The sequence below is a fragment of the Amaranthus tricolor genome, chromosome 15, assembly GCF_026212465.1.
Source record: "Amaranthus tricolor cultivar Red isolate AtriRed21 chromosome 15, ASM2621246v1, whole genome shotgun sequence".
Lineage (NCBI taxonomy): Eukaryota > Viridiplantae > Streptophyta > Magnoliopsida > Caryophyllales > Amaranthaceae > Amaranthus > Amaranthus tricolor.
Window position 1 is genome coordinate 10912866 of NC_080061.1, and position 51015 is coordinate 10963880.

Here is a 51015-nt window from a genome sequence, read left to right on the forward strand (position 1 = left end):
AAAATATCGTATAGTAGGATCTTGTTTGATTCGTCTCAATATAAATTTTATTAATATTAATTTTTTGTCATTTTTAGTTATGTACAATTAGAAATATTTAAGATCGAATCAGTACATTATACAGTATTTCAAAATTAAATGGGACAATCAACGTGAATCGAAGGAAGTATTGCTTACTCTTGTTTTCTTGAAACTACAATTACAAATCAATAAGTTACACTATCGAATTTTATAATGATATTTAATAGTTGTAAAATCAATCCTTAACTTTCCGGTTGCTTAATCTTTGAACTTTGTACTCCATAGCTTATTTTCACATATTTACATCACTTTACCCTTACTTTATTTTTACCACCACTTTTATTATCACGTATACGATTTTTTTCGAAATCAATTACTTCCATTCCAAAATTATGCTGAACACCATATTGAAAATGTTGGAATGGAAACATTAGATTAAACAACATTATTAAATTCGATAATTTAACTTGTTAATTTCTAATTATAGTTCAAATAAATATGATTAAGAAATATAAAATAGCACGTTCACGACTACTACTACTTATATATTTTCAATCGTTGCATCCTTCATAACTTTGCAACACATTTAAATTCTTATATTTTCAAACATATAATTATTAATAGAAGTATATAAAACAAAATTATACTTCTTCTTATTCACCCAATGTGTCCCCATTTGACTTTTCACCATTTTTAGGTGGTCAAATGGGACCACATGTGAAAGAAAAAAGTGATATTTTTAAATTTTAATAGGCGTAAAAATAGACTAGTATGTGTAAAGTTGTGAAAAAAACAGTTTCGTAAAGATAAATTGGTAAAGTTAACATAATAAAATAGAATTGAGACATTTAGGGTGATTTGACCAAGTAAGAAAATGAGACACTTAAACTAAATAGGAAAGAGTAAAATTTAATAATATAACTTGGAGTACCACATGCATCGTCCCCACAACTAGTAAGACCACTCTCGTTGGTGTGGAAATTTTCTTTGATTGGAAATTTTTTTATGAGGTTTTTACTACCGTTAGTGAAAATTCATAAAAAACATGCAAATGTTCTTACAAAATATCTAAGTGAATGAAAATTTTAAAATAAAAACTAAGAGAGTAAAAGGAAGGGATAGAGAAAAAAAAAGTAAAAGGAAAAAATAGTGATGAATTTTTTTTGTTTTCTCATTAAAGGCATAAATTAGATTAGTAAATATATTCATACAAAATTTAATGTGATAGATAGGAAAAGTGTAGGGAGAGATTAGCGAAGAACTCGCCATTAAAAGTGCTCTGAGAATCATATTTGAAACAAATTTCTGATAAAAAACCCGGTGAGTCAAAAGTGAGAACACCACTACATCACCTCGGTGAGATTAGTGAAGAACTCACCATTGAAAGTGCGAACATTACTAAGACATAAGTTTAAATAAAAACTGCTTACTTTGGAAAATGTTTTAAAAATTGCCTATTATTGAACTTTGTTATATTTTTTTTTCTTATTTTTTTTCAAATTTTCGTTAAATAGAAGTGACAAGTGAGTCACAAATAAGAACATTCCCCCCCTCCCCCAAAGCAGAGGCACGTAACCCTTAATACAGATTACAGAGTGGCAAATGGCAATCAAAAATACTGCAAACTCAAACATCCTCATTCTTCGGTCTGTAACACCTTTCTCTCCATTAGTCCATCAACCGTCTGCAAACCGTTGACCTGTAAAACAGTAAAAACAATACCATTACTCCATCAACCGTCTGCAACTCCACTACACCACCCGTCTGCGCCGCCACACCAGCCTCCGACCCACCGTCAACCTGCACAGCATCAAACCAATATATTCAAGTATATACTTTTTTTTTTCTTTCTTTGCATAAATGTTTTAAATTTGTTTAATTGTTATAGATGTATTTGAATGCTAATTGTTAAACATTAACTGTTGATTCATGATTGATGATTATGTTAGAGTATAATATGTTAGGGCCTCGACTATCAACTTAAACTTTTAGATTCCTTAACTTGGTCAGAGCCGGGTAAATAGACAGCGTGTTACATGATTACGGTTCGAATCTCAACCACCCTTTATTTAAAGTGGAATTATAATGCTGTCAAGAAATAAACTCAATTAAAAGCTAGCTTAAGTTAAGTAGCTTAAGTTGATGGTTGAGGACAAGATATGTATACAATATACCCCAATCCCAAACCACATTTGTTAATCAATTTAGGTTTTTTTCTTAATTGATGGTAAATTTATAAATTTTGTTTCTTAATTTGTTGGAATTTATTGTTTTCAGTTGATTAGTAATTTAATTCTATAATTGATTAAGGTGATTGCTCACTGCAGCTGTCGTGACTCGTGACTTGTAAGTGCCTCTGTGTGCCTGTGCCGTCTATAAGGAAATTAGGAAAGACATGTTTTTAAGATTGATTAATTGAATCACTTGTTTGCTACTGGATTGAATTTTTTAATTTTTTAATTACTTGTTTTCTTAGATTTTTAATTTTTTGTCATTCCTTTCTTCTTTATTGATCTGCTTCTTGTCTTCTTGATTATTTGTTTCTGGTTACATTCTTGTTGGTTACTTTGTTTTCTAATTTGTTTGTGCCTGTGTCATTCTTGTTGGTCACTACAAACTTACGAGTTGCCTTACTATTTCTACATAAGGGTATCAGTTACACATCTGGGCCCCTAACACAAATAGACGCTTCGCAAGTTTCATTTTTTAATTTTTTTTCTAATTTGTTTCTAATTACTTGTAGTAAAAAGATGATAGCAGCTGCCCAGTTTTAGGATTGAATTTTTAAATTTTTTAACTACTTTGGGTTGAACTTATTAATTTTTTAGGATTGAATTTCTATATTTTTTTATTTGTTGTTTTAATTTTTGGTGATGTTTTGGTCATGTTTTTGATCCTTAGTTTTCCTTATGTTTTAAATCAAGACCGAGTTGCGCAATAAGATATCTGATGAGTTTTTATATGATACTGTTGTAACTTATTTTGAAAGTGATTTGTTTCAAAATTTATCAAATGATGACATTATGCGTTGTTTTCAAAATATGAAAACTCGGCGTGGAGAATTACCATATATAAAATATTGTAATGTAAATTTTTTTTATTTAAATTGTTGACAGCCGCCACTGACCACCATGACTCCTCAAGGTCTTGCAGCTTCTGCAGCGATTAATATAGGTTTAGCAATGGCGGTTCTCTGCATTTTCTCCATTCTTAAGAAGCAACCTTCAAATGCCTTCATTTACTACGCTCGTCGTCTCTCTCAACAACATGATATTCTTCACAATTTTGATCGATTCTCTTTTCGCCGCCTCTTGCCATCCCTTTCTTGGATTGCTCGCGCTCTTCGTGTTCCCGAGGACGATATTCTTCGCAATTTTGGTCTTGATGCTCTTATCATCATCCGCCTCTTCAAATTTGGGTTTTTTTCCTCACTTTTATATCGCTACTTACTCTTTATTTATTTAATGTTGATTTTTTTTTTTCTTTTTTTGTGTGTATTCTTTTGGGTTTTATTAGTTGTAATTCTAGTTATCCAATGCACTGTTTTAAAACCTAAAGTAGGTCTTTTTTTTTTAATTGAAAATTTATGGAAGTTGATATTATAAAGTGAAATTCCATGTACTGACCCCGAGTTTTTGGCTTGTCCATGTGGTTGACAAACGTTTTTTTTAATCCGTGTGTTAACTCCAAACTTCTAACTTTTCCACTTGGTAGACCAAATGCTAAGGTTTTTGTTAAAATTACGTTATTATTATCCATCATAATGATATTTTTTCATAAAAACAAACGTCCCGATCAACCTTAAATGACACTTTTTCGAAAAATCTGTTCGAAATCAGTACTTAATTTAACAACCCATTTTACATTTTGTCTATCATATGAAAAAGTTAAAATCTCAAGGTCATCATGCCAATTAAAAAAAATGTTCGTCTACCGTATAGAAAAGTCGAAAACTTGGGATTAACACATGGAATTTCTCTATTATAAATGTTGAGTGTAACTCGAAATCACCTCATACGTGTGCTTAAGGTAGAGTATGGAGTGAAGAAGAAACGTGAACATGGTTTTGTATCAACTATGAGCTTGCCATGCATCAGGGGTTGACGTGTTACTTGAAGCCTGCAAAGAAATGAAGATGTGAAGAGCAACTGCATTTACCTTGGGCGCTCAAACTGAGCGCCCTCGGTACCTTGTCTGCAAGTCTTATATAAACCCAAATTCAAACCTTTTAGCAAGCTATTGCCTTTTTAGATGTTGACACCATGCTCATTCGAGAATCTTTCAGATGACTTAATTGAGATTCATACATCATTATAGTCTTTGAGATGAGTTTGACCAATAAAGGGGTTTTAGTGTGACGGAAAACAATTTTTTGAGGAAATTTATTTTCCATAAATATTAATTTTTAATGGAAAATGCAAATTATTTTTTTTATGGACAGAAGGGGAAATGGAGATGCTAGAATGTGAGACCGGGGAAATGGAGAAGAAAAAACTTCGCCCTAGTTTTTTCATATTAGATATCTTGTCAAACCATATAGCGAAATATAGAGGGATTATGTATCTTGTTAAATAAGGAAATAATAATGAGTCTTTTGTTGATCCATGTTATTTTTTTAATGTTTTGGAATTGAGACAATGCAATAACTATTTGGAATTGAGGGAGCACTATACTAATTAATATTGATGTTTAATTTCAATATTTAACTACAAAATGTGAAAAAAAGGGAAAAGAATACCTTGCATGCATTAGAGATTAATTATAAATGTCAACACTTCATTAATGTAATGAACTATGTAGCATTATTATTACAACATAGTTTAGTATAGAAGCTATGCTATTTAGTATAGGATGAGGAATATACTTAAAACCACAATCTCAATCTTTCATCTTTAAAGGTATGTTGAAGACAAAGGAAAATGATTTCATCAAAACGCACATCAAATATTTGTGAGTGTTTTATGGAGCACTCAATACAATGTAGGCTTGAAGAGTAGACCAATGATATAGGTGATGAAGTGACCAAACTACTATCTTTAAAATACAAATAAGAAATGTATTGTTGGTGTTCTAAATTTGATAATTTGTACTATTAGATGGATGATTGAGCTTTTTTAGGTTGGCCCTTATGACAAATTTTGACAAAAGCAAAACAAGCCAAGTGTTTAGATTTTTAATGGTTAGTTGACCAATCAGAGCTTTTTGTAAGATTTGTGCTTCTCATCTTTTCTACTCCTATTGCATAACACAAGCAAAAGATGAGAATGTTCAAAGATTGAACTGGGAAAAAAATTTGATAAGGACAAATTTTTCATTATGAAGAAAAATCGTCAGACATCCATGAGTTGATTATCCTAAAAAGCAAATAAAGATAACTATAGTATCACATTTCAATTACTTCTTCGTAAATTATTATGAGAGAACGGTTAAAGATTGGATAGGGATATAAAATCATATATACATGGAATATATCATTGCTATAAATTCGATATGGATTTACATTACTTTCAAATCATAAGCTTTACATTGTATATTTTTTGCCGACTTTTCCAACCAAAATTATATAGGTTTCAAGATAACGTCAGATCACATGAATTTTTGGTAGGCTTGTGGCGATATATACTTTGTAGTTTTTTCATTTATAGGCTTATGAGCTCTACATAATTGGTTTATTGTCATTCTTTTTTTATGCAACTTAGTTTAGCTTAAATGTCTTTTTGTTGATAATTTTTTAGAAGTCTTTTTATCTCTTCATTTGTTATTTATTTTGGAGATCTTTGTTTTGCAGTATCAGATTCTTTGTTGTTTGCTCATTCATTGGGTTGCTTATACTACTTCCGATCAATTACTTTTCCGAGTCCTCGCATCCCAGCCATTTACATTACATGAATTCGTTTACCATATCAAATATCAATGCAGGGTCTAATAGGTACATGCTAACTCTTTAATCAGTTCATTTCTCCTTATAGGTTATTGTGGCTTATGATTTCTTTTTCATTCACATTTTTTCGAACAAGTTGGTAAAAATATTTTATAGAAAAGCGAAGGTAGCAAGGATTTTTTCGAACAACTTATTAAAACACTATATATGCCTTTCCAAGGTAGAGCTATAAAAAATAAGTTTTACTTACATATATTGAAGAAATGAATCTTAAGGAGGAGCCAGTTTCATTGCATTGCTTCAAAGATATTTTGTATACATTTCATTGATACCTTAGCCTATTGGTAACAAGTAATAAATGATAACAATGGAAGTAATCTTTACTACAATTGAGCATGGAAATCTATATCCTACTATCCATGTCCATGTCAATGAAACTTCACATCCAAACATGTGTTTTCTTTATGAATGTCTTTTCCCTCCTGATACCACTTTTCCTTTCCCTAGTAGTAGTGGACGACATGAAACATCAAGAAAAGGAGGTATTTTGAGTTGGACAAGCAACCCATGGATGTTTGACGTAGAACTTTCTTTGAAAGTTTACATTTAAAAGTGCATTCTATCACCATCATTTGTTACCGGCTACCGAATAGGCCGTTAGATACAAAAGTGGACATATAAGTGACAAACTATGGTGTCTAGTTAGGTTTAGATACAACGGTGAGTTTGGAAGGCCTTTATAAAAATGTTTCCTATATGGAAGTTGTTTGAAAGGTTTGTTCTTTAGTAGTCATATATCTTGAAAACAAATCTGCTAGCGTCCATTTTATGATTATTTAGTCCAGTCACCACTCTAGTGAAGAACATTTTATCTGAGGTACATTGGAATCATATTCATATTGTTGTTCAATATGTCTTTATGTTGTAGCTTGCAGTGTGGCATCCTACTCTTAGAGCATGGAACACTTCTATTTTTAATCATACGACATTGTTTGCCCATTTCAGTTAAGAATGGCATCTTTTTTAGTGCAAAGCTATGAATCTTCATTCAACCCTTTGAGTGGATATGTTGGTATTTGACATTACTTAACGTTTGAAATCATTATTTTTGGATGGTTTTCCAAAATTTGACAACTTTTATGAGAGATATTTCTGGTTTAGTGTTAGCTTTATTTGTTGCTAGAAATTTCTGTCTACAATCTTGAAAATGATTTCATTGTTGTAGTGCTCAATAGTTACGTCTGATTGGATTAGTTGGAAATTAAGGGGTACATTTTATTCAACTTTCACAGCTGCTTCAATTTGACTGAGTGATTCCCTACTAGACAAATTTTTAGCTTCGTGTTAGTGGATCTAGGTTACTAGAAGAACTTTTCAATAATTGGTACTTTGCAGGGATAAGGTTGCACATCTTTCCGACTTTGAATCCTCTTTAAACTGCTCATAAGAGGCAATTGTGAGAGCTTCGGGGTAATGATTTTTAAGCTGTTATTGGTTGCATTCCCTGGTCCATGGCTTTATCACTATGATTGTAGTTTCTGCATGGGAAGGTAAGTTGGATAGGTGCTATTATGATGTGACCTTCATAGGTGGAGCTTTATGAATGTGAAGTCATGCCTTTATTATGGTTTAGTTTCCTCACCAATTTATTCCAAAATTATAGTCACAATCTTAATTTTTTTTCCTCTTATGCTAACAGGCTGTGGGTGCACTTTTCTTGCTTATGGTTCATATCCTTGTATGGATTGTACATGTTGTATAAGGTAACTCTGCCTTCATTAGTCATTATATAAATATGCTTAAATATGTTTTAATGAGTGGTTGAGTTGTTGACTAGCCATGTTAGTTACTTTGTTACATTGAGCTAAGAGTTTAACATACCCTCTTCGTTCTTTTGTAGTTTTAATGTTTGTGTAAGAGAGCTCTCACGTATTTAGAAGTTGGAACAAGTTGTGTAATTAGAAAATAATTGACAAGGTAGATGCCTAATTATGCTAGTTCTAAGGCTCACGTTTGGAGCATTTATAAATATGACCATTTTAGAGGTATCATAATGTAGATTTTTGACATGGTCCACTTGGATGTGTTGATGAACTAATGTGAGCTCGATCCTTGTTAGCTCGCACATTGATCTCTACCTGAACTTGAGCATGTCAAGCCAACAAATATCCGATTTAGCTTACCTCATTTCAATTGAAAGTTCTAATCAAGGCAAAAAAGATTCAGTCTAACATTTCCAATTAAGAAAACATTCTTTATGATTGTGATATTTTTTTTAACTATATTTCTGATATTTATAGTGTAATAAATTAATAAGCATAATGCTAGGTTGAAATCTTTACTTGTAACTCAAAACTCTTATATTTCAATTATTTTGTACTTTCTTCATTTTTCAAAGACAATTTTGATTAATAATGTCTTTAATTGTCTATACTAAAAGATATGAATTTATATTTTGAAACTGGATATTGACACTTCCAACATCATGTTACTTGTGACATTCATTGTATACATTTTGTGAAAAAAAGAAATGTGAATATTGAATATTGAATATTGCAAAATTTCAAATTGTTTCATATGGAAGAAAAGATGTTAGTATATTGTTGAGCTTTCTCCCTGACTATTTGAGGGTGAATACATGCAAATACCCTCTTAAGCATCTTGATACAATTTTTTGAATATTTTTTAAAGATTGTAGTTGAAAATTTCACCTTTTCTTACGTTGTTATTTTGTTTAAAGTAAGAGGTTTTGGGCCTTTATATTGGCTAATAAATGTAAATTTATCTTATTTATGAGTTTCAATATACCAAAGAGCTAAACTTTTATTTATGGATGATAACGTCAATACAGTAAATAGTAGTCTCTATGGATGTTGCAATATCATTTAAAACAGAAGTTGCAGAACACCAAGTTTCAAGATGGAAAATTGAAAATTCACTAATAGCCTTTATGTGATGGAAGGACCTTGTTTAATTTTCTTTATTAAAAAGCCGCAATGCAATTATTAGTGGGGGTATTCATGGTAAACATATAGATTTACAAAGTTGATCGTGACCAAATGCTTTGTTGTTCAGCTACTCTTGTGAGAGACCGTCTCTCAAAGTGACGACTTCTAAATAAGAAGCCCACATTTTTATTTTCTCTTTAATTTGTATTAATTGGGTTATTTAGCCCATATATCTAATACGTCTCTCAGGATGACCATCTCTCACAACAATTTGTATTTATTGTTTCTAGTTTGCTGAATTCAATAAAAATTGAACTTTGATTGCAATCAAGGTGTTTTGTTCTTTAAATCTGTTGCTTTTATATAGTTAATAGGTGTTAGGGTAATCAGGGATGTTCTTAATCAAAATGTTAGGTATCAATGCGTTAATCAACTAAATATGTTTTTAACATAAATTCTTAGCAACTGTATTTCTTAATCTGATTGATAATGGTGAAAAGAAACTGTAACGCTATTGTTAGTTTGAAAACATGTATTGTTATTGATGTAAACTTATTTTTGTATAGTAGGCTATGAATAATGGCTCAAAACCAGGGTGCAAAAGTGAGGCACACATCACCCTATTGCGGTCGTATCGTAAAGATTTTGGAGTTCACTGCAACTTAAATATAGGCTACATTGCTTGTGAAATCACCCATATTGACCGCTATCAGTCTTGCGACTGTGAACAAATCCATGTTTTTTGCACTATACTCGAAGGATAAAAATTGAGTTTTGGACCAGTAATATGTGATGGATAGGTGTTCCATGACCTCATGTGGATTTATTGAAGGTTATATATAGTGAATGAGACTGATTTGCTTATTCCATGAGTTATTGTGGGTTTATTGAAGGCCATGGCCCATGGCTTTTGCTTTATATTTTCCTTTTGTTTTTTTTTTCTTCTATGTGAAAGAAGTAATGCTAATACTCTAAACAATCCCTTCTGACATGCAGGAATATAGAACTATTTTGTCCAAAAGAACTCTGTGGCTTCACAAATTAAAGGATCGAGCCGATCGCTTTACTGTTTTAGTTCGAGAAATTCCCCTTTGTGCTGAACATAAAAGCTATGGATGCAGTGTATATCACTTCTTCACAAGACATTATCAATATTCTTTCCAATCGCATCAAATCTTGTATGATGGAAGGGATCTTGATTTGTTGCGGGTAAGCATTAAAGGAGGAAGCAAATGATTTCCATTTACTGGAATATCTCTATTCTTTTTAGATAAAACTTTGGTCAACATCTTCCATAGGTCTTTTGTTAATTTGCTTTTGTACAAATTGAGATTGTGGGGTTTTCAGCGGCAAATAGTCTTCATAATGTCAGCTATGTAAAGTTCCAGTTTTTAGAAGCATTGGAAAAGATTTGGAGGGAGTATGTAAATGTGAAGCTTCTCATAGAGCTTAGCCAATATAATGTGCCCAGCCATTTCCCATCGTGTAGGAACAAAAGACCTTATTGATTCTCAATTTGCTCAAAAGGAGTTTAGAGTTTCCAATGATGCTTTAATTGTTAAAGAGTCGAGTAGGAACAAAAGGAGCATGACTTGCAACTTTTGTAAGAAGAAAGGCCACCTCAAGAAAGATTGTTGGAAATTAAAAGCCAAACAATCCGATGAAAGCAAATCCACAAAAGCTATCTCCGCCGAAGCTAGCTATGTTGAAGATGATATGTATGATGTTGGTGCTCTTGTTGTTACTAGTGAATATAAGGGTGGTGATTCTTGGATTTTGGATTCGGGATGTTCGAGACACATAACTTTTAACTTTAGTTTTTTCTCAACTTATCAAAAGATTGATGGAAGAAAAGTCACTATGGGCAATGAGGCTAGTTGTCCGATAGTTGGTATTGGAGATGTTAAAATTTTCATGTTTGATGGTGTTTTTAAGAACAATGACCGGAGTCCTTCATGTTTCAGGTATGAATAGAAACTTAATTTCCCTTAGTATTCTGGATAAAGAAGGTTTTAGGTGCATTGGTGAAGGTGGAGTTTTGAAGGTTGGCAAGGGTCCTAATTTGTTCTTGAAAGGATCCATTAATGATGGCTTGTATATGCTTTTGGGTTCAACCTTAATTAGTTTGGCTTGTGTGTCCACTACTTCAACCGAGCATGAAAATGAAATTGATACTTTTAATGACAATTTGAGAATAATTCCAACATACCCCAATGAGTCCATGGGATGTATGGACTTGATTGGTAATTAAATTTCATACTCTTGTGAGCCCTTTGAGGGCATTTTTAGTGCATGTGCTATGTTTATGCACATGTGTTGTTTTTGTTTTGAGTATGATGTTGTGTAAGTTGTTATATTATGGAGTGAATTAGAGAATTCCATTGACTTGGGTGAACTCAAGTCAAGGTGGAGATTGTTATGAATGGTGTGACTTGAGTGCACATTTAGTGTGTGCATTCATGTGGTGACTCTTGGGATAGAATCCCATAAGTATGTCATGAATGGGTATATTAAGATGAATCTTGATGATTTGGTCTATGATGATGATTAAAGTATGGATTAATGAGATAATGAAGTATGAGTTATTCATGGGAGTTATGGGACCTAATGAAAAAGTTCAAAGGTTTAAAGATGCTCTACTATGCAAGTCGAGCAATACTGTCAGAAGCCCTCTGAAGTGCCGCTCGACCAGCTCGCTCGACCGAGCGAGCTTCAAAATGGGTCGAGTGAGCGGACAGAATGTAACCAGAAACTTCTTGCAGCCCACTCGACCGAGCGAGCCTCTGCTTTGGTCGAGCGATGTCTCTGATGCTCCTAAGATGCTGTTTTTTGACTCTTCAAGTTCTTGGGGATGTTCCATTATCATTTATTCATAGCTTTAATGTACTTAATGTTACTTAGTGTGATCTCTCCTATAAATAGAGAGCTCTCATTAACATTGTAATACAATCCACAAAATACACCCCAAGCTAAACACTAGCCTATATCTCTTCTCTATTGTAATTCTCCATATTTGAGAGTTCTTTGAACTCCTTTGATAATATAAGACATACTACACACCGGAGGACGTAGCCTTAGTTGGGTGAACCTTGTTAAATCTTTGCGTCGTTTTATTGCTTTACTTTCTCCTACAAACATCGATATCATTGATAGCGTAATTTGTTTGTCACTAAACCTCATACATTCGATCTTGGCAATATTGGAGTTTGAAACACATTGTTCGAACTCTAATACATCATCGTTTTCAGTTTTTGAAACAAAGAATTTTATACTTTGAGAGACAAAATAGTCTATATTACTTTCTTTTGGTGTTGTTTTCGTATGATTTTCCTGTACTTTTGTATTTCTGCTCTCTTCTTTCATTGCTTGTAGTTTACATATTTGAAATTGTTTGTAGGAAAAATGCTCTTGAAATAGTTAATTAAAAAGATATCAAGGAATTCACATTTGGTGTACTGTCTTCAATAAAGTAGAGCATTGACTGTTAAAGGTTTGATCATCCATATCATAAAAATGGAATGAATATATTTACTCTCGGAATGTAAAAAATAGTTTGTATTGGTTGGAAAATGAATAAATGTAATGTTGCTTTGAAACTACTACTCTATGTAGTTTTGGCTTTTCTTTCTAGTGGAATTGATATAGCTAGTTTAATTTGATTCATCATCTTTTGCAGGAACAGGCAATGTTGATACAAAAAAAGCTACAACAAATGAAAGAGAAGTCCATGAAAAAGAAATCTAATAAGAAAGATTCGCTTTTTGAATCATTGAGAGGAGAGGCGTCAAAAATAGCATTGCTGGAAGAGAAGCTTCACAAAATATGTGGTGTCATATGTGGTTTGCAGAATGAAACTTTGCTTCAGCAAATGGTAAATTTTATTTATTTCTTGCAATGGCGTCATTTACTGCTGTCTCTTCACATTAACTCAGTTATCAATGCTAATGTGTCAGAACCTTGACACTTGGATATAGATAAGACACTTGGTCACTACAATTTGGTTTGAAATCTGTCACATTTTTCTTATATTAGCAAATCGGACAATTGGACATTGTGGGACACTTCTGAGTAACATAGATTCACTGAATAGACATTAGTGCAGTTTCTGTGTATTGGTACTTGTATGAAACTTAAAAGTTGTAACCCTACAAGGCTGAGATAATCCCTTGTAGATGGTGCACATTTTTGTTTTTGTCCCACCCCACTCACATCTTGATGGATAAACATGAAAGATTTTTATAAAGTTGAGTCATGGTGCATGTTGTTTGCTGTTGCCAATCGTATTATATTGCGAAAGAGATTAAACAAGGGCTCAACCTTAAATTGGAATTGTGGATTTGGGATTTAGGCTAAACCAAAGAAAATTAGAGTAAAGAAAATCGAGTAAATGGAATGTCATTTTAGTAGAAATGATTTACAATCGAGTGAATGTTGTGTCTTAGGTCAATCTTTATTGTCCAAATGTGATGCATAGAAGTGTAGTTAGAGAAAATAGGTTTTATGTAACAGAGGAGCCCTTTTAAGATTGAAAGACTAATTTTGTTCAATAGCCATTGGACCAACATTATTACATGGGTCAAAATGTTGGGGCCTTTAAAAAGGATTGTGATTCAAAAATGGAGTTAGTTAAGAAGTGTATGTAATGATGGATGTGTGGATCCTTATTGAAAGTTAAAATTAGGAATGAGGACACAAGAAGAAGGTTGGAAGTTACAAAAATTGAGATAAGATTGAAAATTGTCATCTTTGGTTAGAACACGGGCAATAAAGGTCGAAAATGTCAAGTTAAAAAGGTGAAAGGATGCGATAAGATATTTCAAAAGAGGAAGAAGACCAAAGATGACTTGGATGGCTGTGAGGAAAGAATTAGAGATCTTGATCTAGAAGTCCATACCACAACAAATAGGAATGCACGTAGAAGGAGAATATATGTGAACGATCATGGGACTAGATTATTGGTTCATGTAGCAGTCACTTCCTATGGGACTAAATGCTCTTAAAATAGCGAGTGAGCAAGGGTGTGAGAGACCATGGTCTAGAAGTTCATATGGTTTTTGCTGGATTATTTCGATTTAATCTTGATTCATTATCTATTGAAACTTAAATTTCAGTTTTGGCAAGTATGATGCCCAAAAGTCAGATTAAACATTATCTAAATTTTCTCGCATTGTACTATTTTATTGTTTGAACTCAGTCCTGGCCTCAATTTGTGTATACAAATGCTTAATTTCATTATAAGGTCCTCAAAGTCGCGACCATTCTTTTTTTTATTTAACATTAATTACTTATCTGGTGTTTGGGTGAAAATGGGTTATGCCTTTTCGTTATCAATTTTTTCCTTTCAAATTGATTTTTAAACAGATTTACTTAAGAACAAATATGTTCCTCTATTACACTGTATTTTAAACTTCTATCTTCTTCAGAAAGGTATGTTGTTCAATTTTTTTCTCCTTTTCATCCTTACCTGCAACAACAAATAAGTTTTCCATGTCGTTTTTTTTATCATTTTTTCCAATTATACTAAGGGTTTTCGGTTCGATCCATATAGCGATCCAGACTGTGAATCCGGGCGACCCAGGTCGCCAATGACCCGCGATTGGGATCGCACGACTCAGATCAAGGATCCCTAGGCAAACTAGCGATCCTGGTAGCAGTGGGATCATCTAATTTCTTCTGGAGATCATTTAGGATCTGTTTGTTTGTAAATTCTGTCTGCCCGTTGTATTGGGGGCTACAAACAAAAGTACAGGCTACCTTCAATCTTAAATGCGTTCAAGTAGTCTGTAAGTGACCCAACAATCAAATTGGGTGTCGTCTATGGTGAGGATTTTAGGAAGGTCAAATCTGGTAATGATGTTGTGTCAAATGAGCTATTTTATCTTTTTGATGTGATGGTTGTGCTTCTACCCACTGCGTGAAGTAATCTGAAACCACCACCAACAAATTTTTTTTACCCCCAACAGCTTGTTTAAAAGGTCCCAATAGATACAGTACAAAGGGGATTGGGGGGTTGATTTATTTGAGCTCCCTTCTGAATGATGTTGAGGGAAAATTTTTGACACTTTTCAGACTTCTGGATAAGTGATTTGGCATCTTCCAAGGTATATTCTGGAACCCAAGGAGCCTTTCGATTTGAAAAGATTCAAAGTCAAAGATGAGTTCCTTTGCTTCTGATTGGTATTCTGTATGGTTGTTTCTCTAGCCTCATATTTCCCCAAAGTTTTATTTATAGAAGTTGTGAATCAGCTTTCAAACTTACATGCTTTGCTTCCAGGACTTTGTAGAGTTGTAACCGAACAATCACAACCTCATACTCAGTCTCATTATTTAATGCTTTGAACTGGAACTTCAAAGCGTATTCTATAGTCTTCCCTTCTGGGGTTATTAAAACTAGTCTTGTTCTGGCCCCAATGGTTCTAGAACTTCAACCCAAGACCTTTTTTGGCACTTGGGAACCCACTATGCAAAAATGTCTCCCTGGGATCGCCCTTTGATGGTTGTCCTAGATTGATATTTTATGCCCAAGTCATTGTCTTTTACTGCCTGCGTCCAAATCTTTCTACCTTATCTAAACTTTTTCTCCATGGGCCACCACTACAGATGAGCATCAATTAGGGTCTTAATTTTCTGGTAGCCACAATCACGACATATGTTTTTTTTTCAATCATTGTGTTTCTGGATTCAACGTCCAACATGATTCTGCTCACAACGTAGATAGTTGTTTCAACCTTTTTTCCTTCTGGAATCAAGGCAGCACTTAATGTGGTTTGTGGTTTGTGAGGCTGCCACTTATAAATACAACTAGTCGATTTTGGGGAGGCGATAAAAATTCTTAGGGCAACATTTGTTTAGACTTTTAAAGTTTATGCACATTCTCCATTTGCATGGATGACCCTTTTAGACTAAAACCACATTGACCAGCCAGTTAGAGTACATGCAAGACTCTATGAACCCTGCATCCATTTTTGCAACTTTTGTACTTATTCTTCTATGAGTTTTTTTTTTTACGGAACCAAAGTTTCTTTTTTTTTTTTATAGGTTGCATACCTTCCGATACATTCAGCTTATAAGTAATTTGGTTGGATCAATGCATGGCACATCAGCAGCTGAATGTGTAAAAAGGTATGCACTATCCTTTAAATTGAGTCTGAATTTTGGATCTAGAACCTTCCCTATTTCTACCATTTTATCGGTCCCCTCTACCAGAGACATATGTTCAATATTCTCTTCGTCCACCTCCATCTAGGTGAAATTTTCTAGGAATTATCCTTTTTTGATTGTGTTGGATCTACTTCAATGGGACCATTGGTCCCTTCCCTTTAGGTCATAAGAGAAAGCAAAGGCTTTTGTTTTTATGGTTGCCTGTAGGTCTTTCTCATTCATCGAGTTTATACTTGGAAGCTTGTTTTTTGTTTTCCGCTTCGTCCTGACTTCATTGAGTATATTGCTCGATCAGGCCGTTTTCATATTTCCGTTGGCTCTTTTCAACTTTCCATCTTTTCCCACGATGAGTAAGGTAATGCTAGTTATTGCAATCGTTAATTTACTTGTTAATTTCCTTCCAGGAGCAGTTATTATGTAGATTCTTTAATTACTGTGATGGTGACACCCTCCTCATCATCCTGGTTGAACAAAGTTTGGTCAAAACCGCAAACCAAACTGGACAAAACCATAGTTTTAGTATTTGGTTTGGTCTGATATTTATCCAAAAAAATTACGTTTGATTGGAAACTGTACCATGATTGAGAACCATAGGTTTTTTTATGTTTAAAATAGATTGCTACCTAGATATTTCAAGATGTAGTTTTTTATGGTAATATGTACTTAAATCATGTTATGCAATCAACTAATTACGAATTATTATATTTGGTGATCGTAGCCTCTAAGCTTATTCTGCCTATGAAACAAAAACTCCCTCGTTACATCACGTAACACCCATCATGTAACACGTTTGAGACTTTCCACGATGTTGAATCCCATTATATAACGGTGTATGTCTTTTCATGGTCAAATCACCGCGTTGACTGTTGCGTAAATAACTCCCGTTATTTTACCGTTACAACGTTATTTGTCTCTCTGTTCAAAATTCCAATAATACCCATTTACTTTAATTATTACTGACCATTTAAATTGTAATTACTCATGATTTTAGTTACAAAAAATAATTAACTAATAAGTTCATGAACTTCAAAAAAAAAAAAACTAATGAGTGAATTATCCACCAAAGTAACTCATAGAGTGCAACTATAATAGCTATGGGCATAATATTGCGTAATAATAGTAGCTCAGGTGTTCAACAAAGAAAATACAATTATAAGTCCAAAACACCCCTTATGTGATTTTTTTTCAAAAATTTACACCGCATTGGTCGCGATTCGCGATATTACTCCCTTATAGCCATTTTCCGTAACATCGCAACTGTTTTCGCAACCATATCAGCAACCACAAGTTTTTAAACGGCTATTTGTCATTTTATTGAAAACTCTTAAAGAGAAGTGTTGGCTAAGAAAGAAATACTGGACATAATTAAGTTTCACTAAGTCTATTGTTAGTTTTTTGGGTTTGTCTTAAGAGACTGCTAGTAGAGATGTTCTCTGGGTACCTAATCCGATGTCTTGATAATTAGAGATGAGTACCTAGTAAGCCCCTTTTTAGCTTGGAGGAACCTTACTAAGGTTTTTCTATTATGGCATGAGGCCTAAGTAATTTCTCTTGTCTCACCAGAGTTAATGAAGTTATTCAATGCAAAGATGATTGAACACAATAAGTATGGTTCGTTAGCTAATGTAATACAAAGATAAGCTTGGTTCAATAGTAAAAATAGTCAGAATTCCGATACTTTGAGTGTCGAGTGAAGAAGTATTTACTCATCATTTGACATGAATTCCAAAAGTCCCTAATCTGATTTTGCCTTGAAATGTTACCCTTATCAATAAGGTGGGTTTCTTTGTGGAATTGGCTACAACCTCTTACGTGGCAGTATGTAATTTGTCGTACAATGGAGTATTAAATACAAAAAATAACTTTTCTTGTTTTATGAGAGACCCTTGCGTATTCTTAGCAAATAGTATTTTTCAGTCCAATCATTAAAGTGGACGAGCCTCTATTTAATGTTTTGTCCTGTAAAAGATTTGAGGGAGATCTTCCCAGCTGATAAGTGAGGGATCTGGGTCAAGATTATAAAATGATTATTATAAGAATTAATTTAAATATATGCTCTAGAAAAATTGAATTACTATGATAAAATACATACTTTTCAAGTCAACAATTATTGTGATGTCACGAGTCGTAACACCATGAGGTGATGCATCAGTGACATCGCCGCCATTGCCTCATTTACGACGAAGTCTAATTTTTTCTATGATGTACGCACATAGGTGCTAAAGGGTTTTGGTTAATTTTGTGCTTCACATATTAGTTGTGTAGTTTTTTACTCTAGGTCTTACTCCTCAGGTTTTGTTATATTTAGTATATAACTTCTAGCATCAGATGTTCGGAGCAACTTTAAACAATGATTTTTGATGCTTCTCTATATCTTTTTCTTCTCATTCTTAAAATTCTTCGGTTCTTTGTGAGGAATTCTTACACTCAGGATTTCTTTGTTTCTAGGAGTTGCCTGCTGCTTTTGTGACATTTAAGACTCGGATTGGAGCTGCGCTTGCTGCCCAGTCCCAACATCATCCACATCCTTTTTTATGGATCACAGAACAAGCTCCAGAACCTAGAGATTTATTATGGAAGAACTTGTCAACCCCTTCTCGTAGAATGTTGCTGTACAAAATTGGGTTCTATCTTGCTGCAACACTTCTCACAATTTTCTTTGCTGTCCCAGTAGCAGCTGTTCAAGGTATAGCAAAATTTGAAAAGCTGAAGAATTGGTTTCCTCCGGCCATGGCCTTACAGTTAATGTGAGTATTCTGGTTTCCTTGTCATATTAATACACCCTTAATGCTTTTTGGTAGCATATATTTGACATTAACACTAATTTTTGTGCACTTGTTGTTGTTGTTGTTCTCGTCGTCGTCGTCAGTGTTTGACAACATGAAATATTGAAAGCTGTCCTGGAGTTACTGTACAATACTTCCAAAGCAAGCTTAGTCTTTAATTTTGAGTTCAGTCAAATGAGAGATTAAAGCACAATGTTAAGCCTAAGAAAAAATGGGGGTCGTCACACCAGAAGATGACTTGATCAGAACAATTTTTTTGGAACTAACCATTAGGAGACAGATAGAAATGTTAAGACTTATGAGTATATTTTATTGAATAGAAACACAGTCGCTGTAGCTGAAATAGTCTTATGAATGGATACCATTAAATATCAGATGCTCTACGTAACGAGGAACAATAACATGCATTGTGTGAGTTCTTTATGTAGTTTTAGTTTGTTTATCTTGTATTCTTATCAGAAAGAATCGCTACAAATAATGATGCCCTTGTATACTATATGCCGATTTAAAATCAATCTTAATATATATGACCACAATATTCGTATTACGTTCACTGTTGATGAATGTTTTCTTGAACAGGAATTACCCATTGTTGCTGTTATTTATTGTTCTTTTGTGGTCCTTTTATGACTTCAACCAACTCTTCAAATTAGTTCCCTTAAGCCAATTGATTCTTACAGTTTTGCCCATTTTTTACAGTCAAATGTCTGGTTCCTTTATGTATGTTCCATTCTAATGTATGAATTTTTCTAGCAGACCAGGACTAGGATCAGTCGTCACAGGATTACTACCTGGTCTTATCCTTAATGGATTTATTTATATTGTTCCTTATTCAATTCTTGGGATGGCCCAGTTAGCAGGCTATTCCTCAACAAGTCAGACCGAAATTAAGGTCTGTAATATGGTATTCTACTTTCTAGTTGGGAATGTCTTCTTCTTGAGTTTGTTATCAGGATCTCTGTTAGATGAACTTGGAGAGTCTTTCAGTCATCCGGGTAATTTTCCTAATCGCCTGGCACATGCTGTTGCAGCTCAGGTAAGGTTGTTAAACTTGTCTATTATGCTAATTGCCTAGTTGTAGAGAGGATCTATTATGTCCTTTATTTTGATGGGCCAAAAATGTATAGTTCTTTGGTTTTGGATAATAATGGACTGTGGTCAAATGGTTTATTAGGTCGTGTGCACTTCATATATGTGAAGTTGCACATGATGTTTGCTATCAAGGGTCAATCAGAAGCATCTTTTAGTGTTATTACTAACAAGGGTAAGGTTGCGTCGTTGCGTACATCCGACTCCCAATCCCACCCTAGGAGTTATTTAATAGCATTGGGGTAATTGAATGTAGTGAGGATCTATACTTCGGCATTTTTTTGGTGTATGTCTAAAATGGACTTAGTCTACAACATTTTTAGTGTAAACTCTTCCTTAATCTTTCATTAACAAGTCTACATTCCTCACTCTCCATTCCACTTAAATACACTCTAACTCATGGTCCTTAAATTTAAGCATGTTGCACATTTAGTGTGCACCAAGTCCATGCAAGATCAATTCTCTTTTTACAATACCTGAATTTGTTTTTTGATCAATGATATTAGAAATAATTGCGCGAGTGTCATAGAAATCTATAGTGAACAAATTTCAAACCACTGATACTTTGTTATCAAGAATAAAGGGTTGTCGATGATGAATAATTTGCAATGTTTTTCAGGCTGATTTTTTCACAACATACATCCTGTCAGATGGACTATCTGGTTTCTCGCTAGAAATATTGCAGGCTGGCTTACTGACATGGGATGCCATAAAAAGACATACTTTTTGTCGGGGAAAGAAAAATTCTCCTTATCTGTATTCGCTACCTTATTTCAGAGTTATCCCATTTGTTTGTCTGTGCTTACTGATCGGCATGGTTTATGCACTTGTTGCTCCCTTGCTGCTTCCTTTTCTTGTTGGCTATCTATACACAGGATATGCCGTCTACATGAACCAGGTTGGTTTTCTTAATTTCCACTTGATCGAGTGATGAGTATTAATGAAGCAGAAATTGAAGAAGATGTTATTGAATTTAGTTTTATGTGTAGTCAATCGGTTGAATCTGGAGTATGATTCTTGAGTCTTGTTTTCGTTTAATATATGGTCTGGCCTGGTTGCGACTTGATTGAACTGAGGAGGATAAACAGAAATGGAGTATGTTACTTCCTCTCCCCTACCCTTCCCTTCTGGTCTTGTCGTCTTGTGTGTATTCAACTGTTGTGGTGTGGTGGATGATTGATATTTCATGTGTTTTCCCTAATGTGCATGATTGAGCATGCATCTTCCTTCTGAGATTATGATTATAGTTAACTAATTATTTTGCAATAATGATGGTAATGAAATAAATATGGTAATAATAATAGTCTAGGACATTGAAATTCAAATACAAATTGCGGAGGGAGGGAAATGGAGCCTTTGAGGTTTAGAAGAAGCTTGAAAAGACTCCCACGAGCATAGTATGTCGGAAGATCTGGTAGCACTGCAGTGTCCTTTCTCTGAAATCTAAGTTCAAACTATTCATGTCCAATGACCTCTTTATATTGGTTATTGCTTGTTGTTTCTCTCGTGAAATCTATAGGTATGCTAATCTCTTGCTAATTCATTGGAACTTTTACTACAAGAAATCATCAGGCAGGTTTTTTGTCTCTTACCATGATCATTCCTTTAACAATTCTCGTCATACTTAGGATATCACTTTGATTTCACCATGCAACAAGACATATTGACGCATATATAATTTGTAGATTTCTTATGTACTTTAATGTCTTTCTGACAATAATATTGTTACAACTTAAATTGTGAGATACATAATGTGAAATTGTGTCGCTCTTATTGCAGATGGAGGATGTATATCCAACTGTTTATGAGACTTGCGGACAATATTGGCCATACATCCATTCGTACATATTTGTTGCTCTCGTTCTCACGCAAATTACTATGATTGGTCTTTTTGGATTGAAGTCAAAGCCTGGGGCGGTAGTTGCTACTTTACCACTTCTCGTTTTCACGTTGCTGTTCAATGAATACTGCAAACTCCGTTTTCTTCCTTCTTTCTGCCAAAATACCATCCAGGTGCTTTTTATTTTCGACATAAATGATTAAAAAATTTTCTTCTATCTGCTTTCAGTTTTTCGGCTGTTTGATGTGAATTGGCGGTGTATCTTGATTCTTGACTGAAACTAAAATATACTGAACTGAAGTCATTTTCTGATGTGATGAATTTTATTGATTGAAACTAATAGATTATTTGCTTTGGAGTGATTGAAACTAATGAATTTTATTGAATATATAAAGTGAGTTACAATCTATGTTTATGGAAACTACAATATTTACTAAACAATAGCATACGTAATACAAGATATGAAGATTAAATAATATTCTAACAATGATATTATTCCATTCTGATACACCCCTGCAGGAGGTTGATAAATAAAAGGTAAGATTTTAAAGGTAATCACCTAAAGTTGAGATTTTTGAAAATAAATTTTCCTTAAATCAGCCAAGTCCACTACAATCGTAAGAGTTAGGAACTTCTCTTTGACCTCTCTAAATTACTGGCTTTTCTAGCAATTCCGAATTACGTTAGGGATGGAATCAATGCATCGGAAAAGATTGCCTCCCAAGATTGTGTATCTCTTGATTGTGAGAAAATGATGTACATGTTATTTTCGATAACCATCAAGCTATTCATTTCTCGACGTCCTCTTCATAAATGAACCATTATTGATTTCCAGTGCGGTACTTTGGCTCCTAGAAACTCCTGTATCCAATACCTTATATTCTCATATATTTGGAATGTTTACCACATATATCACGATGAACCATATATGTTCTTTCTCTATACCCTAGACTCTGAAGGTATTCCATGACCAAAGCAAAGAATCTCAAGGTCCTATTTATTTTTCATGAATTCTTGAAATTGGGTCCCTTTTTAAAAATTAATTTTCTTGAACTAAAATAAAAACTCAATACAATTTTAATTTTAATTATTATAATTCAATAACAACTCTAACACTATTTCTAACTACATTAAAATTGATTTTATAAATATAACTTAAGTTAAGTTATTAAAAATTAAATTTTCATTTCTAGTGTTAAGGACAGAAAAAAAAAAGTAATTGGTTGATGACCAAAATTCGTAAAGTGTAAAAGTTTGAATGATTGAAACATTAAGAAATAAGTGGTTGATTATTTTCATAAATTAAGTTGGTGGCTATTGATGTTTAATGTATGAATAAAAATTATATGATGTAAGAGAAGATGTTTGGGAGTTAAAGGCTTGCTTTGGAAAGAGATAAAAGGAAGGAGAGAATAAAATATAATCAATTGGATTTGAACCTATGACTATTGATATGTTAAGTAATTGTAATATGATAATTATTTATGATGCTCTTTAGTTTTGGGGCCCTATGCGGTTGTGGTTGAGTATCCCACACATCCTCAAAATCGCCTGTGGTTACAGCCTTATAGGCTTCTGTCTCCACCTTGAATTTAGGTTTTGAAGTTTCGATTGCCCTTAGTTCCCGTGCAACAGTCATCACTTATCATGATATAGACTTACATGTATACAAATTTCTCTGCACCTGGCACAAATAATAAAGATGGGAAATTCTTTTCGAATATTATGGAATCTGTTATGCAGCTTCTAGTGGTCTTCATCAAGATTTACTAAGAAGTCATCAATAGTACCAATTCATTAATAATTGTGGCTATAAACATGGTATGTATAAACAACTGATTCCAAACACCTGAAGCAATAGTCTTTTTTTCTCTTTTACTCATCTAACATTGTTGAAACCTTACTTGAAGTGATATTAAATAGCTTCTGTGTTTTACCTTTACAATTGACCTCCTTAGCTAGCTCTTGTGTAATTGTGTTGTAGATACCTCATTTTTCAACTTATCATCAGAGATTTTTACTCCAAATATTGGTTGTCCAAGCTCCTTGGACAAGAATGTATTGCGTTTTTACATCAGCCACTTCTTAGGTATCATGGTCATTTATATATTCTAATATCTACATAATGGAAGAGTATGATTGAAAATCTCACTTCTATATACGCATTTATTTTAAACAATTTTACTAAATTCAACACGAAAATCAAAAAGAATTGACCTTTAGTAAAATAAGGGTTTATTATGAGTTAATAAGAAATTCCAAAAGCGTCCAACGAATTTGATGTGGCTGACGGTTTTCCTCAGCTCTATGGGGCTACCAATGGAAGTTGTTAATATACCACTGGATTGTGAGGCTGTTAATTAAAGGCTATTCACATGCAGAGAACACGAATTGGTAGGTGGATGGCTATTGCTGGACTATAGCTATTGGTGTTTAGGAGTTGTGCTTGTGGTGGTAACAACAGGTAGGAAAGGGCAACATCATTGTGAGTGGTGCAATGGTTCGTGTTGGTGCGTGAAACTCGAGTAATAGATTGTGCAACTTATGCTATGTATATTCGATAATTGGTCCAATAATTTGCACAAACATTTGTATGCTTCCTATTTTGTTTCACCGTTACACTTAGGGGAATTCAGTTCATCGGTGTATGAGCTTGAGTTGTGAAAGTGCTGGTGTTCTTTGAAATGTCTACGTATCATAAATTGTTCCCATGATTAAATAAACTGCACTTCATGTTATTAAATGTTTCTCTTCCCGTTAGATAAAAGTTCTCTGTGGTCTTAGGAAGGGTTAAAGATATATACTCCCCTCCTGTATTGTTTTACAATGTGTCAATGACAAACCTTTATTAGTCTCTCTCTTGTAGGATGTCAAAGAAGATGATGAGACGGACGAGAAAGAAGGCACTCTAGAAATCAACTCTCGGAATGCTGCAGATGCATATTACCCACCTTTCTTGAAACCGATTAGCTTTCCTGAAGAAGGATCGAGCTCTAGAAATCATCAGCAACCAGTCTAGTTTTTAATTGATGCCAGAATTCAGAATAGCGACTTAAGCCAGAATGCCTATTTTGTACCGTCTTCATGGCGTTATAGATAATACTTATGACAAGCAGTTTTCAGGGAACTCTGTAGGATATATGTGATAGTTGACGCAAATCTTGGTTTCCCTTCTTGTAATGACAAAGGGTGTTTGGCTAAATAGTTTGTCGTAAAATTTTATCTTGTTTAGGTACAAATAGTTGATTGTCTGGTTAAATCATAATATGTTCAAAATCAACTTAGATTAATACCTAAATTGCTTTTAGTCGTTTGACAAACAGTCTCATATTCCAAAATAATACATCCGACATAAAAAATGGTACATATTCAAACAATTTAGAAGCAAAATAACTGTTCAACGATATAACTATGAAACTGTAAGTTTAACTTCAAGCTTAATTTTACTCAAATTTGCTATATAAGTCTATATATGTTTTTGGCACAAGACTTGATCAAATCAAATTCAATTAGAAATAACAAGGTTTAAGTTAAAAAGAAGACAAGTTATACACAGGCATTGATTTAACAAGCAGTAGTTCCAATCACACATGGTTTGTTATAGTACACGAGTGCAAGATAAACAAGCCATGACCACTGATTAGATCGGCTTGCAGGATTATTTGAAGATGGCGATTAAATTTGTTTCCCGACCAAAGTCAGTAGAAAGTTCTTGTAATCCCCAGAAGTGTCTCCGATAATTGCATCCTCAACAGTTTGATTGTACAGTTTAACATGTTCTTCCTTGATCTTTACCATGTCCACCTCAGCTCGAGTTACTATTGCTCTTGTAAGTGAATCTTCATCCGTGCCAAGTCCAACCACAGCTTTCCTTATAACCTGTTTACAGAGTTCAACCATTATTTGTCATCGAACTCCACACTTTTCGTGTCACCAGGGGATGTAACAAATGACTAGATCCAACATTTAGTCTTATTTAGTCCAAACTCCAAACAACGGAAAACTCAAAACTAGATAAAGGATGTATTTTCAGCTAAAAGTTGTATGGAATATGTTATGGTAGAATAATTGAACTTTCACCAATCCAACCAAGTCAAAGAAATGATGGGAAAAGGTTAAACCATAATGCAAATTATTGAATGCGGCCACGGTTGCAGTCAATGCAGATGGTATTGTGGTTAAAGTGGCCCATATTGTGGTCGCGGTAAATTCAAAAACCATAACAATGAGGTCGCAATGCAGTGATGAAGCTGATATTTTGAACTATGGTTTTCCAACTACTTCGTCTTCCCTCTGAAAAAATGTGCACTCTATACTCCATATATTAGGCCGTGACAATTCGTCACGTAATCTCACCGTGGCCAACTCGTGTGGATATGGTACACCCGTGGGCTCAGGCCCACAAACTCACAAGCCAAGAGCGTTGACTTGCACATACATTGGTGAGGTTCATTGTTTTCCAAAACCATATGGTAGTATTTCCAACACCATATGGGATGTTGTGGGATCTTGTCTCACATATAAAGTATTTCCAACATCGTAATCTGTACCCTTTATTAAATCCTATCATAAACCCAGCCAGGCTTAATCTATCTTTATGTGATGCAGATAAACAAGACAAGGTTTTAAATATTTGGTGTTAAGAGAAAGAAAAATTATTTGACGAATGATAAACCTTATAAGAGGGATATTTCTCAAATCTAATCCCAAATGAACTTGTAATCTATAACATGTTTTCTTAATTGAAGTACAGATTACCTAAAAACTGCCTTCCACAAGATCTTTGTACCAGAACAGCTTCAGGTAAAATATCCTTACTTTTTTTCATCCACCACTCACTATTTTAGAGAGGTTCTGTGGAAGTACGACTGGTAATGAAGTGCTTTGTTGTATAATATCAGTAGTCTGAAGACTCTGAACCTATATTGATTTGGAAATTGGAAAGTCAATCGATTTAAGGATAAAGAGGGAAAGAGGAAAGTGAGTCCACCTTACACAGTCTGCAGAGGATTGAGCGATCTAACGAAAAAAGAGGAAGTGACGACTCTCATAAAGATTGACACTAGTTATGCTAAATAAAAAGCATAGGCACAAAACGCAGCGGTTCTGCAACCTTTCGCAGAGTTTTGGTGATAAGAAAGTTCAGTAAACAAACAACAAAGGTAGGAAGAGAGGGAAATGAAAAAGTTCGCCCCCATGACCAGAAATAACGATAAACTCCATTTGGTAGTGTTACCAAAACAAAAACTTCATATTAGGTAGCTGTTTCTAAAAAAACTGTAATAGGTTAATTCTGAACATAACTATAGGTAGCGTTATTGACCTAAAAACACGGTATTAGCAATGCTTATAGCTCGAAAATTCTATTGCATGAAATTTATGTTTCTGATTTAATTAGAACCAAGATTGTGCAGAAATTCGGATAATTTTGCAAGCATCAAAGTAATGAGCATGAGTCTACCTCAGCAAAGTGCTTCTCAGGGCATTCTATGCACAAAACTGCAATTCTCAGTAAAGCTTGTAAATCACCGTTTCCACATGCCAGAATGTCCTGTCAAAAATAGTGGGTAAAAATGTCACAATTCAATGAGTCAAATTCAAGACCAAATTGTCTGGGGGGAAAATTAGCGAAGGTTGGAATGTGACCTCATCTATGGAGCTAGAGTACTCCTGCTTATAGCAAGCAAAAGTTGCTCTTAGCTGAAAAAAATTCCGAGTTGCAATATTCCACACAATATGATTATGATCTAATTCTTTCTTTTTGATGGATTCATGAAGGTGGCCGGCTTCCAGTTTCGCCACAGTCATGTCTACCACTGCCTTGTCATACCTGTATGAGCTCACCAAAGCCACAAGAAGCTGCATAACAGAAAGTGACAGAACATGGACCAAACTGAGATCAGAAATCAATCTCTTATCATCTGTTTCACGTAAAGAATCACTTGTAGACATTATTGTGACTTATTAGGTTGTGATAATTCGTCACATAATATCACCGTGGCACACTTGTGTGGACAGTGGCCCCCCGTGGGCTAAGACCCACAAACCCACATGTCAAAAGTCAAGAGCGTTGACTTGCACATACACTTGATGAAGTATTTCCAACATGTCTTTCATCGACATTTCAAGCGTACACCTAACCTTCCTAAGATCATAACACGTCTATTACCTTTCGCAATGGAAGTTGTAAACTAGATGCAATATCTTCTTCCAGAGAACAATCAAATAAGGAAGAGTAGGCCTTCCTAACAGCGATCAAATGGTGAGGGGACGAAGCACATGCAATTTCAACTATCACTTGCAAATGCTTTGAGCCTTTCTTCCTTTCTTTCAAAGCTTGATTAATAAGTCTTGCATCCCTTTCCGGAGGATCATATGTCCATAGAATTATTGCTCTCTGTGAATAGTAAACTTAGTAGAAATAAGAGCAACCGAAAGGCAATTAAGAATTTAAGACTAAGACAAACATTCAAGCATTGGGTAAAAACAAAGGCCTCATTACAACATCAAAATGGTCATTAAATCATATGCGGTTTTCATTTATTTGAAGTTTCATATCATATTTGCTATCAATGTTCAATCGAAAACAACTTCTTAGTTTTGCACAAAATATCTCTATTTCTTGTAGTTTTGGGCACAATGTTATGTTGAAGCACTTTTGTATTTTGATTAATTGCAGCATTTCTCCAAACAATTGTAATACTCCCGGTTCTTATGAGTTTGCAACATTTTAGGTGAAAAAAAAAAAAAAAAAAAAAAAAAAAAAAAAAAACTCTAACATGAAAAATCACAATCTAGCAAAAGCGCACCTAAAAATTGTAATACTCTAAACAAATTTGAAAACAAAACAAACCCAAAAGCAAAGCTTGAACATCAATTTATTCATAATTCCTCTGTTTTTGCATAAGAATGTATTTCAGCGTATTATTAGTAAAAATAAATTCTATGTTGAAAAATTAAAACTTCAAACTCATACAAGTCTAAATGTTGAAAAATTTTCAAAATGGGGCGCAATCCAAAATCATGAAATTTAAGTCAAACCCAGAAACTACAATTACAATTAAAATAAATGTAAAAGTCATTAATTATCAAAAAGTACAGAAAAGGGGGAAATAAAGAATAGAAAAGAAAAATACCAGAAAATCACCAGAGAGTTCAGAACGGAGACTATCAAAAAGGGATTCGTTGTAAATTTGTTGATACGTTTGAGTAATAATCTTCCTTTGAGTTGCATTTCTCTGACCCAATACTCTTATTACGGCTTTCTCATCTGTTCCCCAACCTGCAAATTAAAAACCCATTTCAACATACAAATTCAGAGAAATCAAAATTTGAGAAAAATTAAAGTGAAAAAAGATAATCAAGGTAGAAATTAAACGATGGGACCTTTGAATGCGTTCTTGAGGGTCTCTGAATCTTGCTCAGGAGAAGGTACAAATTCTGGAATTATGACAGTCGCCATTTTTGTTTGTTTGTGAACAACAGAACAACTCACAAGAGAAGAGAAGACGAGGGAAGACGAGAGAAAAAGACTGGGGTATGTTCTAGTTGGTAACTAGATTATAACCGCGTGGTGACAATTTCTTTGAAATATACTCCCTCTTTTTTTTCGTTTACCTTTTATACATTTTATAAATTAAATTTTAAGTTTTAATATCTTTAAATACGTATTATTAAAAATTATATAAAATATATAATAAAAATGTATATATTAAGAAGAATTTAAAAAGATCACACATAGATATATTTTATTCTCTATATATGTATTAAACAGTTTAATTAAATTTCTCTCACTAAAATAAAATATTTTAAATCTAAAAAAGATTAGGAAAATTGAGGAACTAATACTCAACAGTCAACCCATGCCACTATCATTCATTTACACATTTATTTTGCACACATGACAAATTGACAATGTATCACTCCCTCTATTCTTATATTTTCTTTTCAAATACAATTTATAAATTTCAGTGTTAAATTTTGATTATAATTTTTTATCGATTTATATGAAAAAATATATTTATGTGGGCTCTTGATCAATAAATTTGTCTCAAAATATATTTTCTAAATATCAATTTTTTAAAATTTTATAAAACTCACAATTAAATTTATGTTACTTTTAAGTTTGCACTGAATATACACAAAAAGTAAATGAGAAGAACAAAATAAAAACAAAAAAAGTATTTTAATTTTGTTAATATTTCTAATTGGATATAATTAAAAATTGTAAAAAATTTATATTAATAAAATTGAAATCAATACGAATCAAATAAGTTCTTATTTGAGTATGTTTTAACTTTTATATATATATATATATATATATATATATATATATATATATATATATATATATATATATATATATATATATATATAATACAACCTAAAAGTGATAATTGAATAGTAAAAAAATAAAAATTATGATTTAGATAGTGGGTTGGATGGAGTATATATTTTAGTAATTCATTGTTAATCATTAAATTGTAATCATTTAATTACAACTAAGATATTTGTCATGTTCTTCAAAACATGTTGATTCCTATACATTGTAATAAAAATCTCAAAATATAGAGGTTAAAAAACAAAAAAGCTTAAAATAATTTTTTTGGTAGAATAAAATTATTATTGCTTATAAGATGAAGTATAAATAATAATTGTAGCATTTTAATTTGATAAAATATATAATGAGCTATTGTTAGACTCAAGGCGATAAATAGTTATTTCAATAATTGTCAGCATTACATAATTTGTGCATTAATTGTCAAATTTTTCTAATTTCAAAGAATTATCAATATGGATAAAAGTAAAATCATTTAAAATAGTTTTTATTAAATGATTTTTAATAAAGTTACAAAGTATGATCATTACTATGACATTATCATAGCATTCGGAAATTTTTTAATAAATGATTAACACATAGACAATTTTGGAAAAGATGATGTATGCAATTTTACTTTAGTAATATTTAATTATTTTAGATATGTTTCTGATAGGTTGTTACTACCCTTATGTCTTGAGTCCGACAAACAGATCAAGTCAAGTTTACTTTAGTATTCGATTATAAATGATTGATTGGAACTCTTGACTCAAACTTAACTCATTTTATTAATTGTGTTGAAAATTACAATACTTATCTAATGTGTAATATGTTGAATCGACTTGATTTTGACCCACTAACTTGTTTTGAAGTTTTTTGTTTCCTTTTTATGATTTAACATTTGACCACATTTTATTTTTAGGCCTCAATAATCTTTTAGTTTATGATGAGTTATTTATATTTGTATTTATTATGAAATAGGAAAATATAAAATGAATTAAATTTAGATTTATAATGATTGATTTATCTCAAAATTTGAATTGTTGTCTTCAGTAATTACACCTTCAAAATGTTTTTCTTTTATCTTCATTTGCATTTATGTTAGGTTAAATAAATTAAGTACTATTATAAAGAGTTTGTGCTTTCAATCAAGTATTATATCTACAATATTATGTAGATACTTAGGGGTGTTTGCTATATTTATTTTTCAACTAGTTTTTTGAGAGATTGTCTCTTTGAGAGACGTATCTCAAGCCCAACCCATTAAAGATTAATGTCTTTCTTATCGTATTCTTAATGTCTACTTACATTATCTTTAATGTCTACTTACCGTAACCTTAATGCCTATATTTCAATATTTTAAATATTTACTTACATAATTCTTAATGCCTACTTATAATATTTTAAAAACATATAATGGACCGACCCAATTAGAGATGATCCCTCAAAGAAACCGTCTCTCACAAGAATTTGTGATTTATTTTAATGGAAAAGGAAAGGAATCAAATAAGAGGGTGGAAAGGAAACTAATTGTGTTACTTTAAAAGTTGTTTGGTTTAGATAGCAGTGGAAACAAATCCTTCTAGTTATTGATGTAAAAAGGGTATTCATGAGCTTTTTTAATTAAGGGAGATGATAAGATTTTGTTTCCACTAGTTCATAAAGAGTCACAAAGTAGCAGATTCCAATACTCTAAGAAAACTGATTCTATTACTTTCCATATCAAACAAACAAGCACGCAGAAAAAAGAAAATTTATTAATTATTTTCGTTACCTACTTAAAATTTTAGCTAACCAAGTATCCCATTAATGTTTCAACTTTATTTGGAATCATAGTTGTTCAATGTGAACCTAAACAAATAAGCAAAAAATATTTTTTTTTAAAAAAAAGTCAAATAATAGGCAAGTTTTCAAAATATTTTCCAAGATAAACACTTTTTTCCAGACATGTAATTTGGAATGTTCGCACTTAGTAATAGCGAACAAAAGTTGAGGGTCAGAAAAAGGCAAAGGATTTGTTCGCTGTTACTAATAGCGAACAGAGGTTTAACCTGGTCAAACAGGGTCAAAGCTCTGTTCGTTGTTAGTAGCTTTGACCTTGTTTGACCAGGTCTCCTTTGTTCGTTGTTACTAACAGCGAACAAATATTTGACTTTTTTTTTTTTACTTTTGTAGGCTGTTTTTGCTCAAACTAGCCATTATAGTTTTGAAATATAGTCGTTGAGATATGCTCTACAAATACATCAACTTTGTTCTATTCTATCCATCATATTGCTTTTGAAGTTAAGTTAAGGTTTGTTGTTGTAACTTATGTTCACTTTCTTTTGTTTATTTTTAATCTTTATATTACGTTATTTATTAATTTTTTAGTTGATGTTTTTATGTAAATTTAGTTATATGTCAAATCATCATTTAATGGAAGAGTATTGTCATTATGGTCATGAAGTTGAATACGGTCCTGATTGGAGCGATTTTGATCCTGGGCGTCAATATATTGTCTGTCCACTATTCCAAGATGATTAGGATGCACCTACTTTAGGTGGGTTGATCCGGAGGGCCTCGAATGGCAAAAAGACATCATTATTAAGCTCAACAATGAGAATGAAGAGCTTAGAAACGAGATACATAACTTGAGAAGGGAAGGAATTGATAAGGCGCGTAGGAGGAAAGAAACCGAGAGAATATTGAAAAGGTTTAATAAGCGTTTTTAAGTTGTAATGGTTTTATTTCATGAATGAACGATGTATTTATAATCATTATTAATGAAACAATGTTGAATTATCAGCATCGTCTATTTGCAATGAAGTCATCAACACAAGCCATTACAAGTCCGATCATGGATGATTCTTCGCCAAAAGTCTAATAGAACATATATATATATATATATATATATATATATATATATATATATATATATATATATATATATATATATATATATATATATATATATATATATATATATATATATATATATATATATATATATATATATATATATATATATATATATATATATATATATATATATATATATATATATATATATATATATATATATATATATATATATATATATATATATAACATATAATACCCTTTTCAAACTCCCCATCTTCGATGTAGGTGGTATAACAAGCCCAAGTCCTCAAAGAGTTGTCCTCCACATATTGATCCAGAGGTGGACATAGGGTATATGGTGTAGGAGCAACGATTGTAGGAATGTTTTCTAGGGTCATGTCATTAGCTAGGGCAACCTCATGCACATCCACATCATCCTCAAAAGGATCATCAACAAGCTCATTACTCTCATTACCATCATCCCAAGGTACCAACTCAATACTTACTCCTAAATTAATAGTTAGATCATTTAGGACTTGAGTTTGAGGGGGTTTGGAAGGAGTAGAAGATGGGGAAGGAACAAAGGAATTTTGAGTTTCTTATGTTAAAATAGGCATAGGCGTAGGAGAAGGATTAGAAGTAACATTCACAACTTGATTACCTAGGGGTACCTCTTCTACGTATAACTCCAAAGAGGGAATAGATGTAGCCTTTGAATGCTCCCACATAGCATCTATAGAATCATCATCCTCAATCGAAAAGGCTAACAATTGACCACTTATGTCGTATTTATAACATAACTTAACCATACTTCGTCTGGTGTCAATTCCAATCTTAGAACATATAAGAAGCTTAAACTCATTCAAATCCATATTCGAGTTGCATGCAAACAATTTACAGTTATGCCCAACATACCTAACATTGTTACCACTTGTACGAATGGAACCATTCCAAAACCATGCAATAGTCACACGAAATGATGTCATTTCTACATGAATCCATACAAAAACAACTCCATCACCAAATACATTTTACGAAAGAAATTGAAAATTAAGCACATTTACCTAAACTAAATCAATATAGATAATCAACTAAGTAGATAAGCCTACAATTTATATACAATATAATCAATATACGTAATAAATAAAGTACATATACCTAAACTAAAACAATATTATCAATTAACTACATTCACCTAAACTAATCCAATATATTCAATAAATATATTCAAAATCAATTACGTACATTATCCTAAACTAATTCCATATAATCAATATACATAATCCATTACGTACATTAACCTAAACTACTTCAATATAATAAATATACATAATCAATTAAGTACATTAACCTAAACCAATTCAATATAATCAATATACATAAACAATTAAGTGCATTACACTAAACTAATTCAATGTGATCAATATACATAATCAATTAAGTACATTAAAGTAACCTAATTCAATATAATCAATATCCACAATCAATTAAGTAAATTAAGCCTAAATAACACATGATAACTCATTTTCAATAACCACACTCCACAAATTTACACAATAAGTAAAAAACCACTCATACATTACCTTAAACTGCTTGTGAAGACCTAAAGGAGTAGTGAATGCACAAATTGCAACATGCATTGGAAAAGAATAAATATTGAAAATTATGCAAAACCCTAATTTTCGAATAAAAATATGAAAAATCAAAGAAAAATGTACCATAGACAACTTTTAAGTATATGCTAGACCACTAACTAGTGTTGGATTGGAAGAGGGAGGGACTAATTAAAGGTTTGAAGGTTTTTAATGGAGGAAAATAAGGGAGGGAATGTTGAGTTTTTTAGCTTAGGGTTTACTGAAATTGGGGGAAATGAGGAAGGAAGAAGATGAAGCTATTTTTATCACGCATCAGTTCACTGTTACTAATAGCGAACAATGACTGAAGGTCAAAAGCAGTTAAAGTTATTGTTCCTTGTTAGTAACGGCGAACAAACTCTTTGTCTTTTATTGAGTTTCAGTAATTGTTCACTGTTACTAACAGTGCACATACCCAAAGTACTGATTTGAGATAAGTTTGCTTATTTTGGAAAATATTTGTAAAGATTGTTTGTTTGATTTTTTTTCTATTTTTTTTACTTTTATATTTCAAATTTTACAAGTTTCTATGATTGAAGATATGATGGTATGGGCTGAAAAAAATCCAATTGTATATGCATAAAAGTGTGTGATGCTGTGATCATTGTTATAGCTTAGTTGTTTCTATGAAATGTTACGTTAAATCATTTTACCTTTTCATTCTTGTTCACTTTACATAATTATTTGACTGACACTATTACATATGGACGCAAGACGCCTATTATTATCTATGAATATTTGATATTTAATTTTAAAAATGATAATTTATTCTATTTATTGAATTCTAATCTATTTAATTTTAAAACTGAACAAATCCAAATCAAGTATTTTGAAATTCAAATATTTAATATTCGAAGTTTTAAAAATATAGTACATATATATTACAGAAGGAGTATAAACAATCCTTAAACTAAAAACTGTTTTATTTCTCCTTTAATTTTCACCCATTTCTCATAGGGTTTCTTTTTACCCAATAGCTGCACAAAGCCCCAAAAATTTAGTAGCTTTGTACGATATTGAAGACACACAATCTTTTAAAGTGTAACCGTCTGACTTAAAGTTAAATCGGATTCTATGACCGACGATGTTCTAGTGACAAAGAAATAAATAAACGACAACAATAATAAATAAGTCACCGGATGTCTTAAAAGTTTACAACTCGAGAACTTATGGCCTCATTAAAACTAAATAACGTCAATAATGAAAAAGTCCATGCGGAAGAAAATAAATTTACGTTCTTCAAACATAAAACTCATAACAATATATAAACGTATCGGATTGCTCATCAATTACAGGTTCTAGTGTCCACCTTTCACTCTTTTGATCCCACTTGCAATTAACCTACTAGTTGTCAAAATGACAACATCATTGCACATTCCAAAGAACATAAACCAGCACACGTCAGAGACTTCATACAATAAATTATAGGTTACGTACAAGCAATGAGTTCATCCTAACATACAAATGCTCTAATAATTTTTATGTCATATTCGACTTTCTATATTCTCCAACTCTTGTCGTTGTCTGTTTCAACTCGGGTCGCCATAATGTTATCAAAGTTTGGTGGAATACACATGGGAGAGCTGATACCAAGGCGACCAACTAACCAAGAAGTTGCCCTACAACTTAACAGGATCGCCAAGGTAAAGAGTATGCATACCCCCAATGGTGACCGTAATGATCCACACTGTCATGGGCCCAAAGTAATAATAATCTCAACCCCATAGGAGTACCCAATTCCGCTATAACAACCAATATGAGTGATAACCACAAACATCCTCGAATTTCATGTTAAACTCTTTTCAAATTATTCGGGGTGTCTAAACCTTAAGTGATGTACAACATCACATCATAGAATAAATACAACATTATTTTACATAACCAATTACAAAAGTATGGTCTAAGAGTGTACCTTGATAGCACGACAAACACTCGGACCTCGTGATACTGGTAGTGATTACCCATGAAAGCTGTAGACTAACCCTACAGACTAACACATGTATTTTCAGCACACTTTGACCTTACTCGTTCGTACTCGAAAAAAACATTCTGGAAGGTCACCAATCCATCTTAATATTTCTCCCCCACAAAGCATGTTTAACCGCTGAATTCTTAACAAATACGCTCCATTGAAAAGAACATGCGTCTTGTAATCACACCTAAGCTTGGTATAGTAGTATTCCTAAATATGAAGCTATTCTTGAAAATCTTTTACCCAAAAATCTCGTTTAGAAATTTGTTATTGTAATAGTGGGTAACTTGTAAATTCTTTAATTTTTTTATTAAATTTTGTTGTAAAGATTGTTATTTTGATTGATTATATCCGGTGTTCGATCCGAAACAATTCGAATAACTGGATTTTGAGTATATTAAATTTGGATCATGATTTCAATATCCAAAAACTAGATTTTTTCAGATTTTCGGATCTAAATTGATCTGATATCTTATTTGAACACTCCTGTTATTAACTATTTTTTTTACATGTGTCACTAATATATTTATTTAAATGTTGGTTTAATCAAAGACATTAACTATCAAATTGCATATAATTAGTTGATAGAATTTATGAGTGACTGAGACAATATAGGAGTACTTACTGCATTATGATTGATATACTTGAGGAATGCACAATATATATATATATATATATATATATATATATATATATATATATATATATATATATATATATATATATATATGATATATATATATATATATATATGATATATATATATATATATATATGTATATATATATATATATATATGTATATATATATGTATATATGTATATATATATATATGTATATATATATATATATATATATATATATATATATATATATATATATATATATATATATATATATATATATATATATATATATATATATATATATATATATATATATATATATATATATATATATATATATATATATATATACATACTTGACTGAATGTATAATTTAAATTATACGAGCGATTATAAGAAATTATTCCTAAACTAAAATTTGAAAGCCCACAATAAAAAGATATAAATAGACATTTGGAAGTATTAATTTATAGGGAAAGAAATAATTTTATAAGCAAAAATGAACAATAAAATAATAAAATAAAAGGAAAATAAAACTACGTTTATGTATACACCATGAATCAAATTAATTATAACTAACTTCGCTTATGCTATATATATGTATGACGCTATATAACGTGTATGTAAATAATCAAGTGTTTATTTTTATTTTCATTTTATACTAATTACTTTATTAAGTATTGAAGTCGATTTATAGAGAAAGGCCCAAGGTTGTTGGACAGCGGAACATGATATGACTATTGACACTAATAATTGAAGGGCTCCACCATCAAAATTCCTAATTAATCGAAAAGATAATAATAATAATAATAATAATAATAATAATAATAATAATAATAATAATAATAACAATAATAATAATAAAACCAAAAAAATGAATTAAAAATAACAAAACTATCACCCTATTAAATCCTACCACATAAAAGTGATTTGTTAAATTTATAAATAAACATTATTTACGAAGGCTTTCTCGCTCCACCACATATTGGGTCTACTGTTGTTAGAGCAATAAATCTCTGAGTGTATCATTCCATTATTTTCCATTTTCAATTATTTCATTTATTTTGAATTATTTTTATTTAAAAAAATTTAAATTTTATTTATACATTCTAACAACTTAAATTTTATTTAATTTATTATTAAATATTTATTTTTTTCTAAAAACATTATATTTTTTCTTTAAGGCTAAATCAAAGAAACAAAGATTAAAAAAAAAATTTGGTTGGTAAAATATGGACAAGTATGAAAACGTTGAAATTTATTCAAGCACATTTCACGTGTGTTTTTTAATTATTAGTAGATGATGATAATAATAATTGCTACACATTTGTACAGCTAATCATGTCAGAATTTTTGTTATAAATAAAATAACAAGTTTTTAACCACGTAACACATAAGGAACAAGGGTGTATTATATTAAGATTTTGATTTGGGGTATCTTATCTATAGGTTTTTTATTTGTTCTTACAATCATACTATTACCTATTTTATTATAAAGTCAAGCAAGATTCTTCTAGGTTTACAAAAAGTCTAAGTTATAGTACTATGTATGTTTTATCACTACAAATAAGGTTCAATATGCCGACAACGCTTTTCGTCGCCATTTGATAGCTAAATGGTCAAAAAGTTGGTTTGGCGACGGGCTGGCGACAAAAAGAGAGGTGGTCGCCTTTCGTTCATCGCTAAGCCGGCTTTGGTCGCCAAGCACTGACTGACACGGCAACGAATGGTCTTCTCGCCAATTTTCTCGCCACATTTTGCGACCAAGTGGCGACCACAAACCCGTCTCCAGACTGGCGACCAAATGATCATAGCTGTTTCGTCGCCCGTCTTTGGCTACTATCTTCGTCGCTAGTTTGTCGCTGATGTCGCCTGCACATATATTTATATATATATTTTTTTATATACTCGCATGCATATATATATATATATATATATATATATATATATATATATATATATATATATATATATATATATATATATATATATATATATATATATATATATATATATATATATATATATATATATATATATATATTAGGTGTAATATTAACATAAAAATATATAAAAAAAAACAAGTAAAAAAAACAAAGAGCTGAAAATATTATATATAAAACTAAAGTTAATTTACAAAGTCACAAAAAGTACATATATAATCATTCATTTGGAGGAGGTGGAGGAGGGGTTGATACAAATTGAAATGCGATTGAATGAATTTCAAAAAGAGTTCTCGTTCTCTTTGAATTTGTTCAATCAGCCTTTGATGAGTCTCATAGGCAGTCTGAGCATTTCACATTCGGACCGCGTCCCATAATTGATTATTGAACTCCATTTGCCGTGCTTCCAAATCCGCAAACCTTTGTTGAATAATGGCATCATAATCAGGTTGTGCAGGCTGAGAAGACGGAATATCCGTTGGCTCAGGAGGATAAATAATTTGAGAGGCGGACCCAACCCCAAATACCTCTTTGCTTTTTTTGTTTTTTTTCTTCGACCCGCTTTCTACATTTTTTACAGCATCCAACCAATTTTGACTTGGGTCGCGGGTTGGATGCTCCTCCATCAAAGAACGATATTCATCCTTCAATAAAACAAAAAAATCAATTATCGATAAACAAAATATTAATTGATGCTTTAAAAAAATAAACAAGTTTAATAGATTATTACGTTAACTTTTTGTGACTTGCTATTAGTCCATTGGGAACAATCCCCTGTTTGATTGTCAAAAACCCCATGTGTTCGTGTAAATATTTCATAGGCTGTGGGTCTTTGACCTTTCGATTGTTCCTGAAATATTAAAAAATCGATTTAAAATTTAACAAAACATAATAAAAAAAAAATCCAATATAATACTACTAAATTAATTAAATACTCACCAAATCCCGCATTGTTCTGGCATGCGGGATTGAGCCACCTATATAGGTGGCTTCAGCTTTGTCCCTTCGTCCACATCGATTGGAGGAATTCCTAGCCGAAACGGCTTTATTATCTGGGCGTTCCCAATTAGCCTTCCATCGCGCCCAGGTCTCATTATCGATGGAAAGAGGTTTGAAATCAGGCTTGCTTTTCAACGTCTTGCGCCATTTGAAAAGCATATCCGCATAACGTTTTGCGGCTTTTTCCTCCCATGACCTTCGAACGAAATGTTCGAGGCGAGGGTCCCATTTATATTGTTTCTAAATACATAAATGTTTCATCAAATTAAATACTTATAATATAAGCTATATATATATATATATATATATATATATATATATATATATATATATATATATATATATATATATATATATATATATATATATATATATATATATATATATATATATATATATATATATATATATATATATATATATATATATATATATATATATATATATATATATATATATATATATATATATAAAGCCTATAAAAAAACAAGTAAATAATAATTTTACCTTAAATTCATTAAAATAAAAATCTTTGGTGGGTTTGGTCACACCTTTCCAACTACTACCTTCGACATCTTGTCTATAATTAAAGGTAGCCCTTATTTTTGATGCAATCGTTTCCCGGATATCGGATTAAATCTTACAATAATTAACACAATTAGTTTACAATGAAATTTTATTATTGAAAAAATATTAATAATAATAAGATTATAAAAATATTTACTTGTTTACGATTGGTAGCCATGGAAGATTAGGACGAGGATCGTCTCCATCGTCCTCTTCCATATTATGTATGGAATCAGTTGGAGTATTTTCACTACTCCCTTGAACTCGATTAGTGTTGTCTTCATCACTATTGTTGTCGTTGCTAGTCGACAAATTATTCAAGAAAATGTCGCTAGCCCAATCGTTAGGGTCGCTGCTCATATTGCTTATAATATTCATTTCAAACCCTCATATTATTTTCAACTAAAATCAATGTCATCTACACCATAAAATATCCCAATTGACATATTGTACAACTAATATTCAATTAAATGAACATTTCTACCTACGTAATGAATTTTATCGTCCCAAACTGAACATTACTACGTATAGTATTAAAGTAAGTCGAAAATTACATTAAAAAAAAAACATTCACACATATTTTATCATCTCAAGTTATACCATAATTCGAAACTAGATAATAACATCAGGTAAAAATCAATTACTCTATAATTCCACAATTACATTTTACATTAAAACGAATCTGGAAAAATATAACATAAAAAATGCTCAACGTATTCCATAAATCGAAATATAAATTACTCCGTAACTCGAAAAATGCATAAAAATAACATTAGACATGCTCAAGTTATTTCATATTTCGAAAATATTAAAAAAAAAACATACAAAAAATGACGAATCAAAATAATATACTTGACATTAAAAACTAAATTACTCTATAATTCGAAAATTACATTTAAAATTAAAAAAATCTGAAAATTATCAAATTAAACATGCTCATGAAGATTCAACATAAACATCATGAAATAACATGAAAAAACATGTTGAATATGACAATGTACTTCACAGCTCGATATCAAACATAAAAAAAGAAAAAAAAACATTCGAACATAAATTATCATCATAATCATCAAGAACATTGAAAAAATTCAAAAACATAAATAATAAACACTAACCTTTTAATAAGAAGATGAGTTGAAGATGAGTAGTAACTACGAAATGATGAGGATGAGATGAAGAGAGAAAAAGAAAATTAATAAAGAACTAGATTAATGGAGGAGAAATTTTCGAGCTGTAGTCAAAGAAAAAAACGAAGAAGTATAGAAAATGAAGATAAATGAGAACTTAGGGCATAATAACTGGTATTTTCATCGGGAACTGGCGACCACCTATCTAGTCGCTGTTTGGTCGCTAACTCCACTTAAATGACAATGCATATTGACTTTTTCAGATTGGCGACCAGCCAAGTGGACGCTGGTTCGTCGCCATTACCTCGGTAATGAAAACCTTTGCGTGCTGCAGTGGGGAAAAAATCGGTTGTACGTATACTACTACTCTACTATCAATAATAATAATAATAATTATTATTATTACCGTTATTATTATTATATATTATTATTATTATTATTATTATTATTATTATTATCAATATCATTATTATTATTATTATTATTATTATTATTATTATTATTCTTATCATTACAGTTATTATTATTATTAGTATTAATATTATTATTATTATTATTATTATTATTATTATTATTATTATTATTATTATTATTATTATAAAGAATAAAGAATTAGATTAATGGATGAGAAATTTTGGAGCTGTAGTCAAAGAAAAAACGAAGAAGTATAGAAAATGAAGATAAATGAGAACGTAAGGCAAAATAACTGGTTTTTTCATCGGGAACTGGTGACCACTTACCTAGTAGCTGTTTGGTCGTTGATTGCACTGAAATGACAATGCATAATGACTTTTTCAGATTGGTGACCAGCTATGTGGACGCTGGTTCGTCGCCATTACCTCGGTAATGAAAACATTTGCGTGCTGCAGTGGAGAAAAAATCGGTTGTACGTACTACTACTCTACTATCAATAATAATAATAATAATAATAATAATAATAATAATAATAATAATAATAATAATAATAATAATAATAATAATAATAATTATTATTATTATTATTATTATTATTATTATTATTATTATTATTATTATTATTATTATTATTATTATTATTATTATTGTTGTTGTTGTTGTTGTTGTTGTTTTTTGTTTATTATTAGTGTTGTTATTATAATTATTTTTGATATATATATATATATATATATATATATATATATATATATATATATATATATATATATACATATATATATATATATACATATATATATATATATATACATATATATATATATATACATATATATATATATATACATATATATATATATATACATACATATATATATATATATACATATATATATATATATATATACATATATATATATATATACATATATATATATATATATACATATATATATATATATACATATATATATATATATATATATATATATATATATATATATATATATATATATATATATATATATATTATTGTTGTTGTTATTATTATTATTACAATAAAATATTAATAATTCGGAAGAATATAATAAAATTTTATTAAATATCACAAAATATTAAATAATTACATATAAATAATTAAATTATTCTTCATCACTAAAATAGTCGTCGTTCTCGACATCTTCGTCAGTTTCGGATTCTTCGTTTTCTGATAGTAGAAGATCCACATCTTCTTCAGTATCTTCATCATTATCATGCACCTGTTGAACAATTTCGCCAGATGGATCAAGAAGCGGTGTTTGGGAAACATCTTCTTCAATTTCAATATGGTCCCTATTTTCTTTTTGGAAAGCAGCATCTTTGGATTCCTGTTCTATTTCTTTGTCAAATTTATTTTGTTTGACTTTGCAAACCGCTCTCCAATCTTTTAAATTTTGTCTTGTACTCGGAAATGGAAGATAATATACTTGACATGCTTGATTTGCCAACACAAATGGATCATATAAACGATACGAACGACCCTGATGTATGTCAACTAACTTATATCGTTTATGAATTTTTGTTCCGTGGCTATTTCCAGTAGTAGTTGGGTCATACCAATGACGTTTGAACAACATCACTCTTTTGATAAGTATCCCCGGGTATTCAACCTCAACAATTTCAAGCAGTTGCCCGTAAAAATCTTCTTCGTCCTGATTGTTGTCAGCAGCTTTGACGCACACTCCACTATTGTCTGTAGATTTATTTGATGCATGAAGTACTGTATGGAATCTATATCCGTTTGTGTAACAGACATTGTAGCTCCGAGCATGTTTAAGTGGTCCTTCAGCCATCTGCTTCAAAATGTCACTGTTCACTCGGCTATCGAATGATTCTTGTCTTGCCTGTCAGATTAATGAAAATAACTCTATGAATTTAATTAACGTAATGCCGACAAACATAATAATTAACATATAAGATGAACAACATACTGCTGTTCTGTACGCATTTGTAAAATTCTCTAGCACAAACGCTTCAATCCTCTGACTTGACCAATTCGGTTGATGTCTTTGAATTGAAGTTTTGAACTTAGATACGAATACATCGACCTCTGGACAGTTCATTAGCACGTATCTATGTGCAATCTCGTAATCTCTTTCATCCAAAACATACGCTTTTCCTTTTCCATGAAACCTTATTGGATGACTGAAGATTATGAATACACCAGTGACAATATTGTTGTAACTTCCATCATCATTCCTAGGAAGGTCTCTGACCCTGCATCGCACATGTGGCTCAAAATAATAGGAAACAAAATGTGATGCTTCCTCGGTTAAATATGCGTTGCATATCGACGCTTCAACATGAGCTTTATTTTTCACATTCAGTTTCAAATGTCTAAGGTACCTGTATGGAAAAATTAGTTCACCAGTAGAATAATGAAAAAATCAATTACATATGATTCATTTACCTCTCAAACGGATACATCCATCTGTATTGGACCGGTCCTGCAATCCTAGCCTCATATGCCAAATGGATAGGAAGGTGTTCCATACTATCAAAGAATGTAGGCGGAAATATAATCTCTAGTTTGCAGATGATAACCGAAATATCTGCTTCCATCTTTCTCAAATCCTCCACACATAGCTTTGTGGTTGTCAAACTTCTAAAAAATAAGCTCACCTCGGTAAGAGCTCCCCAAACCTTCACCGGTAGCAATTCTCTGAATGCAATTGGAATTAAGCGTTGCATGAAAACATGACAGTCGTGAATTTTCATGCCGAACGATTGATGCTTGGCCATGTCAATATTCCTTGCCATATTGGAGACATAACCATCGGGAAATCTAATACTCTTCAACCATTGAAGCAAGGCACGTATCTGTTGTTCATTTAATGTATAGGAAGCTTTAGGAATAGACGTACCTGTATATAATCATAATAAGATGTTATATGAATTATTATTAATTGTTAATTATATAAAGGTTTGAGTGTACACATACCTATAGGATGCAATTCTGAACGTATACCAAGTTCACGCAGATCGTGTCTACCCTTGATGTGATCCTTTGTTTTACTTGGCACACACAACAAAGTGTTGACAATATTATCAAAAACATTTTTCTCTATGTGCATAACATCCAAATCCCAAAATACGCTCTTCTTCTTCCATCTAGCAGAGTACTTACTAACATCTTTATTATGTTTCGGTGCATCTTCTTCATACATATATATATATATATATATATATATATATATATATATATATATATATATATATATATATATATATATATATATATATATATATATATATATATATATATATATATATATATATATATATATATATATAACATATGAACATTTCCAAAATTAATTCTATTATATATTTATATTAAGTAAAAAAAAAACATATTACATATTAATGATTGAAGAAACTAACTTCAAGTTTGAAATAACTAAAAACCCTAATTTTTAGGAATCGAGGATTTAAAAAATTTAACATTTAATTAATACTTGAAATGGATTGAAGTACCGAAGGCGTGGGTTGGTATGATGGTGGCCGGTGGCCGTTTGTGGCGAACACGCTACAGCTACACGCAGAGTCTCGCAGAGGCAGTAGGCTGTAGCAAGCCGCAACAGTGAGTGTCAAATCACACAGTGAGGAAGTAGCAGGCCAGAAACTGTCGGTGGTGGTGACTGATATCCTCGATTCTCCGGTTACTACTTGTAGCCTTTAGGGTTGCTGTCAATGCCGTGGTGAATTAGGGTTTCACTTCAGTACTTTTTGTAAAGGGAAATAGAGAATTTGGTATTTGAGACGGGCGTTTTTAATTGTTGGGATATTTCACGTGGTAGCATCAAACTTTCATGAAACGTCAGTGGTAACACTTTTGTAAGATTTTTCCACATGGTAGCATCCAGTTTATGTCTTATCTAACTGTCGTAGCATTTTCCCTTAAATTCTTGTCAATTTCCGTTTAATTCCCTATTTTGACGTTTTTACCCTTATTAAGTGTTGGTTGTTATCTTTATAATTTGCTCCAAAATATTTGAGAGCGTTGATGAATTAAATGGTGAATGAAACGCCAAAATGGTAAGTTAAACATTTGAGAGTATAAAAATGATTTAGGGCAAATTATAAAGACAACAACAATACTTAATAAGTGTAGAAACATCAAAATGATGAATTAAACGGAAATTGACAAGAATTTAACGGAAAATGCTACGGCAGTTAGATAAGACATAAACTGGATGCTACCATGTGGAAAAATCTTACAAAAGTGCTACCACTAGCGTTTCATGAAAGTTCAATGCTACCATGTGGAATTTTCCTTAATTTTTTCCCCTATTTTTTCCTTTTTTTCATTTTTTTTAAGTCTCTAGGGGCATGTGTCCCTTTGTGCCCCTATTTAAGTCTGCCACTGAAAAAGTATTATGAAACAGATCAGATAGATTAAGCTAATAAGAAAAGTGATTATATGTTGGAAATGAAGTAATTTTTACATCAATTATAATTACCCTCACGGTGTAAAAAGTCCTTTCATTTTAATTATTTCTTTTGTTTTTCTAAACAAAAATTTTAAAAATATAGTAGGAAGTAAAAAAATTACTCCATAGTATGAATATGTAATCATTGACCATCATATTTTAAGATACTCTTAATATCTCATGTTTGTCTGCCTTTTAATTTAGCATTAAAGAGAAAGTTAGATATTTTAAAGAAAATATAGATATCTAATATCTATAATGAAGAGAGAAATTAAATTGTGTAGATAAAATTAAAAAATAATTAAAATATTTAAATGAGATTAAAAGAAAGTAATGCATTCGGTTGCAAAAATAGAAATAATAGTTTTTTTAGTGGGAAACTTGAAAGTGTCGTAGATAGTTTTGTAAAACCTGGAAGTGAGAGATTATATCATGAACGACTGTTGATAAACCTAGAAACGTTTATAATCCTGCCTGAGAAGATACTTCAAGTCTTGCAATCACAATGTTAGCCTTGTTCGGAGGTGGTTTTTTCGGAAATTTCCTACGACACTCTAATCAGTCCGAAAATGGAGAATAAAAAATGATAATGTGGCTACAATACTTATTCTTTTTAATTTATAATGATTATAATTCGTAAATAATGAATTATGTGACTATAATTAATAAATAATTTAAATCTTAAAATTGTTTTGATAAATAATTAAACTTCAAAATTTTATAACTCAAAAACTTATAATATTACAATGTCATCCTGTTATGAATTTTAACTCCCAAAAGGAACTTATAATTCAAAAACCTTATCAACTAACATACTCACATACAACCTTCCCCTCTCTTGATATCTTAGTCTTTCATCTAACATTTCGGTTCCAAAATTCAAAGTCTCATTATTTTTCAAAGCCCACGACATTCCTTCACTTTCCTTCAAAACAACTTCCATCGTCTTCCCATATCATCCTTAGCATTCCTTTTACTCACACAAAAAAAAAAAAAAAACTGCAATCTTCCAACTAACCAAAACAGTCGGAATTTAGTCGGTATAAAGCTATACCGACTAAATTCCGACTATCCCATCCAGTCGGGCTCAAAATGGTCGAAAAATTATGGTTGGTCGGTATAATAGTCGGAATTCCGACTAAAAATCAGGTGGTAGGAAATTAGTCAGAATTACGAGTTGGTAGACATTTTGTCGGAAAATTCCGACTAATCTTCTACTAATATACAGACGCAAAATTCCGACAATGTTTTAGTCAAAGATTGGTCGGAAACTTAGAAAATCAAAATTCCCTTGATTTTTCAGAAAATGTATATTAAAATATTAATTTAATTTTCCGACTATTTTCTGACTAGTAAATAGTAAGAATTTGGTAGAAAAAGTCAAACCTCAAATTTGACTTGATCTTATCAGAAAATGGCGGTTGTTGATTCCGACTAAATTGCTACTAAATATTAGTCGGAAAGTGGTCGGAAAAGTCAAACATGAATTTTACTTATTGGTTTTGTTGCAACGTCAAATTTTACTACTAAAAAGTGGAAATTTTAAATATATATTTCTCAAATCTAACGAAATTCAGCCTTGTAAATTTTACTTATTGATTTTGTTGCAACATCAAATTTTACTAAGAATAATTTGTGAATCAGTGCTTTAAAATTCCCGCAATGGTGCGGATTACAACCTTAAAAATAAACATATAGGCTGTAATTAGCACCATTGCAGAATGTTAAAGCTCCAATTCACTAATTATTGTTTTACTAATTTTAGTAAGATTTAAATGTTGCAACTTATTATAAGTAAATAATACGATGCTGAATTTCATTAAATTTGAGGAATATATTTTCATCATTTCTATCTCATTTTTATAGTTTATACAAGAATATAATTAAGAAAAACTACTATATCGGGTAAGTTCTTAAAATTATTACTAAAAAAATGGCCGCACCTAAAAGTTTATTAAATTTTTTTTCGAAATAAATACAACATATTTTATAACATAATAAATAATGCATATTACTAAAATATAACTAAAATTAAATCAATGAAAATATAACTAAAATTAAATCAATGAAACAATCAATAATGTAATTAACAAAAAAAAAAAAAACATACCTTAATAGTGTAAAGAATATTTGTTAATTTTGAGAGATAATGTAAATTTGGTATGAAAGAAATTAAAGTATTTAGGAGAAAGAAAGTTTTATAGAGAGTGAGATGTGAAATGAGTGAAAAAAATTTTCGTTGGTGGAGGGAATTTATAGAAGGATTACGAGTTCTTCCGACTAATCACCGACAGCCCTCCGACAAACTTTTCCTCTCCAAAATTACCGACCAACTTCCGACTATACATGCTATCGGAAAAATTCCGACTAATAATTCGGTCGGTAAACAGTCGGAAGTTCCTACCAATTACCTGTTAGTAGGAATTTAGTCGAAGATTCCGACTTTATGCGTTTAGTCGGTAATTTGGTTGGAATGTTCCGACTGTTTGATGGTAGTCGGTATTTTCAGTTGGAAGTTTGCGTTTTTTTTGTAGTGTCATCTTACGTCATTTAAGAAAGTAATAGTTTTTAAGAAAGTAATAATGAATAAAGAGAGAGAATAAATCGTGTAGAAGAAATAAAAAAAATGTTAAAATAAAAGATGAGACTAAAAGAAAGTAATGGACCATTGTTCGAAAATAGAAATAATGCAAATTATGTGGGACGAAGCAAAAAAATACCGTGAATTTCAATGGGACGGAGGAAGTATAAAATATAATAATACAAATTACATTTTTTCCTTTAGGAATAGTAAATGTTATCTATTATTATTTATTATTAGGAAAAATTAAATTTAAAATTGTGAACTTTGGACAAATTTTTTTTATCCAAGTCGCACATTAATTAATTGTGTTCATTCACTCAAAAAAAATTATTGTGTTCATTGGGATGAAATTTGAATTTAGTTTTCACTTTTCATCCAACTTGCTTTAACCTAATTGGTCACTTAAACATCACGATTACTTGTTGACATGACAGTCAAATGTGGTGCAACATGTATAACCACGTACCAAAAAAATGGATGCCACATGTACATTTTTGTCAAAAAGGGAGACCAAGTGTACAACCTGTCAGCAAATGACTTGAAGAATAAGTCACCAACTGGAGAAAAATCTATTGAATTAACGAAAATTAAGTTTAAGTTGTCTTAATGAAAACAAATACTTATAAGTTTAACCTAATAATTTACTTTTGGCCTAATTTATACCGTTACATTCAATAGTTCTGTATTATTATTATTATTCTAAAAACTAATTGGTAGTAAGACTTTTATTAATCTGAAACAATAATTAAAAAGTGAAAGAGATGTTATGAGCATGAATAAAATATACATTCTCAATCAATTATAAGAGTGAGCGAAGATATGGTTGTTTATGTGTTTGAAGTGGTTATTAGCTAAGCTTGGCCAATGAACACGTTTAGACAAACAAGATTTGATAGCGATTTGCGACCTACACTCGTTTATCACATTTTCCACTATTAAATATGTAGGGTTGCCCCTCAACTCCATTTCAACCAATTAAAAGAAAAGAACATGCATCAACAGTTTGACGTAATGTTTTCCATTTTTTAGTTCGATATTCATTTATTTTTCAGTGAAGTTGTTTTCCACATCCATTTTTAAGGTTGAAATGGCATGTGTAGACCTCTCAAAACACTAGAATAGACGGAATTCGGGTTGAGTCATTTTGATCGGATTAAATACGGATCGACTTATTTTTGTGCCGGTCTAGTAAGAGTCATCAAATGGGTCAAAACTTTTTTAAAATTACTCCCTCTCATTTTTAACAGTTACGATATTTTTGTTTTTCACGATATCTAATGTAGGATTTTAATCTTTAATACTCTCTCCTATTTATTATATGTGTCCCGTTTGATTTTTCACTAATTTTTAGATATTTAACTGGGACCACAAGTGTAAGAGAGAAGGTTCAATTTATGGTGAGGTTTAACTCATATGTAAGAGAGAGTCCTATTTATAATCAAATAGGACCACATGTGTAGGAGAGAGAGTCCAATTATGGTGAAATAAAAGTACTCAAATTAGAAATAAGACATTTGAGATGACTTGACTCAATATAGAAATGGGATATAAGAGGGAGTATCTTTAATTTCATATGACAAAATTTTTTTAAAAGTTAATATTATGAAAATATGTATCAAAAGAAGACTCAAAGAAGATCCTACTTAACTATATTTTACATTATACATGGAAAAATATATAATGAATAAGATCAGTTGATAAACAGTAGTATTAAAATCCATATGAAGTATTATTTTATCAAAAAGTTTCCAGAACATGGTTATTTTTGTGCCATGCTAGTACGAGTCAATCAA

The 51015-nt window shown here is 31.4% G+C and overlaps 2 protein-coding genes across 7 annotated transcripts; one reads left to right on the forward strand and one right to left on the reverse strand.

The window, feature by feature from the left end:
- The first annotated feature begins 1709 nt into the window (after positions 1-1709).
- On the forward strand, positions 1710-25029 carry LOC130801584 (CSC1-like protein At3g54510). 6 transcript variants are annotated; one of them, XM_057665457.1, is made up of 11 exons: positions 1710-1849; positions 3166-3439; positions 5810-5950; positions 7602-7665; positions 9847-10059; positions 12527-12721; positions 18460-18758; positions 19554-19833; positions 20506-20784; positions 21666-21899; positions 24593-25029. In XM_057665457.1, the coding sequence occupies exons 2-11, from the start codon at positions 3204-3206 to the stop codon at positions 24743-24745; spliced, it is 2094 nt and encodes a 697-aa protein (XP_057521440.1). In that variant the 5' UTR covers positions 1710-1849; positions 3166-3203; the 3' UTR covers positions 24746-25029. The 6 variants fall into 6 exon arrangements, with proteins under 6 accessions (XP_057521440.1, XP_057521441.1, XP_057521439.1 ...); XM_057665458.1 differs by having other exon boundaries at positions 3175-3439; XM_057665456.1 differs by lacking the exon at positions 1710-1849 and having other exon boundaries at positions 3140-3439.
- A 26-nt stretch (positions 25030-25055) lies between these two features.
- On the reverse strand, positions 25056-29315 carry LOC130801585 (annexin D3). The gene is made up of 6 exons (XM_057665462.1): positions 29113-29315; positions 28863-29008; positions 27896-28123; positions 27373-27585; positions 27188-27277; positions 25056-25605 (listed from the first exon to the last, which is right to left on the reverse strand). Exons 1-6 carry the CDS (start codon positions 29186-29188, stop codon positions 25402-25404), a joined length of 957 nt encoding a protein of 318 aa, XP_057521445.1. The 5' UTR covers positions 29189-29315; the 3' UTR covers positions 25056-25401.
- Positions 29316-51015: the final 21700 nt, after the last annotated feature.

Excerpts from the sequence above, each read along its gene's own strand:
- LOC130801584 (XM_057665456.1), top strand. The coding sequence starts at position 3,153 with ATGACTCCTCAAGGTCTTGCAGCTTCTGCAGCGATTAATATAGGTTTA. Across the intron at positions 7,666-9,846 it reads GATTGTACATGTTGTATAAG|GAATATAGAACTATTTTGTC; the intron begins GTAACTCTGCCT and ends TCTGACATGCAG. Across the intron at positions 12,722-18,459 it reads AAACTTTGCTTCAGCAAATG|GAGTTGCCTGCTGCTTTTGT; the intron begins GTAAATTTTATT and ends CTTTGTTTCTAG.
- LOC130801585 (XM_057665462.1), bottom strand. The coding sequence starts at position 29,188 with ATGGCGACTGTCATAATTCCAGAATTTGTACCTTCTCCTGAGCAAGAT. Across the intron at positions 29,009-29,112 it reads CCTCAAGAACGCATTCAAAG|GTTGGGGAACAGATGAGAAA; the intron begins GTCCCATCGTTT and ends TTTAATTTGCAG. Across the intron at positions 27,278-27,372 it reads ACTCTAGCTCCATAGATGAG|GACATTCTGGCATGTGGAAA; the intron begins GTCACATTCCAA and ends TATTTTTGACAG.